This window comes from Hylobates moloch, unplaced genomic scaffold, assembly GCF_009828535.3.
Source record: "Hylobates moloch isolate HMO894 unplaced genomic scaffold, HMol_V3 SCAFFOLD_18, whole genome shotgun sequence".
Classification (NCBI taxonomy): Eukaryota; Metazoa; Chordata; class Mammalia; order Primates; family Hylobatidae; genus Hylobates; species Hylobates moloch.
In genome coordinates, this window is record NW_026652293.1 from 31366142 (window position 1) to 31436231 (window position 70090).

Here is a 70090-nt window from a genome sequence, read left to right on the forward strand (position 1 = left end):
CTCTGTCTGCCCTAGCATCCCTTGCAAGCTTGTTCTGTAGAATACTAGCCCTGGGCCGGGCGCAGTGGCTCATGTCTGTAATCCCAGCACTCTGGGAGGCCGAGGCAGGATCACCTGAGGTCAGGAGTTCGAGACCAGCCTGACCAACATGGTGAAACCCCGTCTCTACTAAAAATAAAAAAAAAATTAGCCAGGCGTGGTGGTGGGTGCCTGTAATTCCAGCTACTAGGGAGACTGAGGCTGGAGGATTGCTTGAACCCAAGAGGCAGAGGTTGCAGTGAGCTCAGATTGCACCATTGCACTCCACTGGGTGACAAGAGCGAAACTCCATCTCAAAAAAAAAAAAAGAAAGAAAGAAAAAAGAACACTAGCCCGGGAGCCACAAGAAGAGACTTTACAACAAGTAAAATAGGATTCCCTGGATAGATATCATGGGGGAACGCTATATACTCTACCCACTCTTATAAAGTCACAATGATTATTAGCATAATAAGACCCTAAAATGTTTGCAGTAAAGAAACCGATATCACCTTGGTGTAACGTTTTCCAAACTTACTGAACATCTGGTCTACAAGTTCCATGAAAACAGAGACTTTGCCTATTTATTGCTCATGGTCGAATACATACTTCATAGCTCTGTTTGTGGGTGTTCACTAAGTGTGTTAAATTGAAGTGAATTTAACTGAACCTTCATTCCAAGTTGTATCTATTAACCCTGCAGAACTAAGGTCCCACAGAACAAACTTTGGCAAATGCTGGTTGATACCATGCACTAATGCTATCAATTACAATGACGAGATAGGAACACGAGCACAGAGAGACCCACGTGGAAGCTTTTCTGGTCCTCACTTAAGAACAGGCTGCAGGAGATTGCTCTGTCCCCAGCTCTTTAAAAGTGCCTGGCCCACCCATTAGCCACTCCACAGGGAAGAGGGTATGTGCATGTTTCAGGTACTCGCACAGACCCCTTTCTGACTTGTCCCCCTACCCTCTCTGTTTTGCTCACCCTGTTCTTTGATCCGTTGGCTTTGGAGTCTGCCTCACATTAGGTTCTTCTGATCTGATGCTTCTCTTTGTTATTTAAAAAAAAAAAAAAAATCGGCTGAGTACAGTGGCTCACACCTGTAATCCCAGCGCTTTGGGAGGCCAAGGAGGGTGAATCACCTGAAGTCAGGAGTTTGAGACCAGCCTGGCCAACATAGTGAAACCCCCATCTCTACTAAAAATACAAAAATTAGTTGAGCATGGTGGTGGGTGCCTGTAATCCTGGCTACTTGGGAGACTGAGGCAGGAGAATCACTTGAACCCAGGAGGTGGAGGTTGCAGTGAGCCGAGATTGTGCCATTGCACTCCAGCCTGGGCGACAAGAGTGAAACTCTGTCTTAAAAAGAAATCATGAAAAAAACCCAAACAAAACAAAACCAAAAATCTTATCTCAAGCTTGCTAACTTTGGCTTAGTTAGTTGTAAGAAAACCCTAGATTTGGGCCGAGTGCAGTGGCTCATGCCTATAATCCCAGCACATTGGGAGGCTGAGGTGGGTGGATCACCTGAGGTCAGGAGTTCAAGACCAGCCTGATCAACAGGGCAAAACCCCAACTCTACTGAAAATAAATTAATTGGGCATGGTGGCAGGCACCCATAATTCCAACTACTTGGGAGGCTGAGGCATGAGAATTGCTTGAACCTGGGAGGTGGAGGTTGCAGTGACCCGAGATCACGCCATTGCACTCCAGCCTGGGTGACAGAACATGACTCCATCTCAAAAATAAATAAATAAATAAATAACAATAATAATAAAAAAGAAAACCCTAGATTTGAATCCAGATTTTGCCATTTTCTGGCCGTGAGATTTTTAGAAATTTCTTGGGCCTGTCAGAACCTCATTCTCCACTGTGTAAAATGAGGATAGTAACACGTGCCTCAGAGTTGTTGTGAGAATTAAATGAGCAAGTAAGCCTTGCACAGTGGCTGGCATTTGGCCAGGGCTTGGCACATGGCTGCTATTATTACAATTGTTCCTTCCCTTTCAGCTCTGAGCCTTGCCTGCCGCCTTCGTTTGGGCATTCGCCCAACTCCAGGTGAGCCTCTTTCTCTCTCTGCTGGGTTAGCTCCATGAGACCCAGCTGGCTGGGACTCTGGTCCAGATTTCCTCTGCCTCTGGGGACTTCTCGCCTCCCTCCTCATCGGTCCCATCATTGCTGCAGCCTTCAGTAGTTCTTGGACTCATCCTTTTACCACTTTTTATTCTCTGTTTGGGGCCCCCATAGAAGGAAGTAACCTTTCATTAGCTGAATGTTTTGTAGTTTACAAGATTCTAATACAGCACCCCACTTAATCCTCATCACATTGCTCTGCCTGAGTTATCTGTCTACAGATGAGAAAAAATGTGACTCAGTGACTGCTTCACTCACACAGCAATCAAACACCAGAGGCTTGATTGGTACGCAGGTCTGGCTTCAGATGGAGCATCTCTGTCAGCCCTCACCACAGCTGCCACCTGGATAACTGTGAAGCATAGTCCTATCCTCCAGACACTCAGGACCCTGCCACCGCCATCCACTGTCTACCTCCACTTACGATCTGGCACAGCAATAAAAGAGGCCTGCAGGGAGAGGGCATGGGGTGAAGGAAAGAGATAGAGGTGGAAAGGTAAGGTACTGCAGTAAAGGAAAGAACAAAGGGTGGTCTTCCCTTTTAGACATTCTTTATATCCCATCTGCAACAAATGTACAAGACCTAGTGACACATTCTAGATCATGTAGGCATCTAGGATGCGTTTGTCTTTGTAAATCACAGAGCCTGTGGATGTGGGTTCCTGTGAAGGAACAAAACACGGTCTGGTGCAGTAAGCAGAGGGCAGCACCATGGACAGTCACCCACCTGTCTTCTAATCATGGAGGCACGAGCCCTAGAAATATAGCAAGTAGCAAGGAGAGGAGAGGAAGGGAGGGGGGAATCTTATTTCTCTGTGGAAAGAATCATGCACTCTGAAAAGCAGGACTTTCGCATTCTTCTGTGGGGGTGGTGAATACCGTTTTTGGAAAATCAGGAACGTGATACACATGTACAAGAAACTCCTGCATAAGAAACCCCTCCAAAAATGTAGTGGCTTAAAACAGCATTTGTTTCACCCACAAATCTGCAGTTTCGGCAGGGTATAGGGAAAATAGCTCATCTTTGCTCACCTGGCATCAGCTGGCGCTGCCCTGAAGCTTCATGACAGACATGCAAGTGAATGAGGCTTCAGAAGTTTCCAGCTCCCAGGCTTTGTCTGTCAGTTCACTGGGAAGATGCAAAAATGAGCTAAAATAGCTGGGGTTCATTGGGCCTCTCTCTCCCTCTACATGATATCTCCATATGGCCTTTCCAACATGCAGCTTCAGGGTAATTGGATATCATAAAGAGCAGCTCAGTGTTCCCAAAGTGTGGGTTGCCTTCCCCGCCCCCCTTCCGCCCCACACATTTTCACTGTATTATCCAGGCTGGAGTGCAGTGGTACAATCTTGGCTCAATGCAACCTCTGCCTCCTAGGCTCAAGCAATCCTCCCACCTCAGCCTCCCACCCAAGTGGCTAGGATTACAGGCATGTGCCACCATGCCCAGCTAATTTTTTTTTTTTTTTTTGAGACGGAGTCTCACTCTGTCGCCCAGGCTAGAGTGCAGTGGCGCCATCTCGGATCACTGCAAGCTCAGCCTCCTGGGTTCACACTATTCTCCTGCCTCAGCCTCCCGAGTTGCTGGGACTACAGGTGCCTACCACTGCACCCAGCTAATTTTTTGTATTTTTAGTAGAGACGGGGTTTCACCATGTTAGCCAGGATGGTCTCGATCTCCCGACCTTGTGATCCGCCCGCCTCAGCCTCCCAAAGTGCTGGGATTACAGGCATGAGTCACCACGCCTGGCCACGCCCAGCTAATTTTTGTATGTTTAGTAGAGACAGGGTTTTGCCATGTTGCCCAGGCTGGTCTCCAACTCCTGAGCTCAAGTGATCCGCCTGCCTTGGCCTCCCAAAGTGCTGGGATTACAGGCATGAGCCACCATGCCTGGCCAGGTTGCCTTTTATAATCTAACTTTAGAAGTTATTCGGTATTATTTCCATGACATTATACCCATCGAAGCAGTCACAAGGCAAAGGGGAGATGGACTTCATTTCTTATTGCAGACGGAGGTGGCAAGTTTCCAGAACAACATGTGAGACTAGAAATATAGCTGTGGACATTATTTGAAAATTCAACTTACCACGAGGGTTAAATCAATGGAGGGGACACAAATGTGTTGGGTTACTCGTTTCTGAGCTGTCAGACACTGAACTAATGAACTTTTCTTTTGCCTTTTGGGGGTTAAGAGAATAAGCAATAAAACCAAATGGAGACCCAGTCGTTTGTAAAAAGCATTCACTCCCTTCTTCCCTGGGTCACTTCTTCAAATCACTGGCAATAGGCATCACCATTATTGTTATAAAGCTAACGGAAGCTGGGGTTTTTAGATCAAAGGTGAGAAAGTTGATAGCGATTGTCAGGATTAATCGCAGGGGGAAGAGACCCTCACTAGCTACTGCTCCAACAACTGAAATAACCAACTAGGGAACTTATCATTTCTGCTGAGAGAAGAGTTTTACTCTGAGGTACCAGGGAGATGGTTCCATGACATAAATATAAGGAATTGGTTAGGGTGAGGAATGAATAAAGGCATAAAACGATGTACGTTCCAATCCCACTAGGAAGGAAGGTAACATATTAATAACAATAATATATTAACAAATGGAGCACCATCCTACAGAACACTGAGTCTCTTTTGATGGAGAAGATGAAAAAAATGTCAAAATATGTGAGGGCCCCAAAATGAGAAAATGAGAGCTCAGTATGAACATGCCCATCTTGCTGTGTTTAAAAAAAAAAAAGTCAGCTTTGAAAATAATATGATAATCACCCATTTATAAGCTAGAAAATATAATGGATCTTTAAAATATAATATTCATAGTTATAGATATTATTTAAAATTAAGAGAAAAATACACTCAAGGAACAACAAAATAAACCCCACCCATTGAAATGACTAAGACATCTAGACAATATAAATTCTAATTTTGATTAATCTGAATTATTATTATTCAATTTAGTTTTTCAAACTGTTACTAAGGGCTTATTAAATGCTACCATTAAGGTGGAGTGCTTCAAGTTTCTTACAGATAGGTGAGGGTGACAGTCATAAAAAAACTGATTATGTGGGGTGGTCTTGTTTTGTTTGTTTGTTTGTTTTGGACGGAGCCTTGCTCTGTCATCCAGGCTGGAGTGCAGTGGCAAGATCTTGGCTCACTGCAACCTCCACCTCCTGGGTTCAAGCTATTCTCCTGCTGCAGTCTCCCAAATAGCTGGGATTGCGGGCATGCACCACCACATATGGCTAATTTTTGTATTTTTTGTAGAGACCATGTTGATCAGGCTGGTCTTGAACTCCTGACCTCAAGTGATCTGCCTGCCTTGGCATCCCAAAGTGCTGGGATTACAGGCTAATTATGTGTTTTGATGACAATTTGCCATAGGAGCACGTGGAAGGGCCACTTGGACTAGACTCAAGAGGCAGAAGGTGATTCTCGAAGAATAAGTAAAGTTTTAAATAGGGGGAGAAGTAAGGGAAGAGAAATTCATGCAGAAGGAACAGCAGGAATACTTGGAAGTGTATGTAATATGTTTGGCAGTTTTCGACCATGGACATCACAAAGGTGAACAGTGGAAAAGGAAGCTTGAGAGATAGGTAAGGGCCAGATTATGGAGAGTTTACCAACTATGGCAAGGAGCTTAGACTGTCTGTGGACGATAGGAAAGCACCAAAGGGCTTTAGGCAATGTTGTGTCAATGTTTGATCTCTCTGTGGAGATGGTCCAGAGAGGATAAAGGTGAGACCAGTTAAAAAGGCCAGGCCGGGCGTGGTGGCTCACGCTTGTAATCCCAGCACTTTGGGAGGCCGAGGCGGGTGGATCACGAGGTCAGGAGATCGAGACCATGGTGAAACCCCGTCTCTACTAAAAATACAAAAAAAAATTAGCCGGGCATGGTGGCGGGCGCCTGTAGTCCCAGCTACTTGGAGAGGCTGAGGCAGGAGAATGGCATGAACCCGGGAGGCGGAGCTTGCAGTGAGCCAAGATTGCGCCACTGAACTCCAGCCTGGGCAACACAGCGAGACTCTGTCTCAAAAAAAAAAAAAAAAAAAAGGCCAATGCTGACCTCCAGGTGAATGGTGATGAGAATTAGAGCAGTCACAGTAGAGATGTCCAGGGTGGGGCAAATGTGAGAAATATGTAGACACTGACTCACCAAGCTTGGTGATTTGGATAGGATGCAATAAGAGATAACCCCTAGGATTCTGGTACAGGCAAGGGGGAGGATGATGCAATGACACCAAATATGGTAGTAAACACAGAGAAGGAGAATAAATTAGTAAGGGAAAAGGAGATGATGCTGAGTCCAGTTTGAGGCATGTTGAAGCTGGATTGACAGGAATAGATCCTTCTAGTATTTGGCACTGGACCACCCAGTCCTAGGGACTCCTAGAAAGAAACTAGGCTAGTCTTGATCTTGATAATCTCTTGTAATATTTGGGATAGGGGAGCAGAGAATGGAAGCCCAGAATTTATAGACGCGTTCCACTTATACCATTTAAAAATTTTATCTTGAAAAGGAAAATTGAACAAGGAAGACACCTGATATACCAGAAGAGGATTATTTTAGGTTGAGAAATATAATCCATATAGAAACTATCTTCATTTGAATTTTATGTATTTCATCCTTTTACTTATTCTTTCTTTTGCTTAACAAATACTGTCTGAATACATACTATGCTAAGTTCTAAGGATATAAAAGCAAATGAGATATGGAGAACATCCTTAAGAGACTCACATTTGCATATTAAATTATTTTGACTTTTGTAGCTAGCAGTGCAAAATTCTGGTTCAATTTTAAACAATCAGTTTTTTCAGTTGAGGCTAAAGATGGTTTAGTGTTAAACAAAAGAGTACAGGATTTAGAGCTAGGCTTATCTGAGCTATTCTAGAAGCATCAGCCTAGATAAATTAGTTAGACTAGCCAAGTTTGAAGAAGGAAAATTAATTCAGAGCAATTTTCCTGTTGAAGATAACCAGAAACTTTTTTTTCTTTTTTTTAAAAAATGAGAACCAACAAGAGAGAGAATAATTACTGAATCAATTTGGAGCCTTAAAAAAGTAAATTGGAAGATAAGGCTGCTCTATCCTGGGAGCATTTGGCAATTCATGAGGGGTTGGAGAAAGGGTAAGAGGCTAAATTAAGGGAATGGATTATATTCTAGGGCCTGCCAAGGTGAGGAGAGTTGCTGGTAAATCTCCCCATTTCAAGTCGAGATACTGAAGAAGAATGAACTTGAACTACATAAGGCTTCCTAGACACTTCAGTTTACAATAATCCCAACTGCCTGGCAAAAGCAAATGTAAGTCCTTTCTGAATGAAGAATACATTTCTATAAGCAATTTTGCACATACAATTATTAGCACATAATTTAAATATAGCCACATGAGGGCAGGTACAGTGGCTCATGCCTGTAATCCCAGCATTTTGGGAGGCCAAGGTGGGTGAATCACTTGAGGTTAGGAGTTTGAGACCAGCCTGGACAACATGGCAACACCCCATCTCCACCAAAAATACACAAATTAGCCATTCTCATAACCCCATCTCAAAAAAAGTAAATATATAAAAATTAAAAAAATAAAAATTAGCCATATGAAACAGGAAAATATGACTAATAAAATAGCAAAAACAAGGAGAGTAGAAATAGATCCACATGAAGTCTTACAGATCCACGTACAGTCTGATTATTTAAATAACCAAAAACATAATATAAACATGTTGTGGCAGTCAGGCTTCCAACCAGACACAGATGGAACCATCAAACTATGATAATATGAGGGATAATATTATTCCTTAATAAAGGAATAATTTTCAAAAGCATGGGTAGTGAGGGGGAGAGATGGGGTCCAATACTCTGGGACTATTAACAATGAGGAGGCTTTACCACCTGTAGGCTTGAAGAGTTACAGGGAGGGAGGAACTACCAGCATCTAGAGACAGAGAGTCTATGGTCACGGAATGTGGCCAGCCCACAGTGACCTCACAGGAAGAGATCAGGTAAATCAGTACCGAATCTCACTCTCCTCCTTCCCTGTGGTCCTACTGGTACTTTGCTTTAGCCAAACACAGCTAGAAGCCAGAGGACAAGAAAGTTAATTGATACAGTCCATGCAGATCAGGTTCCTGGAGAGACAGCAGAGTGGAGAGAGTGAAGATATATCCATAGAGGTGAACAGAAGATATATAACATGTGCTGTTATTTTTTCAAGAAAATAAATGATTAAGGACTTAGCAAACTAGAAACTATATAAAAGAAACAAAAAGAAGTTCTAGAATTAAAAAAATATAGTAGTCAAAATTAAGAACTCAGTGAATAACTTTAGCAATTGTTGAGACCCAACTGAAGAGAAAATTTGTGAAGTGGAAGATAGATCAGAAGACAATCATAGAATAAAGCATGAAGAGGAAAAGGATGGAAAGTCTACAAGAGATGGTAAGAGGTATAGAAGATATAGTGGGAAGATCTAGTATATGTGTAGTTAGAGTATCAGCAGGCAAATAAAAGGAGGAAATAACGGAAGCAATATCTGAAGAAGTAGTGGCTGAGAAATTTTCAAACTCAAATACAACTAGAGAAAAAAGGACAGATTACTCTCAAAAGAGTAACAGTAAGACTTAGAGCTGACTTCTCAACAGTGGAAGCCAAGAGGCAGTGAAATTACATCTTTAAAAGGCTGAAATAAAATAGCTGCCCATCTAAAATGTTATGATCAGAATTTAAAAATCTATCAAGAATGAAGATTTTTTTTAAGTTATTTGGTTTCATTTTGTTTTGAGACAGGGTGTCTCTCTGTTGCCCAGGCTGGAATGCAGTGGCACAATCTCGGCTCACTGCAACCTCTGCCTCCTGGGTCACCTCAGCCTCCCAAGTGTCTGGGACTATAGGTGCATACCAACACACCTGGCTAATTTTTGTATTTTTGTATTGGATGGGGTCACACTATATTGCTCAGGCTGGTCTCAAACTCCTGGGCTCAAGCAATCCTCCTGCCTCAGCCTCCCAAAGTGTAGGATTATAGGCGTAAGCCACAGGACCCAGTCAAGAATTTGTAATAAAAACTGCATTAAAACAAAAACCAAGGAAATTGTCACCAGCAGACTCATAACTGAAGAAAACATTAAAAAGTTCTTCAGACAAAACAAAAAAGTATTTCAGTTAGCAAGTTGGAGATCAAGGGAAGAATGAAAAGCAAGTAAAGAAAAAATATGTGGTTGAGTCTAAATAAATATCAACCATACAAAACAGTAGTACAAAGTACGGGGAGTTTAAAATGTACAGAGAATCAAAATTCACAATAACAATGATTGGGAGAGGAAATCAATGAAATTAACATCTAAAAGAATTAGTAAAAACTAGTAATTAGTAAAATTAGTAAAAACAGGTAACTTCCAAGTTAATAAATGGGAAAAGTGAAATAATCAAAATTTATTTGTATATAAACATACATATGTGTATATATGTGTGTATATGCATATACATGTGTGTATATGTATACACATAATGCATATACATGTGTAATCAAAATTCATCTGTATATATCAAACTTCATCTGTGTATAAACATACATGTGTGTGTAATATATGTGTATGTATATGTATATATGTATACATATATGTATATATACACATGTATATGTATATACATATATGGTGATAGATTAATTTGCTTAACTATAAGTAATCATTTCACTATGTATATGTATATCAAAACAGCATGGTATAAACCTTAAATATGTACAATAAAAAGGCACTGTTGGGGATAAGAGAGACCTACTTCATTATGATAAAGTTGAATTCACCAGGAAAATATAATTCTAATTTTCTACATACTGCTAACATAGCCCCAAAATATACAAAAGAAAACAGAAAAACAAATGCACTATCACAAATGGTAGACTTTTAACATACTTGTCACAGCAAATGGTATAACTAGCAGACAAAAATTATTAATCATATAGATTTGAACAACACAATCAAATACACTTGACCTAAAGAATACTTACAAGACATGCACACTATAATTGCAGGCTATAATTTTTTCCCAAGCACACATGGAAAATTCACAGAAATTTACCATATGGTAGGTCATAATGTAAGTCTCAATAAACTGCAAAATATTGAAGTAATTCCAAGTATTTCTCCGGGGAAAAAGTGACAAAGAGATAACTAAAAAATCCTCATATGCTTGAAACTTCAAAGAAATCATGATGGAAATTAGAATTAAAAAATGTGAAAACATCATTTTTCCCCAAAATTGATCTACAGATTCAATGCAGTCTCCCTGCCACAACCAAAAAAAAAGAAAATAACAGTTTTTCTTTTGTGGAAATTGATGAGCTGATTCTAAAGTTTTTATGGAAATGCAAAGGGATAAACACAACCAATACATTCTGGAATAAAAACAAACTGGGAGCCGTGGCTCACGTCTGTAATCTCAGCACTTTGGGAGGCCAAGGCGGGTGGATCACGAGGTCAGGAAATCAAGACCATCCTGGCTAACACGGTGAAACCCCGTCTCTACTAAAAATACAAAAAATTAGCCAGGCATGGTGGCGGGCGCCTGTAGTCCCAGCTACTTGGGAGGCTGAGGCAGGAGAATGGTGTGAACCTGGGAGGCGGAGCTTGCAGTGAGCCGAGATAGAGCCACTGCACTCCAGCCTGGGTGACAGAGCGAGACTCCGTCTCAAAAAAAAAAAACAAAAAAAAAACTGGGAGGACTTGCTCTACTGGATATTAAACCAATTAGTCTGGGCATGGTGGCTCACTGCAACCTCTGTAATCCCAGAACTTTGAGAGGCTAAGGCAGGAGGATCACCTGAGGTCAGAAGTTTGAGACCAGCCTGACCAACATGGTGAAACCCCGTCTCTACTGAAAATACAAAAATTAGTCGGGCGTAGTGGCACATGCCTGTAATCCCGGCTACTTGGAAGGCTGAGGCATGAGAATTGCTTGAGCCCAGGAGGCGGAGGTTGCAGTGAGCTGAGATCACGCCATTGCACTCCAGCCTGGGTGACAGAATGAGATTCCGTCTCAAAAAAAAAGACATAATGATTAAACTATAGTGTTTAGGATTAACGCATAGGTGGTAAAACTACAATGAAAAGCAAACAAGTGATTTCCACAAAAGTCAGGGTAGTTTTTTCCTTTGAAGGGAAAGGAGGAGATAATAATTGAAAGGCATCAAAAGGGCCACTTCTGGGATTCTGGCAATGTCTAGTTCTTGATTTTACCTGGGTGTTTGCTTTGTGATAAATCACTGAGCTGGATATTGTGTACTCTTTGGTAGGTGAGTTATATAGTTCACAATAAAAGAAGTTTTATACACACACACACATTTAACACCATATATATGTTAAACACCTAGCTTCATGCCTGGCACATAATAGATACTCAAGAACATAAAATCACTTCTCTTCCACCATTCCTTCTTTCTTTCTAGATGTGAATTTTCATAAACATTTTCCTAGTACATGCACAATCTTTCTCGCTTTCTTGCAACAATCTCACTGTCATGGAAACTGCAATTAAAGGTGCAGCCTGTGGAGAGGAGAGATAGGAGCACAACAGCCTGAACTTGATTACGTCTTTGCAAGAGGAAATTCTCACTGATAACTGAATTCTGGAACTCAAAACCTAAAATATCCATTAACAAATAATATGCTTGTTGGCTTTATATTTTTAATTTTCCCTTCCAAAGCAACAAAGCAAAACCTTTGTTTAAAAGCTTCCCTTTGCTACAGGTTGCAGTTAATCCTATAATCACTGGGTGAATGTTTATCGAGCCAGACATTCTTTGTGCGTCAGAGAAGCAAGAGGCCAGCAGTGGAGGTATTGTCTTGCAGGCGGCTGCGATGCAGGAAGAATGTGGTTGGGTGAGGTTGGGTGACAGGCACAGCGGGCTATGGGCTGCAGGGATCCCTGGGACAGGCATGCTCCAGCCTGTGTCCACTAGGCAGAATGTCTGCGCCTGCCCTCATGCCTCAGCTCCTTCCCACAGCCACTTGACATGTTGGAAGCTGGGGTTAAGCCTAACAATACTTGGGGAGAAGACTTCAATTCTATCAGCTGAGAAATCAAAGACATTTGAAAATCAAGGAAGTGCCAAAGACTACTTTAAAATGATCTCTGCCCAGGTTTCCCCCATTCCCTGAAACATACAACCAATTCACCTGAAAATTGCCAACTTGGAAAGAGATGAAATAATAGATTTCTGTGCCTAAAAATGATCAACAAGTCCAAAAGGCCAAAAATTGAAAGCACAAAGGACATTGGGGGCTTATTTTCAGCTGATATTGAAATTTTTCCTTGTGACCTCAAAGTAAATTCCACCTTTAGCAGAGATTTGCTCTGGAAGGGGTATTAGACTAGAATTCTTTATGGACTGGGAAGGAGGTAGAAGACAGGGGAAGGGATTCAGGAAAGGACATCTGCACCCTATGGTTTTAGACCTGTGGAATTAGGCAAGAGGCATTCTGCTGGTTTGGTAGAAGTGGGACTCTCTGAAGACTAGATTATGTATTAATTAATTCAGCATATAGTTATTGAAGACCTACAGTATGGCTGTGCTGTGCCGGGTGCAGGAGTTAGACCAGAAAACCAGAGAGGATGTGTCCCTCACCACATGGAGTCTATAAACAGAAGGGCAACAGGGCATATTGGTAGAGTCCAACTGGGCCAGAGAATTTACAGGCCAAGATAACCTCCATTTCCTCCATTTCTGTTGCAGAAGTCTGGTGAAGGGAAGCAAGGTGTGGAAAAACATGAGAAGAAAGCTCTTGTAGAAGGCCTGTCTCCACAAGGACCTCACCTGTACATAGGAAAGATGGACAAGGAAGGAAGTCCTAGCCAGAGCAATTAGGCAAGAGAAAAAAAAGATAGAGGCAGGGCGTGGGGGAGCATCTGAATTGGGAAAAAGGAAGTCAAACTATCTCTGTTTGCCAATGATATGGTCTTATACCTAGAAAACCCTGAAGACTCTTTCAAAAGACTCCTCAATTTGATAGATGAATTCAGTAAAATCTCAGGTTACAAAATCGAAGTATGCAAATCAGTGGCACTCATATACACCATTAAAGACCAAGTTGAGAATAAAATTAAGAACTCTATCCCACTTACAATAGTTACAAAACAAAACAAAACAAAAACACCTTAGGAACATACTTAACCAAGGAGGTGAAAGACCTCTACAAGGAGAACTACCAAATACTGATTAAAGAAATCATAAATGGCCAGGCGTGGTGGCTCACGCCTGTAATCCCAGCACTTTGGGAGGCCAAGGCAGTCGAATCACTTGAAGTCAGGAGTTCAAGACCGGCCTGGCCAACATGGCAAAACTCTGTCTCTACTAATAATACAAAAATTAGCCAGGTGTGGTGGTGTGTGCCTATAATCCCAGCTACTTGGGAGGCTGAGGCACAAGAATCGCTTGAACCCTAGAGGCAGAGCTTGCAGTGAGCCGAGATCGCATCACTGCACTCTAGCCTGGGTGACAGAGTGAAACTATGTCAAAAAAAAAAAAAAGTAAAAGAAAAAGAAAGGGAAGGAAGGAAGGAAAGAAGGAAGGAAGGAAGGAAATCATAAATGACACAAACAAATGGAAAAACATCTCATGCTCATGAATTGAAACAATCAATATTATGAAAATGACCATACTGCCCAAAGCAATCTACAGATTTAATGTAATTCCTATCAAATTACCAATATCATTTTTCACATAATTAGAAAAAGCAATCCTAAAATGTATATGGAATCAAAAAAGAGCTGGAATCGCCAAAGAAATCCTAGATAAAAAGAACCAATCTGAAGGCATCACATTACCCAACTTCAAATTTTATTACAAGGATATAGTAACCAAAACAGCATGGTACTGCAATAAAAGTAGACACATAGACCAATGGAATAGAATAGAGAACCTAGAAATAAAGCCAAATACTTAGACAACCAACTGATATTTGACAAAGATCAACAAGACAGACAAAAACACACACTGTTCAATAAATGGTGCTGGGAAAATTGAATTACCATATACAGAAGAAGGAAACTAGATCCCTATCTCTAACCATATATAAAAATTAACTCAAGCTGAATTAAAAGACATAAATTTAAGACCTGAAACCATAAAAATTCTAGAAGGATATCTAGGAAAACCTCTCCGGACGTTGGCCTACGCAAAGAATTTATGACTAAGACCCCAAAAGCAAATGCAACAAAATAAACACAAAAATAAATAAATGGAATGTAATTAAACTAAAAAGCTTTTGCACACCAAAATAAATAATCAACAGGGTAAGTAGATAACCTATAGGATGGGAGAAAATATTGGCAAACTCTACATCTGACAAAGGACTAATATCCAGAATCCACAAGGAACTCAAACAAATCAGCAAAGGAAAAAAAAATCCCATTGAAAAGTGGGCAAATGACATGAACAAACATTTTTCAAAAGAAGATATAAAAATGGCCAAATAACATGAAAAAATGCTTGATATTCCTAATCATCAGGGAAATGCAAATTAAAACTATGATGAGATACCGCCTTATCCCAATCAGAATAACTATTACTAAAAAGTCACAAAAGCAATAGATGTTAGTACGGATGTGGTGAAAAGGGAACACTTATACACCACTGATGGCAACGTAAATTACTACAACCTCTATAGGAAACAGTACAGAGATTTCTCAAAGAACTAAAAGTAGATCTGCCATTCAATCCAGCAATCCTGCTGCTGGGTATCTACCTAAAGGAAGAGAAGTCATTATATCAAAAAGACACCTGCACGTGTATGTTTATAACAGCACAATTCACACTTGCAAAGATATGGAATCAACCTAAGTATATATCAACTGGTGAGTGGATGAAGAAAATGTGTGTGTGTGTGTGTGTGACCTTTGGAAGCTTCATTCCTTACTGATTTCCTCATTAGCAAAGCAGCAAAAACCCTCATCACAGCGATTCCAATCCCATTACTATCATCATGTTCATTGCCAAAGTTATGAGCATTACATGACAAGCATTACTAACGTGTCCTCTATAATCCTTCTATGTGACACCAACTTCAATACTTACGAAATGCTTTTAACCAAATTAGAGCAAGGAGAACTTTAACATTTAGAGGGATAGATGTGTGGCCATCTCCTTTCACAAGGCAAAGTCATCACTCCTACATAGGTTCTCACAGATGGTCCACAGGCATCTTGGGTAGGACCCTAGTCAGTGTGAAAAGCTGAGCAAAGCAGAGCTTTTCTAAGCCCTCAAGTCTGGCAGGACTGCAGTACACAGGTGTGCCCTGGTCACAGACTGCCACATGGTGGGATTTTACCCTTCCAATGTGTAAGTCTTTTCATCAATGAGTTGTAGAATCACTGAAGATAGGACTTGCCACTCTTCCTTTTTATTTCTCCCTGGATACCTAAAACTAATTCTGGGTGTTCATTAAATTCTTGTCCATAGAACAATTCGACAGATATCCACCAAATGTTTATTGAATGGCTCCTGTGTGACAGGCACTGTGCTAAGTAAACAGATGTTGTTTGTAAAGGTCCAAGGAACTCCCCAGGTAGGTGTTTTCTATGACAACACTGTTATCAACTGCTTTCCAAAACACAGCCCATCAGATCTGGGTTTATCCCTAGAATAGCTGCATCCTTGAAGTGATGGGAGGGTGGCATTCTCTGCCTTCACACACGCCAGCTCCAGCCCAGTGTCCACTGTGGGTCGGGCCAGTCCTTGTCCGAGTGAATCATGGTCTGCTGCTGAGCTCAACAGGCTAGAAGCAAGTTACTGCCACAAGTTGTATGGACCAGTAGGGCACCAAAGTCACTCAGAAACAAAGCTTAAGGCTCTTACTGGTTTATTGCGAATTGAATTGCTTTCTGAAATTCTGGTAGTGAGATTGAGGAGAAAGTGCAGTGGGAGGGATAGGGTGTTAGAAAAACAGGTAGGGAGAATCAAGCAAGGGGAGCATTTCAGAGTGACATCGAAACTGAAACTGTGTCAAGTGTCTTCTTGAATGGTTGTAAAGGTCAGAGCAGCACTTACAAACTTTTTCCCCTTTATAAGGGGAATGAAACAGAAAACTTGAATGTGGTTATTTTATCATGCCTGTTCTTAGAAAACAATCCTAGAAATGCCTCCTGTTGGCCAGCCTGGTTCTTGACCTGCTTTCAGAGTTCCAACCTGTAGATACCTGAGCACACCCAAGCAGGTTCTGTGCAGACAGAGCTGTCTTCTGCGTGTACTTTCTAGGAAACCAGGTATTCAGGGACAAGGTACAGCATCCTCTGAACCTGCATCAACATCCTGAAAGCTGATGCCAGGTCAGGATCTTGCTATGGTGACCATAGATTTCCTGGAAAGCTGTTGTCCTGCCTGCAGAATGCTGGCAGAGTTGTTCTTCAGATAGCTCCTCTCTGGTCTCCTACTCCTCTCTTTATCCGTGTCCCAGGGCAAAATGGCCATGCAGCTGAAGGCTGTAGGGACATTCAGTCTTTCCTATGACCATTTTCTGCCCAGGCTGATGACCTCCTTCTAGATCTCTGCAAGAATTCAGACCTTCCCTGAACCAGAATTAATTGTGGCATTGGCAGAAAGTTGAATCTCTGTACTCCAAATGCAAGGGGAAAAAGGTCTTGTGGTACAGCAGCCATGGCTCCCTGAATTAGATTGGCTTTGGAGAGAGCCAGGGCCAAGAGCCTTCTGGGACAGGGTGTGAGGAGTACCTCTCCTAGTCCCAATGGGATGCCATGGTCAGGAATACCTTCCCTCCATAAAGTACGGAGAGATTAGAAAATTCACCCTTGACCTCTCTGCTGCCTCAGAGGGTGGCCATCTTCCTTATCCTCTGCCACAATCCACCTGCAGCAAAGGGGGCCACACTTCCTCCCCACCTTTCTCTGGGGCTATTTAGCCTGGAAACAAGACTATCAGTAAAGTAACACAGCAAATTAAATTCCAGAGCTGGGAACCACAAAATCTCAGAGTTGGAGAGCCTGTCAAGTCTGTCCATTGCTATCTCTCACAGATGCGAGCTAGCACTGCACCACCAGGCTGAAGGACCATCTTTTTTCCTTTCTAATTAAAGAATCGTGTTTCCCTTTCTCTGGGCTATAGATTTTCCATGGCCTTAGGCATTCCTCATAAGATATGACACCAGGTACATGGCCAGCCATGGTCTGGGGCATACAAAGATGAATGAGACAGAAAAACCAGGTAGGCAAATAAGTACAATGCCCCAGGGGCTCTATGGAGCCACATGCCAAGTGCTGTGGGAAGTTCAGGGAAAGGTGCAGTATGCGGCAGCAGGAAGGATTCTGAATGTCTGAGCTGGGTGCCTGGAAGGATGAATGGGAAATAGCAGATGAGCCAACAGGAAGAGGAACTAGCACTGATTCATTTATTTATTTCTTCCTTCATTCCTTCCTTCATTAATTCAACCAGTCTTTACTGAGTACATGTTCTGTGGCAAGATCTGTCCAAACAGGCAAAAAAAAAAAAAAGAGAGAGAAGTATTACTGTCCCTGCCTTCAAGTAGCTTGCAGCCTAGTTGTGATATAGGTAAGAAAAAGGCCAGAATACATGGTGAGGTAAGGCAACAAAAGGTAAGGGAAAAATTAGGTGCTTTGAGAGCCCACAGAAGGTACTAACTCCACAGATGAAAGCATGGTATGAGAACAAGTGTAGTAAGCTGCAGAACAGGGTGACCAGAGCATAGAACCCAGTAGGAGAGTAGAGGGAAATGAGGCTGGAAAAGATAGAACATGAAGAGTCTTCCTTAGGCAGTGAAGAAAAAAGCACTGAAGATTTTAAACAAGTGAGTGATATGATCCTATTTACATCCAAGGAAGAAAACTGGGAGCACTGTGGGGAACTGGTAGGAGAAGCAAGAGGTGGAAGCAGGAGGACCAGAAGGTTGCAGCAGTTTTCATAGGTCCTGATTTTTCTCCTGTGTATGCACCCCAGTATGTCCATTCCCCTTTTTAAGCATGATGCCAGAATGGAATAAAATATTCTAGGTGTGGACTGACCAGCACAGAGGTGCCGTAAGATAGTTATTATAGATGACACTCTTATGTTTTTGTTGCTGGGGAAGGCTATACATTTTGGTAACGTATCACAGTTCTGCTTCATATGGAACTTATTATCAACATAAATTCCTGGGCCACATTCTCATTTACTGTGGCCAAACACTGGTTCCCTCATCTGACATTTAGATATTCAGTTATTGGTACCAAAATGCAGTCATTCTTGTTAAGTGTCATTTTGTTAGCTCTGACTATTCATCTAATCCACCAGAATTATTTGGGATCCTGCATGTTTTGACAATGTATCTCTATCTTACCTAGCTTTGCAGAATCTGCAAATTGGAGTATCAGTCCCATGATGCTCTTGTTTGATCCAATTTTTGTCCAGGCCTTGGAGAGAGAGGATGGAATAGGCCATTTATAAATCCAATAAAGCTGCTTCATAAGACACCATATTGCCATCATGTTCAAGGATGTCAGAAGAATCTTTTTTTTTTTAAATACCATTTTGAAATCTGGACAAACTATGGCATTGTCCGGGGCAATTTCTAAATAAAAGAATGAGCTTCATCTGGCAAAACCTGTTCTTGGTGACCCAATCTCGAATCCTGGTCATCGCCACTTTCCAGGTACTCATTCCTCCTCCTGTTCTCAACGTCTTAACATTGGAATACCTGGGAGCTCCGTCTTTGGACTTCCTCTTTTTTTTTTTGAGACAGAGTCTCACTCTGTCACCAGGCTGGAGTGCAGTGGCATGATTTCGGCTCACTGCAATCTCCACCTCCTGAGTTCAAGCTATTCTTCTGCCTTAGCCTCCCAGGTAGTTGGGACTACAGGCACACGCCACCACTCCCAGCTAATTTTTGTATTTTGAGTAGAGACGGGGTTTCACCAGGTTGGCCAGGATGGTCTCGATCTCTTGACCTCGTGATCCACCCGCCTCGGCCTCCCAAAGTGCTGAGATTACAGGCGTGAGCCACTGCACCCGGCCTGGACTTCCTCTTTTTGTAAGTTACTTTAGTCCCTTGTAGCATTCTTATGGATGTACCTCTCCAACCTTGGCCTCTTCCTTCATCTCCAGACACATGAATCCAACCACCTGCCAGATTTCTATTCTTGAATATCAAATAGAAATCTCAACTACAACATATCCAAAAACAAGCTCCTCATTTCTTCCTGTCACCTAAACCTGTGTCTGCACTCCTGTAGCCATCTCATTTCAGTTAATGGCCATGTCATCACTCCAGCTGATCAGGCCAAAATCCTTGGAATTAGCCTTGACTCCTCTCATTTTCTCATATCCTCATTCAATCTATTAGCAAAATTCAATTGCTTCTATCCAGAATCTGACTGCTTGTTAGACCATGTCTCTGCATGCCCATAGCTACCAGCCTGGTTCCAACCATCATCACTGCACAGTTTATTAAAACAGGCCTGTTTGCTTCCACCGTAGCCTCCCTTCAGTCTATTTGCAACACAGAGGGAATGTGTTAAAATGTAAATCAGAGCATGTCACTCTTCTGGGTAATGTTGCTGGTCCTTACGAGGGCTTTCAAATCCCTGCCTGATCTGGCCTCCTGCTATCTCTCTGACCCCATCTTCCACCCTTCCCCCTGCTAGTTTCTCCACATGAGACACACTGGCCTCCTTGCTGTGCTGGTAACACACTGGGTACACTTCCCTCTTGGGCTCTTTGCACTTGTGGTTCCTTCTCCAGAGAGTCACTCATCTTCAGATTTTACTAAAAGGTCTTCTTGTCACAAAGACTTTACCTGACTTCTCTCTTTAAAATGGTCACCCTCTCACTCTAACATTATGCATCCTCCTGGCCTGCATCATTTTTCTCTGTGCCACCTATTAGCAATAAACATGTTATATATTTACTTATTTTTAAAAAATATGTCTCCCTTTACTAGACCTACGTGAAGAAGGCATGAATTTCTGTTTATTTTGTTCAGTGCTTGATTCTCAGGGCCCAGCATAGAGCTCGACACACAGTAGGTACATAACAATATGTTAAATAATCATAGAGTCAGAAATTTTGCCTGGCATTGACAGCATTGAGAAAAATTCACTTCTTGTATTTGAAAATTGGAATGCATTTGTTCATCTCTGTTTTCTAGACTTTCTTGTGGTTGCCATGATGTTTTATAGATCACTCACAGAAGATCAGTCATGTCACGGTAGCAGCAGCAACAAGAACTAACAGTTACTGAACAATGAATAGGTGTCAGGCCTGGTGCTTAGACAGCATCCTATTTAAATCCTTAAACAACACTGTGAAGTAGGTAATATTATTTTATCCACTTACCAGATAGAAAAACTAAGGCACAGATTGATTAGGTAATTTTCCCAAGGTCACACAGCTAGCAAGTGTCTGAGCCAAGACTCAAACTCAGGTAGTCTAGCTCCAGGGCTTATGCTCTTAAACTCCTGCATCTACACTAATCTCTTCTTAAAAATTATTTTAGAACTCTGGAATGTAATTCATTTGGGCTAGAATATTTCAGTTAATTTGAGGAATAAGTTTTGGTCTTGTACACTCCTCATTCTTTGGAGATTTCAATGCCTTCTATTCAAAACTCCTGCTCTTTTTGGTCTTAAAATCATTCACTTTGACAAAAATGTTGGGAGGAAAATAAAAATGGGCAGGAATGTTTCTTCTGTCACTCAGGAACACCCCACCATCCAACCATAGGGACAGACCTAAGACTCCTTTGTTCTTCTGACTCAAACAAAGGTTTAAAAAGGCTCCTGTGGTAACATTTTTCTGATATCTTGGTTCAACATTCTTAACATGACTCTTTAGCAGCTCTACGTCAGTCTTTTCTATTTTTATGTTATTTTTGGTCAGTGGCCACTCTTTCCACCTTTCGTACATGTTTTCTTTAAGACTGAGCTCATCTGAGTTTCCTGGGTAACCACTTGGTCCATTTATTTGCTTCTGTTTATTAAGATGGCCTTTTCAGATTTCTTGCACTCTTCTTTCATTTCAGGAGCAGCTGAGATCACACTGCTAGAACCTCCTTCTCGAATGCCCTTCAGTGGGCACTCCTATTTGGTTGATTCTACCACAGTCATGTTCCCTGTCCAATGTGGAGGTGGTGTTGGGAGGGGCTTTCCAGCAGGGGTGACATTTCCCAGTCCCATTTATGATGGGGGAGGCTGGTGGTGGAGTTCTGGCCAGTGGAATGTAGGTGGGAGTGATATGTACTGCTCCCAGGACTAACCCAAAAAAGCCTTCCCGACTCTCCACACCCTCTCTGCCTCGTCTGCTGGCTGGATGTCTACACTCCAGCTGATTTTGGAAGCTGCATGTTGCATATGGCAGTGCCTCCATCAGCCTGGGTACCTGAGTAATTCCGTTCCAGATTGTATTTTGCAGGAGTAAGAAGTAAACTTCTATGGGTGAAGCCACCAGGATTTGAGAATTTGCATAGTACAATAGCTAGGATACCTTAACTAATATAAATTCTGTGCCAATTTTTCCATAAGCCTATTGAAATCTCCTCTCTAGAGAAGTCTACTGAGAGCAGGCTTCTCTTCCCACCACTGCTAGCTGTGTGGGAAAGTGGGTGCGTGCCCCCAAGAGCCTCATGGTCTTCCCTTCACAAGCGATCCTTCCCCATCACACGAAGTCCACCTCACAATGTCCGCCGTCGGACTTTCTGCTTCTGGGAGAGAACACTGTCCAAGAAGCAAACAAAAAAAAAAATGAAAGGTAGAGGCAGCTCGCTAAACAGCTGGGTGGAGTAAGGGACTACCTGGATCCTATCAAGAAGGAAAGGAGAACAAGCAGTGAGAGTGTTGAGGGAGGGGCCAGTGTTTGGTTCTTCCTGTAAGCCTGGAACACACGCCAAGCTGTGCCAGAGACTTCATTCCACCCTTGGGCCAGGCCAAGAACCAGGCACTTGTCCCTTTTGCATCTGAGGCAGCAAGAAGCTGCTGGCAGCCCAGTCACTGAGTGCTTGATCTGTGCTTTGTGCCGCCTTTGTGCTGTGATGACAGTCCCAGCGTTCCCAGAACAGATGGTGAATAAGAGCAGAGTCCAGAGGGAGGAGAAAGTGGAACCAGGCTGGCTGGACCCTCAGCTATGGAAGCTGCATCCTAGAAGGCCCAGTTCAGGTGCATAAGAACCTCACAGTAGAGCTTTCTGGGACGGGGATGTGGCCAGGGTCCCTGGAGATGTGGCAACTAGTTTATCCTATTTGGAAGTAATATTAAATAACAATAAACACTTACTTATAAAGCATGTACTAAGTGCCAATCCCTGTTCTGAGTGCTTCACACAAATTAACTCAGTGAATCCATAAACAAACTCTGTGAGGTGGATGGCATTCTAATCCCATTTTACAGGTGAGGAAATTGAGGTCTATGGAGGTGAAATATCTTGTCTGGGATGCCACAAGTAGCCTGAGGTAGAGTTCTGGACCCTGAGTCCAAGCGTTAGGACCCCAAAGAGCAGGGCTGATTAACACTCACCAACAGTGTTGGTGACCCCAACATGGTGTAGGACCCCAAAGAGCAGGGCTGATTAACACCAACAGTGTTGGTGACCCCAACATGTTGTAGGACCCCAAAGAGCAGGGCTGATTAACACTCACCAACAGAGGGCAGGTGGAGGAAAATGCTTGCTTCAAGCCTGACACACAGTGAATGATAATTGCACCTTGCATCTCCTCTTCCGGCCGGTTGCCATGCTGGGATTCCGTAGGGCAAATGGCACCATTCCAGCTTTCAAAGAAGGAGGTGGCCTTTGTGTGGTGGCAAAACACTGCATTAGAAATGAAAAGACCTGTGTCTCAGTTACCTTTGTGGTCTTGGGCAAGTCACTTAAGCAATCTGACTTCTAATTTCTGCATCTATGAAAGTAATATATGCCCCTTATAGGGCTGTTATAGGTAGTAGGGAAAGCCTATTACCACTGTCAGCCCTTGGTGGCACTTAAATGAGTGGTTGAGTACAGATCTGACCCAGGATTCAATTCTAGGTGGATGAGATGTTGCGGGACAGGTAGGGACCTCTCAAGTGGGAGGGACTGTAGTGCATTAGTGTTGATTTTGAGCATTGATGTCCACAGAACTCATTGCACTTGGGCCATCACCTACTCCAGTCCTCAAGAACAAAAATCTTACCGTCCCTGAGCAGCCTAGAGCAAGGTCATACAGATGACGTGCAGGACAAAGCCTCACTTGGGCAGAGTTGGCTCTTGCCCACTCAACTGTGAGATGCAGGACAAGCCCTGAATCCCACAGGGTTTGCCTCGAATGCATGCCCTGGGTTAGTGAGTAATCATCGCTGCATGAGGAGTCCCTGCCCACAGCTGCTTCCATTGTCTGATCATTCCCCAGAGACCACATTCAAACCGCAACATTGGAGCTGACAAGTTCTTATTTTTCTTTATTTTGTAATTGCTCTTATTTCTGGGGCTTGCAATGAGAGCAAGGATTGGATAATAGGCTTCTGGCCTGGAGAGATGAGATGGGAATCGAGTCAGTCTTTTGGCCTCCACATGATGTTTTCGTGGATTTCATATTCACACCTCATCTGGGGTCTGAGACTGTAGGTGATTTTGTCCCCACTCCTGCCCACATCTGTCCGATGGGCTGTTACAGTTCTCAGGGTCCCCACTCTCTGGACATGGTTCATGCTCAGCAGGCCCCTACACCCTGACTCCTTGAGCCAAGAAGGCCATTCGTGTGGTTCCTCTGTGCTGCAGGGCACTGTGTATGTACAGGGAGCGCAGGCCTTAAAGGAGGGGCTGTGTCTTTGTTGAGGTCGAATGTGTGATGGATGCATGAGGTTTCAGTCGCGTCAGCCAGCACCCATTTAAGCAAACACCCAGGACTAGATGGAGCAGGAAACCATGAGCCTCTGTGGCTGACTTGGGAGATACCTTCTTTCTTTACAAGTCTGTTCTGGAGTCGGTGGTGCTCCTGCCGCTTCAGCTGGGCTCAGGACACCGAGTGCAAGATGCAGTTTCAGGATCTGAAATCCACAGAGCCAGTGGGCTGCTCAGGGGAGGCTGGGAGAGGTGTTTCTCTCGCAGATGCCCTGGATGGCATGGGTTCTGCTAGGTGGCTAGGTGGCTTGGTGAAGGAAAGGGCAGGATCCCTCTCACACATTCCAGGCACTGTGGGGGTCAAATGTGAAGAGCAAGCTTACTTTTTCCCTCTGATATTTCTCTTGCCTTCTATAAAACACAATGTATATTCCCTTCCTGCCACTCATCAGAGCATCTTACAAGTATTGACTCTGTATGCTAAAGGCATACCAGGGCTGCGATGGCCCAGGGAAGCTCAGCCGAGCTCTAGGGCAGATGTTAAGGAAAGGGAGGAAGAGGACCTCTCTCAGGGCTCCTGTCGCAGAGATGCTAGGGAAGCGGCCATCAAGAATTGCCAGAACAGCTTCCTTACAGCCAACGATGCTAGCCAAGGCACCCAGACCCAGGTTATGGAGCCCACTGGCTCTGCGGATTCCAGATCCTGAAACTGCATCTTGCATTTGGTGTCCTGAGCCCAGGTGAAGCAGCACGAGCACCACCGACTCTGGAACAGACTTGTAAACACACTTCATCTAATGGATGGGCCCAGCTCTGTGCTAGAATTCAAAGCTTAAATAAGACTTGGGCTTGCTATTGAGGAGGCACAAGTCAAGGGGACGAAACAGGCCCCCAAGCAGAGATACAGATATACACGGTGCTTCACCCCACCCACAGGCAGGAGCACCCCGCGCTTCTCTGCAAGGTCTGCAACTCAGGGGATGCAACCTCTGCCACAGCTCCACAGGGTCACTTCCCTTACTTTCGGAGGAGCACCCATTGAGCACTCAAATCACCACCCGGGTTTAGCAGCCACTCTGTGATCCCAGCACCACGGGGTGCTGTTGGAAACCTAAACATTTATTCTTTCACTCAAAACGCTGAGCACCTACCAGGCGGCGCACATTGCGCTGAATGTCAGAGCCAGAGATCCTAAGGCTCTGAGGTGGGGAGGACAGTGCTGGAGGCAGATTACACACCTTAAAATGTGGGTGCAGAGGTGGGCAGGGAACACCACTGGGATGTGCCCGTGAGGATGAGCCAAGACGGAAGAGCTGCGACTTGTTTACCAAAAGGCATTGATGGCTCGATGCTCCATCTTCCGTGGGAATTCACCCAGCTCTGTTCAGATCTTACTACCTCTGCCCTTCCCAGTTCCTACCCCATGAAAGGGCATCTGAAGGTGCTGACATCAGAAATGGCAAGTCAGAACACACGCGAGTTCCACAAGACTTCCTGCTGCCCCGCCCAGCCTCTTTGCAGCCACCTCCTGCAGCTCCAGGCACAGGCCTGACTTTGGTAGACTTGAAGTAATGCCCCAGTTTTGCCCTGGGCTGGGACTGCCGCCTGGGGCAATAAGGGTGGTTGTTTTCCTCCTGTGGTTGCCCTCCTGGTTACCTTAGTGACTCATGGAGGCAGTGGGCCAGCCTGGGACAGAGGAACAGGGGTCTGGTCCAGGGCCAGCCTGGGACTCTGATCCGGGGCTGCCCCAGATGTCCAGATCTGACCAGGAGCTATGAGGGAGGAGCCTGCTCCCATATAGCCATAACTTTTCTGTTCTGAGCTCATCAGTGTGGCCTGATAAAGGCTACAGAGAGGCCCTCAAGGAGGAAGAAAGAAAAGGCAGGGAAATATACTTTTTTTAGCCAGAGCTCCATCAGCGAGTAGAGAAAGAGAACATTCTCCTAGGAGAAAGCAAGGCACACTCTGTCCTCAAGGTGCCATTTTCCCCAGGCAATAGAGGCAAGGCCAGATGAGCTGTGGAGGGGTGGAAGATGAGTTTGCGGCTCCCCGCCCTGTCCCTTGCATGCACACCCACCCTCAGGGGCTGCAGCTGGGGTGGCTGAGAGGGGAATCCCTGGTTCAGGCTTTCCTTGTCTTACGCAAACTGAAAAGGAAGCCTTGAGAATGCTGCTAGTGCATGCAGGGTGGAGCTGAGAGGGCGGAGAATGAGGTTTTTCACCCACCCTGTGGGCCCTCCTGTTTCCTCCACCCTCCCTGTAATCTCAAAACATCCTGACTTCACTGAGCAAAGGCCCCAAGCTTTTCATGGAAGAGCAGCAGCTTGCAATAGCCCCAGAGTCTGGAGATAACATCTCCCTAGGGGTGGCAAGAAAAGGCAAGGGTGCTCAGGAGAGTGCAAAAGTCCTCAGGCCCCAGCCAGAAGTTCTGCCTCTGAGGTCCTCAAAGACACAGGCTCCATCTCCTGCTGTTCCCGCTTTGATTTTAGGGTGTCGCTTTGCTGTATTGGTGCCAGTAGCGGCCACACTGCAACTCTGCTTCAGGCACAAGGATTGGGGTGGGACCCTGTGTCCGCTCTGAGAGCATTTCTACCTCCAGCCCTCTCTTGGTCCTTGTCCTTCATGTCCTTTTTCGGTGTGAACTGGGTTCAGGAGAGAAGCCCAGGCCCTGCCATCTGTGGTCAATGCACACACTCCAGGAAGTTGTCTTAGGGATCAACCAGGGTCACCCACAAAATGGACTGGGGCTGATGACTGGCCTTTCCCACCCACAGACCACCTTCATTCCACTCAAAATAGCGCAGCACTGACTCTACTTAAGAAGGACGCTCTGATACCATGCTGGTGACTTTCACCTAGAAATGGAATCCATCCTTCAGGGCCCGGCCCCCTTCCTGCCTCCATGATGAAACCTTCCTGTCCCTTCCTGTCGACCCTGAGGCGCCACCACCTTCTCCCTCCCGTCATGTACTCACAATAGTTAACATCCACGGCTCTCTTCCCCTGCACTAGGGGCTGGGATGGGGATGGAACAGGGTGCCCTCTATCCCTGAGTTGCTTCCCATGCAGAGATGTGGTATATACAGAAACAGTCATCATGCATGGTTCTATGAGAGATTCCAAGAAAATGCACAGGAGCTGCAGGAGCCCCCAGGTAGCATCTGAAAAATGATTTCCTGAAACACATAGGGTTTGGATGGCAGGGTCAGGAGAGGAAGGACTTTCTGGCAGAGTGGGGATGGGAAACAGTGGATGGATGTGCAGAGAACCACCAGGAGCTGGCCCCGCCAGAGTGGGTCCCAACCAGGCCAGCCATCCAGTGGGCACCATGGGCACCCGAGCTTTCCTCCCCCAGGCTTCACTCTCTTTGGTCACTTTCTGCCCAGGGCCATCTGTGGGCAGACTTGGGGAGGCTGCAGGAAGAAGGGACAACAATTGAGTCACTTGTTGTTAAAACCAAAAGCCCGCCACCCGGCCAAGATTTTCCACATGGGGGTAGCCCTGCCAACGTGTGCCCCCAGTCAACATCAAGATGTCCCCCACAGGCCTCAATGTCACGAAAGACTCCTGAAAATACTGCCTGTTTGAGAGGGGACAGAGCTAACTGAAATACTCCTCAGCTTCCCTGCTGCTTACCCAAGAGTTGGGTTGAAGCTCAGCCTGGGGCGCCACCGCTGGGGTGGGGTAGGCTGTGTCAGGCCAGCCACCCATGCCAAGGCTGAAGACAGGATGAGAAGGAGAGAGGGGAGTGCCCACTGGGGGCATAGGGCTGTGCCCAGGAGGGCACTGTTTGTCTTTGCAACCTAGCAGCCATCTCTGGCTGGATGCTTAAAATACCTGGGTCAGCCTCCCAGCTGGAGTGCGCAGAGGGAGAGCAGGAGACATTCACTGGGGTCTGCATTAGGTTTTCACAATGGATAAAAACAGTTCTGTGATTGAAAGGCGAGGCCTTGGGAAATTAGTCACACAAGGGATAATTGTGCCTGCCTCCATCAGAATCACCTGGGGATTCCCAGGAACCATCCAAGAGATTCTGATGCAGGGGTTCTAGGTTGAGGCCTGAGTCCCTTCTCTCTCTCCCTCCCTCCCTCTCTCCCACTCTTCCTTCCTTCCTTTCCCATGCAAAGCCCCTAGAAAGCTTAGAATAAGAACATGTGGTGGTGGGTGTGGTGGCTCACGCCTATAATCCCAGCACTTTGGGAGGCAGAGGCAGGAGGATCACTTGAGGTCAGGAGTTCGAGACTAGCCTGGCCAACATGGTGAAACCCCGTCTCTACTAAAAATACAAAAATTAGCCGGGTGTGGTGGCGGGCATCTGTAGTCCTAGCTACTCAGGAGGCTGAGGCACGAGAATAACTTGAACCCAGGAGTCAGAGGTTGCAGTGAGCCATGATCACACCACTACGCTCCAGCCTGGGCAAGAAGACCAAAACTCTGTCTCAAAAACAAAAAAACAAACAAAACCATGTTGGATCCACACATGGCTATAGATCCCTACTGTGTGCAGGGCAGCTGGCATCCTGGCCCTCTGAGACTGGCCTAGAGGAGGCCTCCTGGTGACTGCCTCCCAGAGCTAGAAAGGCAGTGTCCTTTGCCTCTGTCCTGCCGAAGGGAGCCCCTCATCCAAGGGGCAATGCTGCCACCTCCTGGTCAGTCTTAGAACTGTCCCCCCACTCTGAATGCCTGGTGTAAATAGAGGCAGGGAGCCGGGAGAGGCCTCCCTGTCCTCCCTCTCTGGCTCTGCCTTTGAATATCTTATTCTAAGAAGTGGAATGTCCCCTAAACACACGCCTCTTTTGGTGCCTCTTGTTTAAGTCTATCTTCCCTGGGAAGCCACCAGTCAACAGGTGGATCTTGCTCACCCACCACCTTGCCTTGAATTCAGTGCAAGTCAGTATGTGTTTGTGGAACACTTGATATGAGGAGGCTGGCAATATAGAGGACAATAAAGCAAGGCCCCGCTTTTGCAGAAGGGAGTGAGAAGTGGGGGTGACTCATGAATATGAATAACTTCTATCTGCGGTGATGTCTGAGCTGAGTCCTGAAGGATAAGCCAGCGTTAACCAGTTGAAAAATGGAGAAGATTCCAGGTAAAAGGATGAGCAAGATGTGAATTGCTGGCCTTTTACATAGAAACTTAATTGCTATATTTTTAATGCACCTCTTTGCTGCCCCCAAGAGGACAGAGTACAAACCTTTTACCTAATTTCTGGGCAGGTTTAAAAGGTTAAGAGAAAGGAGAAACAAGTTTTTCAGTTGCTAATCATTAGGGTTTAGGGGCCTTCCAGGTATATGGTGAAAAACAAGAGGGAAGCCTGGGTTTGAGAGACAAAGCAATGCAACCCAAGGAAGCAGGAGGCAGGGAAGATGCTTCCCCTAGTAGACAGTTCTCTGGGTCAGTGTGGAGAGAGGACTCCAGGCCACTGCCCCACCCTGGTCCCCACAGTGCCCCAGAGAAGTATCAAGGCCCAGAGGGAAGTGTCTGCATAGTGCCGGGAAGCTCTGGATGTCAGCCTTGCAATGAATTCCCAGGTCCTCAGAATGGCAGAGAGGCATCCTGAAGCCAGAGACCTGTGATACGGGCTGAAAGAGCTCCAGATGTCACCCTTGTAACCTACTTGGACAAATGCCCAAGGATCAGCCTCCTTGACTCTATGAGGGACTTGAGAACCTTGACATTGTCCCAGAAGTAGAGAAATACAAGTTCAAACCACAATGAGGAAATAAAGGAACTCAATGTTCTTGTACCAGGGTTTATAGCAGATTCATATAGGACACGGGTGTAAAGGAGATCAAGACAGGGCCCCTGTTATTGAAACAATTACAGAGAGAGCAGTACACTTCTGAGTGATTTGGAGCAAAACACTTGCCCTCTTGGCCTTGGTTTAATTTTCAGTGACAGGATGAAGAGGATGAGCATAGAATCTTGAAGCCCTTTCCTGCTGTAAGTGTCTATGGGAATGCAGACCACATGTACTATGAGAGATCAGGGGAGACACAAGGTGGGTCAGAATGACCAGAAGAGTCTTCGTGAATGTGATTTTGAAAACTGGAAAGAGGCAAAGGAATGATGACAACAAAGAATTTAGGGTGGTGGGAGTGGTCTGTGCAGATGACAGACCAGGCCTGGCCAGTTGGGGAGGGAGGTTCTATAGAGGAACAGCCCGGAGACAGCAGGAGGGCGGTGGGTGGGTGTCAGCACTCTCCCTCCCTTTAGGAGAAAGGGAAAAGACAGAGTTCAAAGTGGAGAAAATAGGAAAGATGGACCTGAGAATCCCAACTATATATACATGCGTGTGTGTATATATATATTTTTTGAGACGAAGCCTCCCTCTGTCATTCAGGCTGGAGTGCAGTGGTGTGATCTCGGCTCACTGCAACCACCTCCCCCTGCGTTCAAATGATTATTGTGCCTCAGCCTCTAGAATAGCTGGGATGACAGGCTTGTGCCACCACGTGTCTATTTTTTTGTTTTGTTTTTAGTAGAGACGAGGTTTCACTATGTTGGCCAGCCTGGTCTTGAACTCCTGACCTCAGGTGATCTGCCCGCCTTGGCCTCCCAAAGTGCTGAGATTACAGGTGTGAGCCACCATGCCTGGCCCCCAACTATATTTCTAGCAACTTTCATGTTGAGCAGATGCTCCCTGGAGCCCTTCCTAAACAAGTCCTCAGACATTTGTGCTTCCGCCCTTGACTGGTAGAGACATGTAACATGTGATGACTGTGTTTCCATTGACACTGTGTGTATGCTCAGGGAGAAAGCACAGGAAGGCTGTGGGCTGTACAGACACCATCATGCTCCGGAGCTCCCCGCTGAGCCAGCCAGTGAGAGCTGAGGGCAGGCAGTCCATGCTCTGCTACCTCCTTTCCCTAGAGCTCTTCTTTAGGTGCCCCCAGTCTGGTCAAAGACAAGCGTTCTGAGCTGTGAAATGTTCTGGTCAGTGGTCCCAGAGAAGTTTTATAAAGTCTTGAACACAGCCAGATATGCCTCAGTCCCACACTGTTTGAACCTGATTTAATCTTACTCTGACAACTTAGAAGACACCAACTTTAGAGGTGGTATGAGTGTTGGTATAGATCATGGGCTCTGGAATCAGACTCCATGGGTCTGAATCTTTGCTCTGTCACTTATTAGCTAAGTGACAAAGGGTAATTTATTTAACCTCTCTGTGCCTGTTTCCTCTTGTACAAAATGGCGATGAAAGCATCTGCTTGTGTTGTGATATGGGCCTGGCACCTGCTAAGCACACAATAAATTTAAGTCACGGTCATCTCGCAAGGCATCAGGGTATTACTCTGTAGTCTCAAGTTAGAGAAAGGAAGTCTGAAAGCTTACAGTTTGGAAGGGGCCTGTGAACATTTTATAGTGATTCCATTCAATTGTTCTCTTGCTTTTTATCTTCTTGTCATTAGGATAACATGGAGAAGGTGTTCCAACTACAAAGCTGGTGAATGAAACTGTCTGGGTGGTGGGTGGGAGGCCACTAGTCCAGGACGTTCTGCAGCTCTGGCAGTTCTACGATCCTAGCCAATTTTTGCCCAGACAGCACTAGGCCTTGTCTTGTGCCCCAGAAGGTTGTGGTCACTGGGCTCCCACATGGCAGCTCTATACTTGTTCTAGGGCCAAACACAGAAGGGGCCAAATTTGATAATACTCTGCTTCTGGTCATAATTCTTCTGCAAAATAGTTATATATACCTCTTTATATATAAAGACAGAAAGTCATCCTTTAGTGGCCCCCAGAGACCCCAGAAAAGAGCCCAACTCCATAGCATGTCCCCCAGGTCTGCCGTGGAACACTCATCCCTATAGCATCATCCCCACATCCTGCTACATTCCAGCCATCCTGACCAGCTCATTGCTCCCCACACTCTCTCAGTAGCCCCCACCCTCTCCTCACTAACTCCTGATCATCCTCAGGCCTCTGTTTAGCCATTTTCTGAAACTCTCCCACTGCCCACCGCCCACCTCCACTACCACCCCCACCCCCACCCCCACCATGGCTCATTTAATAGTTTCTCCTGTGTGCTCCCACGTGCTCTGGGTTTACCCCATTGAAGCCCTTAAGATACTTTCAAACCACCTGCTCCCCTCTTTGCTTCACCTGACTATAAACTAACTTGAAGATAGAAACTGTGTGTGGATTCCTATTGCTTCAGTGGCACCAAGCACAGCACCTCATTTAAAGAGGGTGTTCGGCAAGATTTCTTAAGGAAATGACACTCAACGTGAGACTTAAGGGATTGGGGTGGGGAAGAGGTACAATTTCAAGAAAGGAAAGAACATGGCAGCAAGTGCAAAGCCCCCAGGGTTGGAAAGAACTTGATATATCCAAGGAACATGCTAAGGACAGTGTGGCTGGAATGTAGAGAGGTAGCGGGCAGGTGGCAAGGGATTTGGTCTGGAAGGTTCAAAGCATGGTGGGAAGTAATTGAAACATGTTACACTGGATGGAAACAATATCCTATATCCTCAACATATTCTCTTCCCCTTTTTGCTCTCATGAAACATGGCTGTCTTCTGAGAATAGTTCCTTCTCAAGTGGAGGATTAATTTTCTCTTCCACATCCCTCCTACCACTGGGTGGGGCAAGTGTCTTCCTCATTCCTTTGCTATTTCAGACCATTCTTCTTCTCTTAAAGCTCCCCAGCTTTGAATAAGCAACCTGTGGCATCTACCACTCCTCCAGAAAGTCTCCCACAAACCCCAGAGGGCTTCCTCTCATTCCTTATATGGATCTCAGCCCCTGGTTCACCATCATTTTCACCAACCCCACTTGTCATCATTCTAAGAACTACAACTCTGTGGAGCTGGCTTCTTGCTTCCCTGAGTCTGTGAGCTCCTCTTCTTCAAGGATCTTGTCCTTTACTCTATCAAATATGCAAATGGCCCAAATCTAAAGCTTGTCATCAATAACAACTGCACTCCCTCTGCAGTCTCAATTTGGTGCAACTCCCTCTCTGGCCAGCACCTCCTTAAATTTCCCAGCTTGCTGCCCCTGAAATCCCACCACCACCCGTCCTTCCACCCAGGGGGAGCCTGGCCATTCCATCTTTTAACTCATCCTGCTCCCCTCAGGCTCTCTCTTCCCATCTGACTTGGCTTCAGTTCCATGGTTCATCACGTTAGTCACTTCTTTTTCATAACCCCTCATCTTTAGTACCTTTCTTTAGTTTCATTGTAATTGTCTGGCAAAACTCTAACAACGGTGAACTCCAAGCTTCTGCCCACACAGCCAACATGTTGGGGGAAAGCACACCATCTTCCCGGCTGGCCTAATTTTAATTCATGACCACTAACCTTGTGCGGGCCTTTATTGCTACCTGGCAATTATGAACCCATTCACTCTGCAAATGAATATTTTATGCCTTTTTTCTTTTTAGACTTCCGACACCTCCTCCACTATCATCCATCTCAGCCAACGACCCTGCTTCTTATTTTGCTGAGAAAAAGCAACCCTAGCAAGAGTACTTCCTCAAGCTGCCACCTCCACATCTAACCACACACCTGTGCCTGTGTCCATGACTTCTGTTCTCCTTTTGCTGTGGACCAGCTGCCTGTGCAGAGGCCACTCCTGTACGGGCCCTCAGTCCCATCCTCTCTTACTTTCTCAAGGACACAATCCTATTTCTCTATTCCCACATAATCACTCCTTGAATAATCTGTTTAGACTCACAGACTACAATTCCTCTCCTCCCTTAAATCTACTCCAACCAGGTTTGATCCCCATGTAGCTTAATTGGATGGCCAATTCTTAGTTGTCATTAATAGGAACTCTCAGTAGTGTTTGACATCATGTGGCACTCCCTTCTTGAACCATTTTCTTCCCTTGATCTCCAGAATATCACAGACATCTGACTTCTCTTCAAACCTTTTGTCCACATCTTTTCACCTCTTTTGCTGGGCATTTCTCATCTCCCCTACTTATGAACATCGGACTGGTCCAGGGCTCAGTCCTCGAATCTCTTCACTGTATACGCTCCCTCGGTGACTCATAGAATCCGATGGCTTTAAGTGTAATCCACACATTGATAATTCAAATTGTATTTTCTACCAAGATCCTCATCTTGAAATCCAGATGCCTCTCCAATTGTCGCATCAATGTTTCCAAGCGGAAACCTCATCCAGACTGAAGCTCCTGGACTTTCTCTCCTAAACTCTGTTTCTCCCACAGTCTTCCCCTGCTCAGTTAATGGCAGCTCCATCCTTCTGGTTGTTCAGGCCAAAAACCTTAGAGTTGTCCTTGACTCCTCTCTTTCTCTCACACCCCATAGCCAATATACAACAAAATCATGTTAGCTCTAACTTTAAAACATAATTGACCATTTCTCACCATTTGTGACAACTCTGGTCCAAGCCACCATCATCCCTCACCCAGATTACTGCAAAGCATCCTAACTGATCCTCCTGAGTCCACCATTGCTCCCATCAGCTTTCTTAAAATAGTAGCCAGAGTGATCTGGTTAAAATATTACTCAGAGAAAATGCCAAACTCCTTTCAATGACCTGCAAGACTCTGTGTGATCTGGCCAGGACTTCACCTCCTCCTTCTCTTCCCACTGCCCATTCTGTTCACCTAGGTGTCCTTGACCCGCACTCAGGCCTCTGTACTGGTTCTTTCCTTTCTGGCTTCTCCCAGATATTTGCACATCTTACTCCCTTGCCTCATTTAAGATTTTGCACAAAAGTCATCTTAATGAGATCAACTTTGCCCCTGGAATTTAAATTGCAGTCTCTACCCCTACACTTCCAATCCCCTTAACACTGCTCAGTTTTTTCTCAGAGCACTTATTGGGGGAGGGGGTGTGGGTTGGGAGGGTTTAAAATTAAAATAAAAAATTATTTCCCTCCCATGCTACATATTCACCATGGGCAGCAGAGATGCTCTGTTCATCACAGCCATCCTGGGTTCCTGGCGGATGGAGCTGCCACCATCTCAAATGTTAGTTGCTGGTTGCCCTGCAAGAAGGCAGAGGGAGCTCGGAGTCCCAGAGAGGCAATTACATGCTCTGCCTGAAAGACATGCTAGGAAGCAAGAAAACTGGAAATATTATATTTGATGGACAACATCTAATGATTACTAAGCAGTTAATGAACACTTATTAAACAAACAAATAAATCAATTTGAGGGAGTGACTTTGAGGTCTCTGCATTGGAGAAGTCTTATCTAGTGGTAATTCAGACAAGGGAGAAAACATGCTGTGGGAGTCAGTGACTAATCAGATGTTCAAGGTGTGAAAATGTCCAGTTTGGCTGCCAGATTTTCAGACTGTGTGAGTGAAGGAAGGGTGATGTCAACTAGAGAGAAACAGGCTGGGCTTGGTGGCTCATGCCTGTAATCCCAGCACTTTGGGAGGCTGAGGTGGGTGGATCGCCTGAGGTCACGAGTTCGAGACCAGCCTGGCCAACATGGTAAAACCCTGTCACTACTAAAAATACAAAACTTAGCCGGGTGTGGTGGCAGGTGCCTATAGTCCCAGCTACTCAGGAGGCTGAGGCAGGACAATCACTCAAACCCGGGAGGCGGAGGTTGCAATGAGCCAAGATTGCACCACTGCACTCTGGCCTGGGTGACAAGAGCGAGACTTTGTCAAAAATAAAAATAAAATAAAAATTAAAAAAAAAAAACAAAAAACAGAGACATAAGGAGGTACAAATTTAGGTGTGTTCCTATGTGCGTGTTAGTAAAGTGTAAACGAGATATCTACAGTTTATTTTCTATTTTTTTATTGTGGTAAAATACACAAAATATAAAGTTAACCACCTTAACTGTTTTTAAGTGTACAGCTCAATGATATTAAGTACAATGATCCTCTATTTACAATGGCTCAACTTAAAAATTTTCGACTTTACAACGGTGTGAGAATGTACCACATTCACTAGAAACTGTACTTCGAATTTTGAATTTTGACCTTTTCCCAGGCTAGCGATATGCAGTGTGATACTCTCACAATCTGGGCAGCAGCATCAAGCTGCAGCTGTCAATCAGCCACGCCATCACAAGAGTAAACCATGATACTCTCCCATGGACTGTGATGCAGACGATTCTGTTCAACTAGAGGCCAATGTAAGTGTTCCGGACACGTTTCAGGTGGGCTGGGCTCAGCTGCGATGCTCAATAGGTTAGGTGTACTAACTGCATTTTCCACTTAGAATTGCTTCACTTATGATGGGTTTATCAAGATATAACCCCATCATAAGTTGGGAAGCATCTGCACATTCATATTGCTGTGAACCCCCATCTCCACCATCCATTTCCAGAGCTATTCTCATCTTATAAAACTGAAACTCTATACCCATTTAAATAGTAATTCCCCATGCCTCTCTCCTTCAGCTCCTGGCAACCACCATTCTACTTTTTGTCTTTATAATTTTAACTACTCCAGGCACCTCATGTAAGTGAAATCATACAGTATTTGTCTTCAGTGTTATTGGTTTATTTCACTTGGGATAATGTCCCCAAGGTTAATCCATGTTGCAGCTTATGTAAGAATTTACTTCCTTTATTTATTTGTGTATTTATTTTTATTTTTATTTTTTTTGAGATGGAGTTTCGCTCTGTCACCCAGGCTGGAGTGCAATCGTGCAATCTCGGCTCACTGCAACCTCCACCTCCCGGGTTCAAGCAATTCTCTGCCTCAGCCTCCTAAGTAGCTGGGATTACAGGTGCCCACCATCATGCCCAGCTAATTCTTTTGTATTAGTAGAGATGGGGTTTTGCCATGTTGGCCAGGCTGGTCTTAAACTCCTGACCTCAGGTGATCCACCAGCCTTGGCCTCCCAAAGTGCTAGGATTTTAGGCGTGAGCCACCGCATCTGGCTTTACTTCCTTTTTAAGGCTGAATAATATTCCGTTGTATGTGTATACCACATTTTGCTTATCTGTTCTTCCGTTGAATGATATTTGGGCTGCTTCCAGATTTTAGCTATTGTGAATAATGCTGCTATGAACATGGGTGTACGAATATCTCTCCAAGACCCTGCTTTCAATTCTTTTGGGTATCTACCTAGAAGTGGAATTGCTTGACAATGATATTTTTAACTTTTCAAGGAACCACTATACTATTTTCCACTGTGGTTGTACATTTTCACGTTTCCACCAACAATGGACAAGGGTTCCAGTTTCTCTGCATGTTTGCCAACACTTCTTGTTATTTTCTAGGGTTTTTCTAATGGTAGTAGTCATTCTAATGGATGTGAGGTAGTATCTCATTGTGGTTTTGATTTGTATTTCCTGAATAATTAGTGATGTTGAGCATCTTTTCATGTGCTTATTGGCCATTTGTATATCTTCTTTGGATAAATGCCTATTCAAGTCCTTTGCCAATTTTGTAATAAGGTTGTTTGGTTTTTTTGTTGTCGAGTTTCTGGAGTTCTCTATGTATTCTGAATGTTATTCTCTTATCAGATATATCATTTGGAAGTGTTTTCTCCCATTCTGTAGGTTGCTTTTTCATTCTGTTGATAGTGTTCTTTGATGCACAGAAGTTTTTAATTTTTATGAAGTCCAGTTTATCTATGTTTTCTTGTGTTCCCCATGTCTTTGGTGTCCTATTTAAGAATGTATTGACAAATTCCACGTTGTAAAGCTTTTGTCCTATGTCTTCTTCTGAGTTTTACAGTTTTAGCTCTTATATTTATATCTTTGATCCATTTTGAGTTGATTTTTGTATATGGCATTAAGTAAGGGTCCAACTACAATATTTTGTAGGTGCAGGCCCAGTTTTCCTAGCACCATTATTTGAAAAGGCTGTCCTATCCTATTGAATGGTCTTGGCATCCTTCTCAAAAATAATTTGACCATATACGCAAGGGTTTACTTTTAGGCTCTCTATTCTATTCAATTGTCTATGTCTGTCTTTGTGCCAGTATCACAGTTTTGATTACTGTAGCTTTGAAATAAGTTTTGAAATTAGGAAGTGTGACTCCACCAACTTTGTTTTTTCTTTTTCAAAATTATTTTGATTATTTTGAGTCCCTTGAGATTCCATATAAATTTTAAGATTTTTTCATTTCTACAAAAATGGTTATTGGGATTTTGATAGGAATTATATTAAATTGATAGATTGCTTTGGGTAGTATTTACATCTTAATAATATGTCTTCCAATCCATAAACATGAGTTGTATTTCCATTTATTAAGTCTCCTTTAATTTCTTTCAAAGATGTTTTGTAGCTTTCATTATATAAGTTTTTCAGCTCTTTAGTTAATTCCAAAGTATGTTCTTTCTGATGCCATTGTAAATGAATTTGTTCTCTTACTTTCTTTTTAATATTGCTTATTGTTAGTGGATAGAAATATTGTTAATAGATAGAAATGTGTGTTGACTTTCTATCCAACTTCTTTGCGGAATTTGTTTATTAATTCTAATGGCATTTCAGGGGACACCTGCATTTTGACCTCACTGTTTTTTGTTTGTTTGTTTGTTTGTTTTTGAGATGGAGTCTCACTCTGTAGCCCAAGCTGAAGTGCGGTGGCACCATCTTGGCTCACTGCCGTGGCGCCATCTTAGCTCACTGCAACCTCCGCCTCCCGGGCTCAAGTGATTCTCGTTCCTCAGCTAACCGAGTAGCTACGATTATAGGTGCATGTCACCATGCCCAGCTAATTTTTTGTATTTTAGTAGAGACGGGGTTTCACCATGTTGCCCAAGGTGGTCTCAAACTCCTGAGCTCAGGCGATCTGCCTGCCTTGGCCTCCCAAAGTGCTGGGATTACAGGCATGAGCCACCGCGCCCAGCCATTGACCTCACTTTTTGCTGGATAAAATCTATTATTTTGGCAACAGGCCCTTTCTCAGTATAGTGCTTTTATTTTATGGCCAGTCACAGAGGACTGGCTAGGAAAAAGATCTGGTCCCTGCTCTGAAGGAACTTCCAACCTGTGGTAGGGACGCAGATGGTTATAGAGAACTTCAACAAATATGTACAAATATGGAGAACAAGGAAGTGTTTTAGGGATATGCAAGTTAACTATTCTTTTTTTTTTTTTTTTTTTTTGAGACAGAATCTCGCTCTGTTGCCCAGGCTGTAGTGCAGTGGCGCTATCTCGGCTCACTGCAAACTCCACCTCCCGGGTTCATGCCATTCTCCTGCCTCAGCCTCCCGAGTAGCTGGGACTACAGGCGCCCACCAACACACCCGGCTAATTTTTTGTATTTTTGGTAGAGACGGGGTTTCACCGTGTTAGCCAGGATGGTCTCAATCTCCTGACCTCGTGATCCGCCCGCCTTGGCCTCCCAAAGTGCTGGGATTACAGGCGTGAGCTACCATGCCCGGCCGCAAGTTAACTGTTCTAAGTTATAAAATGTGTAGGGACAAAGTTGTTCATAACATTTCCTTATTATCCTTTTAATATCTGTAGCATCTATTGAGATGTCATATCTTCTGTTCCTGATGGTTAAATTTAGGATGTGTTTTCTCTCTTTTTTACCTAATCAGTCAGATCAGAGGTTTTTCAATTTTATTGATTTTCTCAAGAATCAGCTTTTCGCTCCATTGTTATTGTTTCTCTGTCTCTCTCTCTTCTTTTCTTTTTCTGGGATGGAGTCTCGCTCTGTCGCCTAGGCTAGAGTGCAATGGCATGATCTCAGCTCACTGCATCTCCTCCTCTCAGGTTCAAGCAATTCTCCTGCCTCAGCCTCCAGAGTAGTTAGGATTACAGGCGCATGCCACCACGCCCGGCTAAGTTTTGTATTTTTAGTAGAGATGGGGTTTCACCATGTTGGCCAGGCTGGTCTCGAACTCCTGACCTCAAGTGATTCACCCATCTTGGCCTCCCAAAGTGCTGGGATTGCAGGTATGAACCACCACGCCCAGCCAATATTGTTGTTTTTCTGTTGTATTTGTTTTCTATTTTTTCCTTTTGACTGTAATCTTTATCATTTCCTTTATTCTAATAACTTTAGATTTATTTGATCTTCTTTTTCCTAGTTTCTTAAAATGGAAACTAAGGCCATTATCTGAGACCTTTCTTCTTTTATAGTATAGTCTTTTAGGTCTATAAGCTCCTGATGGGTACAGTTTGTGTTTGTTTTATTCACTGATAAAACCTTGAAGCTTAAATTGGTGCCTAGTAAATACTAAACAAATATTTGTCAGGTGAATGAATTGATGCCTCCCTCTACCCAAAACTCTTTGAACGGTTCCCATCTGACTCTAGATAAAGCCAGTTCCTTACATAATCTTCATGGCCGTACACAATCAGGCCCTTGCTACTGTGTCCTCTTTTCCTGTTGTCTTTCCCTCAGCCTCACTGGCTGTCCATCAAACATGCCAGGCAGGATCTGAACTCATGGCCTTTACATTTACTGTTCTGCCTAGAACACTCTCTCTCTTCCCTTCCCTGCATCTCCCAAACAAGAGAGTGACATGGTTTACTCCTTCATTTCTTTCAGGTACTTGCTGAAAGTCACATCAGAGTCTTTCCAGATAACCCTCTACTCACTTCCCATCCTCTTGCCCTGTTACCACCCACTTCCCACTTTGTCTCCATAGCACTTCATAGTTTTCATCACTTTCTAAAGCACTCTTTAGCCTATTTTTTGTGTGTTCTGTCAAGAATGTGAACTCCTTGGAAGTAGAAAGGTAGTACTTTTTTTCTTTTCCTTTTCCCCTCTTCTCTTTCTTCTTCTGCTCCCCACCCTCCTCCTCCTCCTTCTTTTCTCTCTCTCTCTCTTTCTCTTTCTCTCCCCTCTCTCTGTTCCTGCTATATCCCCAGGCCTTGAGCAGTGTCAAGCTTGTAGCAGGTGCTCAATATATATTTAACAAATTCATAACTTACAAAAAGATTGCTGTGGTTGTCGTGTGGAGAATGGATTGCAGGGGAGCAAAAATGCTCACATGAAGACCAATAACAAGGCAACTTCAGTATTCCAGGAAGTAGGTAATAATGGCTTGTGCTAGAGAAGTGGCAATGGTGGTGAAGAGAAGTAAATTACTTCAGTATACAGTTTGGAGATTAAATCAATAGGACAAGCTGATCCGACAGACAAGGTGGCGAAAAAAATCAGGGTAAAAGAATAACTCCCAGGATTTTGGCTTAACCAAGCCGATTGTTGATGGTGTCATTTATTGAGATGGTAACATCTCAGAGAGGAGTAGATTTGGGGGATTCAGTTTTGAATGGTTACGTTTAGGATGTTAATGAGTAAAACCAGGCAGCTGAATTATAGAGATCTGGAATTCAGAGATATATTTTTGGTGGTTTTTAGAATATAGGTGAGATTTCAAGCCACAAGCATGAATAAAATCACTTAGAGAGAACATATGGAGAAAACATAACAGAGAAGAAGAGAGGAGAAGAGAGAAAGGAAGAGGAGGGGAGAAGAGAGGGAATAAGGGGAGATAAAGGGAAGAGGAAGAAAATATTAAAGAAGAGAAGAGAGAAGAGGAAAAGAGACAGAACAGAAGAGATAGAAAAGGAGTGGAGAGGAATGGAGCACTTAGGGCCAAATTCTGAAGAATGCTGACATTTAAAGACAGGAAGAGGTGGAAAAGAGACACAGAGTGGGTGTAGTATCATATGAGGAAGCCAGGAAAGGAAAATGGGGAAGGAGGGAGAGGCCAATCATGTTTACTGAGGCTGAAAGTTTCAGTAAGGGACAAAAAAATGTGTATTTTGGCTTTTCCTGAATGGAGGTCAATGACCTTGACTAGAGCAATTTCAATTAGATGGAGGGTAGAAGCTAGAGTATAACAAGCTTGAAGAGTAAATGGAATGAAAAAAAAATGGAGAAAGCATGTGTAGATAAGGGTTTCTAGAAGTTGGCCTGTGTGAGGAAGAAGCAGTAAGAGAGAAAAGGCCTCTCTTACATAGGACAGCATTAGCCTCTGCAGCTGAGCTGAACTGGGAAATTGTAGGTGCTACACCCAGGTACAGAGGTACACACATGGAGATGTGCTGCCCAGATCTTCCTCCGGAGAAGCACTTGCTGTGCAGCTGTGGGGAATGCAGTCAGCAGACACCCTCTAGCTGTCAGCTCCTTCAGAGTTTGCCTCAACTGCAGAGAGCTGCCTTGTCCAAGATCATAGCCTTTCCAGTGCCTCCTGTATCTGGTGACCTGGATATTGAAAGAGCTGGCCTCTTCAGCCCAATGCTGGGCACTCTGCCCAAGGAAACTTGCTCCAAAGCTTTCTGCCATGTTGGCTGAGGCTTTGTTGGGCCTCATCTTCCTCTACCCAATTCTGTTGATTCCCCTGAGATGTTGGTCCCTAATATAACATCTTGTACCCCCAAATCAAAATTCAACTCACAAGAGAAGTTCAGCTACACAAAAATAGCATAGAAGAGATGTGGCATCACCATTGCTTATGTACAAAATGCTTTGGGATGTTTCTTAACACTGAGGGGGTTAGGTGGTTGTGCCCACCAGAAAGGCCAAAGTTTTTGGGATACCAAGACAGAACCAGAAATAAGGAAGAGCCAGGTCTTCTTTGCTCCATAATGGTCAGACCAGCTGCACCCAAAACATCATGTTCAGTTTGGAAGCCATGTTTGAAAGGACCCATAAACATCATCAAGTGCTGAGTCCTGAATAGAGAAACTCGGACTACAAAAGGACTGCAGTTCTTTTCTCATTTTTTTTTCTCAGCTACCAGTCTCTCCATGTTTTCTACTTTTTGAGAACAACACAGCTGTTATGCATTGAGCTCTTGCAATGTGCAAGGTGATGATGAAATGTGTGTCTGCATAACACATATAGAAGTTCCATAAGAGAGGCGCTGTTAACCCCACTGCCCCTCCTACACAGACAGGCCTGAGAGAAGCCAGAGAACTTCATCAAGGTCATACAACTAGCAAGTGGCAGAGCAGGGATTTGAACCCAAGCCCTTCTGACTCCAAAGTTGTACTCCATACTCTGCCTTTTCTCATTATATAAGTTGAGTATCCCTTATCCAAAATACTTGGAACCAGCAATGTTACGGATGCCATATTTTGGAATATGTGCATACACATAATGAGATACCTTGGGGATGGGAACCAAGTCTGTACACAAAATTCATTTATGTTTCATATACACCTTATATATATATTCCAAGGTTAATTTTATACGATATTTTAAATAATTTTGTGTATGAAATAAAGTTTGCATACATTGAGCCATTAGAAAGCACAGGTGTCACTATCTCAGTCACCCATGTGGACAATACATGGTTGTTTGGCATCATCATCATTCCTGACTCTAAATGTGGATGCTACCAATAAGCAATCATTTTCTTATACTTATTTACACATAAGTACTTAAACAGTAAAAAAAAGATACATTATTAATACAATGAAAAAATAATGTGTCTGGGTAAATAAGCAGCACCGGAGCATCACCAGAATACCTGTATCAGCTGTCAGACAACAGCAGCAACAAACAACAGGATTTCAGTTACAATGCTGTGTTTTGATTAAAAGGTCACTGAACGCTGTAATTTTTTTTTTTTTTAGGTGAGGAGAAACATCCAAAGCCGTGGTGGGCCGGGAGGTGGGTCCCTGAGGATGAGGAGGCATTCTGAATAAACTGTGTGTTGTGCACCTGCATTTTGTCTATGACCTGTCACATGAGGTCAGGTGTAGAATTTTTCACTTGTGGCATCATGTCAGTGTTCTGAAAGTTTTGGATTTTGGAGCATTTCAGACTTTGGATTTTGAGGTTAGTGGTGCTCAACCTATAGTAAGCAGACAGACGGCTGCAGTAAGGCTGTTCTGAAGCTTGGCATTGTCTTCACCTCTTAAGAGGAAGAATCCTAATGGGTGAGGGTAAACCACCCAAGGAGCCGGTGTGTGGCCCAGAAACACAGAGCTGAACAGGCTCAGGAAGCCCCCAAGTCCACTGAAGGTGCTGAAACAGTGTCACTGGGACTGGGATGAAACTATAGCTGGGTGCTAACTAACTAACGGGCAACCTTTACAGTGGAAGATGTGTCAACAGGAGAATGGCCTGCCAGGGTCCAGGAAAAGGGACTCGGCAAAGTGAGAACTTAGGTCTATCCCCAGTACTGCTATAGGTTGTGTGACAGCAAACCTGCAGCCGGAGCCACAGGTAACTGGGCCCTGGGCAGATATAACCAGGAACTTCTGTTTTAAAAATCACCCATTTCCTTTTCTTCCTTCCCTTCCCTCTTACCCCTTCATTCCTTCCCACTCTAGACAGTCCCCTCACCAGTGCATGCTTATCTAATTATGCTCTTACCTAAGAAATCCCAGAGGCTAATACTGAAACAATCCAGGTGCCCCACTCCTCCCACTTAGGGGGAGTTGTGAACAATTGAGCCAAAATCAAGCTAATACCAACCAGACCTCCTGATGAGCAATTAACCAAGATAGCCATCGGAACAAGACACACAAGTCCAGTACCCTGTACCACTCCCACATGTCCCCTATACCACGTATCCCTTTAAAAACTCTATGGTAAGTTATAAAATGTAAGATGGTACTTTAGAATGCTAGCTTGCCATCTTCTGGGTTTGCCGGCTCTGCTTTTCCTCCCAGCAACCCTTGCCTCTGGCTTTGCAGCAGCAAGCAGCTGAACCTGGGTCCGGTTACACAGCCGTGTCCTTGGGGTGCAGAAGAGGCACCAGGCTCCTGATACCAGCCCCAGCTCTGATTCAGTGCTCTTGGTGCTGTAGTTCAGCTTGTCTACACTGTCCTATGCACAGAGCCAGGCTGGTGAGCCTTCAGGAGTGTCCTGGGATCCTCGGCAGTCCCGTTTTTCCTGGTAAAGAAGGACTGCATGTCACCGCGCAAAGCGCCTCTGCCATCTCTCATCCTCCCTCCCCTCCTAAGCGAGAAAACCTGGCTGAAGAGCAGAAGCTTGCTCTCCAGAGTAGCCATGCCTGGAGCCCTCACACCTCTGCCCTTCCCTAACTAGCCTGGGCACCTGGGGTGGAGGTGGTGACAGGTGGGTGGGGGAAGCGTGTCAAAAATAGAATTTTTGTCTCTGCAAGGCCAAGGACTGGGTCTGGCCGAGGCACTTTCATCTGATGAGGCCCGGCTATTAGCAGATCGTTGATACTTTTTATTCCAAATGTAAGATTTCAATTCTACATATATACGAGAATGTAATTTGCTTCATTGATGTTTTCAAACACGATGACATAAAATTGCTCAAAGTATGCCTTTATATTTTTATACCTTACTTATATTTTATTTCTTTTTAACTCACCCAGCCCCCAGTCCCCATTAGATTTGCCACAGGTTTTCATGGTCTTTTCGAAGAATAGACATGCTCACTGATCAATACAGGCAAAACCAGGCCACAGCTCATCCTGCTAGGAGAATCCACACCTACAGAGGGATGCCGCACTCCAGCAGCCCTAAAGGAAATTTCTTCCAAGAAACTTGCTTCACACCCGTGGCCAGAGTGCTATGAAGAGAGGTCTTCTTTGGTTACGTTCAGTGCAGCAGTTGAAAAAGGAAAAGGCAGGTATGTTTTTATGGATACCTCAAACGCCCCTCCACATCTACTGTGAATTACCTCTGTGTTCAGGCAGCCGAGCTAGACAGCTGCGAGGAGAGGCATGTGGTTTTGATGGGGGCCTTGGAAAGAAAAGGCCCCTTGTACCCTGGCCAGCGCATGTAGGTGGTGTGACCTGGGAGGACAGCGGAGCCAGGAGCTCTGCAGCTGTGGTGGAAGCCAGGCTCCCAGCGGCAATGTTCCAGTGAGCCAGAGGGGGAGCCAGAGAGCCGGGAGGCTCCAGCCTGGTCCAGAGAGAAAGAGGCAGCACCTGCCCAAGGCGGTAAGCAAGGATCAGGGAATATGGGGGAGAATTCCGGACGGTGGCGAGGCCCCTGCCTTCCCCTCCCCTCTCCTCCCCTCTCCTCCCCTCTCCTCCCCTCTTCCCTCCCCTCTCCCCTCCCCCCTCCCCTCTGCTCTCCCCTCCCCTCCCTCCTCCTGCTCCCCTCCGCTCCCCCTCTCCCCTCCCCTCTATTCCCTCCTCTCCCCTCTTTTCCCTTCCCTCCCCCCTCCCCTCCCCCTCTCCCCTCCCCTTCTCCCTTCCCCTCCCCCTTCTCCTCCACTCCTGTCCCCTCCTTCCTCTCCCCTCCTCTTCCCCCTCCCCTCCCGCCTCCTCTCGCCGCTCGCCTCGTCTTCTTTCCTTCTTTCCTTCCTTCCTTCTCTCTCTTTCCTCTTTCTCTTTCCTTTTCCTTCCTTCTTTCTTTTCTGCATTGTCTTGCCTCTTTCTTTCTTTTTTCTTTTCTTTCTTTCTCTTTCTTTCTTTTTCTTTTTCCTTCCATCCTTCCCTCCCTCCCTCCCTCCTTCCTTTGTTCCTCCCTTCCTTCCTTCTTTCTTTCTCTCTTTTAAGAACAGAGAGGAAAATTTTCTTTTCTTTTTCCTTTTTTTGAGACTCAGTCTCACTCTGTTGCCCAGGCTGGAGTGCAGTGGTTTGATCATGGCTCACTGTAGCCTCAACCTCCTGAGCTTAGTTGATCCTCCTGCCTCAGCCTCCTGAGTAGCTGGGACCACAGGTGCGTGCCACCACATCCAGCTAATTTTTAAAAATTCTTTGTGAAGGTGAGGTCTCCCTATGTTGCCCAGGCTGGTCTCGAACTCCTGGGCTCAAGGGATCCTCCCGCCTCAGCCTCCCAAAGTGCTGGGACTACAGGTTACAGGCGTGAGCCACTGCACCTGGCCCCAGATTATTCTTATGTACAGCAGGGTTGATGCAATGTACAACATTTTTCAACTGTGTTTGACCAAGAATCAGAGCAACCCAGAGTATGAGATACAGTCTTCACCATATACCCCCAGACTATATATATAAACCTAAAACAAAAATGACATGAAACGATACTTTTATGTGTGAGACACTTTGATATATTCTACTGTCTTCTGTTCTATTCTAAAAAAGAATGTTGGTTGTGGCTCATTAAAGTGATTCCCTGTCATATTGACAGATTGTGTCCTGCAGTTTGAAAAACACTGACATAGTAAAGCTCAACAAATGTTTGGTGAGTAAATGAATGATGGAACAAATAAATGAATATTTCAATGTCAACACCAGTAAAACAGAGGGGCTGCACTAGACAATTTCTTAGATCCCTTCATTAAAAATACTGAGGTCGATGCCTTTGTTTTTAAATTTCCAACAGCTTCATCATGCCCCTGGGCTCTGGTAAGCCTCAGTTGAAGGGATTCCCACTGATACAAGAGATCAGAGGGTTCTTTTTCAGTGTGTTTATTAAGCAAAGATAAGCAGTATCTTCCCTTCTAACTTCCCCAGACCTTTCACCCCTGAGCCCAGAAGGACCAGCAAAGTCAGAAGGGAAACCTAAGGTATAGAAGATTCCCAGAAGTCTCATTTGTGGTGTTCTTCCTCAGTTTTCTACAAGGTCCCAAGGCTGAGGTGGAATGTGGAGGAGTGGAGGCCTGAAGTCTCTGTGACCTTGAAAGATGTGGTAGTCAGTGTGGGCCAAGATAATATGTTGCTATGCCAGTAGACAATTTGAATCTTCAGCCTCTTGTACCCTGAGGGTTCCATGAACCCATCCAACTGCTTGCAGTGAAGCCCATCCCACTGCTTGCAGCTTATCTTCCCTCGGCCTGGGCCAGGGGCTTCTGGGGTCATCTGGCAGGGCCACTATAGTACAATGTAGGTCTTGAGAAGCTTGGAAAGGGCTGGTCTTCTGGTGAGCTCCAGAAATGGCTCCAGAGACCACTGCCTCAGTAGGACCTGGTTATAGCTCATCCACAGAGTAAGGGCTTCAGAAAGTTTGAGGAAAAGGTTCCAGTGGAGACCAGAGGTGGGTTCTCTGCTGTTTAGACAGGAGGTAGAGGTGCCTTCCTACCCCATATTATATTGTTAGCTAATACTGATTGGGCACTTGTCCATCCCTTGTACTCTGCAAAGCACATCATCTCATTTCAACCCCACAACAACTCTATAAGCTAGATATTAAATATCATTATTAGCCATTACGGATAAAGAAACTGGGGCACAGAAAGGTTAAGCAACTTGCTCACAGTCATGCAGGGTATAGAAATAGGATTTACCCAAGTAGCCTGATGTCAGAGCCTGTATGCTCCATCAGTACACTGTGCAGTCTTCACTGGGGCAGGTGGTGTTGAGTTAGTGAAGAGAAGGCATTCTACCTGGCACTGTTCTGCAGGGGGTGCCAGGAAGTACTGACATGTGACGTCATTGCCTTATAATGTCATCCCATCCAGAGCACAAACCTTCCACTCTGTCATTGATTGCCACATGTGCCAAGTGTAGCACGCAATGACAGACCCAGGTTTATGACATCACTGCTCTAGGAACGTTACTGGCCTCAAAAAAGCCTGCTTGGTCAGTCTCTCAATGGGAATGTTGGGGGCTAGGAGACAAGAATCAGAGAATGGCACCCTTCTGGAAGCAGAGTAATTAAGGGCTAGCATTCTGGAAGAACACGGATGGAGTAAAGATATCAGCAAGCTTCCAATAGCTCTAGGATAAAAATAATAAGAGTTATAATTTATTGAAAAATGACTATACAGCTAACACTAGACCAAATGCTTTTAAAATGTGGTTTCAGGTTATTTCACAACCCTATCAGGAAATTATTCTTATTCCCATTTTATGGGTGAGAAGCATGAGGCTCAAAGAAGTTAAGTAAATGGACCAAGATCATCAAACAAACAGAAATGGGATTTAAAGCCAGGCCTTTCTGACTTAAGATTGTGTACTGTGTTCCTGTCCAATTCTGCCTTCTGCATGTGTATTCATACTCAACAAAGTTTGATGCCTGCATGAAAAACAATATTTAAAGTCTCCACCATGTATTGGCCACTTAACTGCCTCTATCACTCCTCCTCAAGGATGATGAAGGGCTGGGGCAAGAAGAAGATTAGATGGTATACCTCACCAACCATTGCCAGTGTGGCTCATGTTCCACCATGTCACCCCACTCCACACATCCAGTCCCTGTCATGGATAGGCACAAATGAGCTCCTGCACCATGCCCACCAAATGCCCTTCTCTCTCCCAGATGCCTTGTGCTCCTCCCTCAGTCTCTCCTTTTTCCTCTTCCCAGACAAGCAGGCAGACCTTTGTTTTCACTACTGCCAGTCAGCAGCTCAGAGGAATTGCCAGATTTTAGAGGCAGACTTGCAAATAATAACAAATACATAAAAGAACACCTCTTTTGTTTCCATGCCTAAGGAACTGGGCAGAATGACACAGATTTCAAAAGTTCCTAAAAGCAGGAAAAGGATGTGGCCTTAGGGAAAGAGCCTTCGACTCTCCATGTCTGGTGGTCCTTATAGTGAGTGTTGGAAAGATTAAATGAGACAGTAAATGTGCTTGTGCTGTCAAAAGGGAAACACACCCAGGAAACAAAAGGGATTCTTGTCCCTTGGAGTCTGAGCAATAGGTTGACCAGTGGGATAGGCAAGACCTGGGATTCAGATCTGAGGCCTGATCTGCACCCGCTATGTGCCACTCATTAGGATAGTGAAGTCTCACATAGATAAAGGCACGTGATGTGCACTTCAAAACAGCGTTCTTAAGATGGCTTGGAGGATGTATCAGGGTAGGTGACTCAGGGAGATAAGGGGCTTGTGTACACCTTGTCTCTTGATGTAGCCTCCAGGCCAGTCCTGGTCCCATTCACCACTAGGTGGCCTATCCCGTACCAGTGACGTGGCAGCACCAGTGTGTCTTGAAAACCAAGGAGGACTCACATGGGCAATTTAACGTGGAAGTCCCGAGGTGTCTGATAATTACTCAGTTGTTATGGTGTCTAGAAATAGAGCATGATGGAAAACAGGCTGTCCAGGCTGGATGAGGAATAGGTGATGAGACTGTGCAGGCACTTAGTGGGAACCATCTCTCTGGGCAGCAAGGCTGAGGGAGAAGAATGCCTTCTGGGGGAATGACTGTAGTGACCACAGATACACAGGTCCCATAGCCTTGGGGAGGAGGGACTAAGAGTTTCCAGGAGGAAATAAGGGTAGAGTCAAGCAAAGGCCAAGCATGCAGGCTCTGAGGGACAGTGTTTGGGAATCTAACGTGGTAGTGGTTAAGAGTGCAGACTCTGATACCTTGGCTCAAATTGCAGCTCCACTATGTAGGAACTGTGTGGCTGTGGCCCTTAAGCTGCCTATGGCTCTGTATCCTCCATCTGTAAATGCGGGTAACACTGGTAGTAGCTGTTTCATTAGAATGTGATGAAGATTAATTGGGGCATTGTGTGTGGCATGCTAGCATAGTGTTAGCACTAGTAACTGCTCAATAAATGTACCATTGCTGTGAGGCTGGGAATGGGAGGTACACACAGACACACACTCATCCCAGCTCCAACTTTCATCTCCACAGGCTCCTTCACAATCAGTGAAGAATTAGGTACTTTCTTGCCAAAGATACCTGAAGCTCAAAGCCTGTACCATATGGACACTTGGGATATTTTGAGCAACGATGTTGGGATGCGGGCTAGTGGCAGCACCAACTGATAATGTGGCTATGGGAGCTATTTTAAGTGTTCACCTACTCTCCCCATCCCGTGCCCTCCCCAAATGCCAATGGTTCTCAACATTTTTTGGATCATGGCCCCTTCAAGAAATGGATGGCTACCAAGGATCCTCTTGTCAGAACAGCACATATCCACATATCTGCCACATTCTGCACTTTATTTCAGAGGCTCCATGGACTTCAGAATTTGAACCCTATTCTAGATATTCAGACTCAGAGACCTAGAGGTATGTCCCTGCTGCCTGCCTCTTTCCTCTGAAACCATGCCTTAAAAACACCAAGGGGATAGTGAAACCTGCTTTTCTAGATCACATTCTGAAAATTGCTGTTCAGAAGAGTTGCAGCTTCAACAGGGCCCCAGGGATATAAAAGAAGCCCTGGAATGATGTCTTCCCTAAAAACAACAAAATCATCAATAATGAATAGGAAGAACCAATATTGTGAAAATGGCCATACTGCCCAAAGCAATTTATAGATTCAATGCTATTCCCATTAAACTATCACTGACATTCTTCACAGAATTAGGAAAAAACTATTTTAAAATTCATACAGAACCAAACAAGAGCTTATAGAGCCAAGATAATCCTAAGCAAAAATAACAAAGCTAGAGGCATCATGCTACCCAACTTCAAACTATACTACAAGGCTACAGTAACCAAAACAGCATGGTCTGGTACAAAAACAGGCACATAGACAAATGGAACAGAAAGAGAACTTAGAAATAAAACCACACATCTACAACCATCTGATCTTCCAAAAACCTGACAAAAACAAGCAACGGGGAAAGGATTCCCTATTTAATAAATGGTGCTAGGAGAACTGGCTGGCCATATGCAGAAAATTGAAACTGGACCCGTTCCTTACACCTTACACAAAAATTAACACTAGATGAATTAAAGACTTAAACGTAAAACCCAAAACTATAAAAACCCTAGAAGAAAATCTAGGCAATAACATTCAGGACATAGGCATAGCGAAAGATTTTATGAAATCGCCAAAAGCAATTGTAACAAAAGCAAAAATTGACAAATGGGATTGAATTAAACTAATGAGCTTCTGCACAGCCAAAGAAACTATCATCAGAGTGAACAGACAACCTATAGAATGGGAGAAAATGTTTTCAATCTATCCATCTGACAAAGGTCTAATATCCAGAATCTACAAAGAACTTAAGCAAATTTACAAAACCCCCCACAAACAACCCCATTAAAAAGTGGGCAAAGAATGTGAATAGACACTTCTCAAAAGAAGACATACATGCAGCCAACAAACATATGAAAAAAAAGCTCAACATTACTGATCATTAGAGAAATGCAAATCAAAACCACAATGAGATACCATCTCATGCCAGTCAGAATGGTGATTATCAAAAAGTCAAGAAACAACAGATGCTAGCAAGGTTGTGAAGAAATAGGAACATTTTTACACTGTTGGTGGGAATGTAAATTAGTTCAACCATTGTAGAAGACAGTATAGTGATTCCTCAAAGATTTAGAACCAGAAATATCATTTGATCCACAATCCCATTACTGGGAATATACCCAAAGGAATATAAATCATTCTATTATAAAGATACATGCATGGATATGTTCAGTGCTGCACTATTCACAATAGCAGACTTGGAATCAACCCAAATGCCCATCAATGATAGACTGGATAAAGACAATGTGGTATATATACACCACGGAATACCACGCAGCCATAAAAAAGAACAGGATCACATCCTTTGCAGGGACAGGGATGGAGCTGGAGGCCATTATCCTCAGCAAACTGGCAAAGGAACAGAAAACCAAACACCGCATGTCCTCACTTATAAATGGGAGCTGAACAATGAGAACACACGGACACAGGGAGGGGAACAACACATATTGGGGCCAGTTGGGGGAGTATGGGGTGGAGAGAGCATCAGGAAAAATAGCTAATGCATGCCGGGCTTAATACCTAGGTGAAGGAGGGTTGATAGGTGCAGCAAACCAGCATGGCACATGTTTACCTATGTAACAGACCTGCATATCCTGCACATGTATCCTGGAACTTAAAATAAAATTTTTAAAAATCATTAATAATAACAATGAAAGCAGCTAACGTTTTTGGGTACTTGCTGTGTTCCAGACACCGAACTAAGCTCCTCACATGCATTATCTCATTTAATCCTCCCCAAACTTCCATGATGGCAATAGTATCCTGGTCCCTGTTTTGCAGATGAGACACTAAGGCACACAGAGGTTAAATAACTTGCCCAAGATCACACAGCTACTAAGCAGTAAGATTCCAACCCAGACCCAGACCCTGCTGTCAATCAGTATACTTTTTGACCACCTAGTGACGTCACAGGAACCACACTTCCATCACCTATTTTAATGCCCTGAATGTTCATCCTAATAAATGCACATTAGACTTGAGTGGGTAAAAATTCTGAATGTACTGAGTCTTCTACCTTGGGCCAATCCTTCTCTTCAGAATGAACCTGCATGGGAACCAATGCTGAAAGTGGAAAGAGACCCCAGACAGGCCTGGCATCTGTATGCATAAGACAGAAAACCATCTCCCTGCACCCCTACTCCCAGTTAAAAGGCTGTGGGCATCTTTGAGCCAATGAATGGGCTGCTACAAAGAATTCTGGGAATCCCAACCCCTCACAGTTCTGCAACTCACAGTCCTGCAAAAGGTGGGTACTAGAATAGGGAGGTGGGCATATAGGCCAAATACTATGTTCTGCCTTCCAGGAGGGGAAAAAGCACGCTACCCAGGAAGCTCACAAGTGACATGTGGCCCGTGGGCATACCAGGGCTAAAGTGAAGGATGGGCTGCTCTGTGGAAGGAAGGAGTGAAAGTGAACAAGAGGCATGGGGCCACCTGCAGGAAGACTGAGAGGAGGGAAGGAGGAAGGCTGGCTTTGGCAGGGAGGGGAGGCGGGAGCAGAGGGAGTCAGAGGATCGGTTCAGGCAGTGAGAGAGGGCAGCCCCACTCTATTTCCCAGGCTGCTCTCTGGATGCAGGCAGGAAGGTTGAGTGTATTACACTGGCCCCACCTCCAGAGGCTCTCTCTGCAGCTGCTGGACTGGACACAAAGCGTGAGAGACAGAGACACCATCTCTGCTGATTTGTACCTAACTCTGGTTCCTGTTGCTGAGAGCCCACGTGTCACAGAAGCCAGGGCAGGGGCCCCACACTGCTGTCTGCATTTCCCAGGTAAGCAACTGTCTGTGTGTGAGCCAGGAGTAGAGAGCAAGGCCTGAAGGCAGTGAGCAGAGGAGAAAGTAGGAGGCGGCTGCCTAGGATGGACTTCAGTACAACCAGGAAAGAATGAAGGAAAGAAGAGGGGTATGGGCTGGGGTTGCAACAAGCCCTTAGGGTAGGCTTCTGCAGAGTGTTGATGGATGTATGAGGTTGGGGAGTCAAAGGCTGCATTTGGTCTACTCCTGGCTGGCAAGTGCAGAGGAAGTTTCAGCAAAGGACTGCTCTGACAGCCTCTGGGAACTAGCACATCTGGGGAGCAGATGGGCCCGCCACACCATAGCATCAGTGTTCCTTTTTCAAACCAGGTATATTTGTGCAGACTTTGCCAGAAAATCCCTCCCTGTGCCCCTGTCTGCCTCCAGGTCTTCCTGGTGGTCGAGAGCATGCCTGTGGCAGTGACAGGAGGAAGAAATCAGGACATATTCACTGGGAATATGGCTTCAGATGGAGGAGGGATACCTCATCTGAAAACAGAGTCTCCTGACAGGCTCTGGAGAGGAGATTGGTTAGCTAGTGGAGGGCTGTGTGCCACCCTAAGGAGGCTCCCCTGTGGCCCAGAGGAAAAGAATGACACACAGACTGTGGAAAATGGGGTATTTGTGCTGGAGGTGGGGTGGGGAGTGGGTAAAGTCAGTGATCTGTGAACAGTGCCACAGAAACAGGCAGTATGCTGTCGTAAAGAGGGAAAGAGACCTAAGACATGTGTTTCATACAAATCCAGCATCCCTTTGCTGTCCCTGCTGGGGGACCCACAGCCCTGGATCAAGCCTGCTGGTCTAAGTTCTATGAGGTTGGCTAGTGGTATGTCCCCTCTATGAACTACACATTCACTCCCTAAGATCCACTATGCTGAAAATATGTCAGACCTGGGCTTCTGTCAAAAGGCATGCCAGCTATCCTCTGCCACGTGATGAGTGAGGGAAGCAGTGAGAGAAGAGGAGTGGTCCCTGGGCTTTAGGGCACAAAGAGACATGAGATGCTGAATTCCAGTCACAACTGCAATGTGTCCTCCCTCCATCCATGGCTTCTGTATCCAGAGTAGAAAGTGAGGATTCCTCCATACTGCTCCCTCTTCATACACACAGGGTAACTGGGCTCATGATTAGGCAGAAACCAGGGAAGAACAGTTTAATGAGATGGGGACAGGGTAACTGGACCAGCCAAATACAAAGATCACTCCTTTTATCCAGTCTGAGATGGCAGTGAAAGGTGGGCAGAGGTAGAGAGAAGGAGCTTTCAGAAGGTAAATACTCAGTGACTAATGCTCTTGAGCACCCCAGGCAGTGGCCTCTGCAACATGGGTTCTGGCTCTGATGGGCAGCCACTGGCCTCTCTCTTTGGCGGAGGGCAATCTGGGTCAATGAGAGCAGGGAGGAGCCCAGCGCAGCGAGGCCCTGTAGCCAAGGTTCCTTGGCCCAGAAAACACAAGGGGCTTTGATGCCTGCAGAAAGCCACGGCTCTTTACCCCAGGATGCTGCAGCTGCTCTTGGGCAGAGCGCAGCCCCAGAGCAGGCTTCAGTCTGAAGGCCACAGCTGGGAGGCAGGACCATTTGGGGCTTAATGGCCTTAAAATTAGAGAGAAACCCCACTGCTGCTGTCTATGAGCTGTGTGGCCTTGGGCAGGTAAGTAACCTCAATAAAGCTGAGTTTCCTGGTCTGTAAAATTGAAAGAATAATATAATAATAATAGCATCTATCTTTTTTTTTTTTTTTTTGAGATGGAGTCTTGCTCTGTCACCCAGGCTGGAGTGCAGTGGCGCGATCTCAGCTCACTGCAAGCTCCGCCACCATGCCCAGCTAATTTTTTTGTATTTTTAGTAGAGACGGGGTTTCACCGTGTTAGCCAGGATAGTCTCAATCTCTTGACCTCATCATCCATCCGCCTCGGCCTCCCAATAGCATCTATCTTAAAGTTTGCTGAGAGGAATAAATGAAATTATGTTTGTGAAGCACTCAACATAGTGCCTAGCTCATAACATGTGCCCAGAAAAATGAGAGTTTTAATACCCCCTCTTGGATTCTCAGAAGTTTCTCTCCAAACTAAAGCAGATTTAGCCCTCTGGTCAACAGTTGTCCCCCTGGAGAGGCCCTCAGTACCCTGCCTCTCTAGTAACTCCTTTAAAATCTGTCACTCATCCAATCCTTGTTAACCAATGCTCCAGCAGGCTTTCTCCATGTCTTCAAGCTAAAATAAAATAAGTTTGAAAATAAAACCCAAATGGCTCTCATGTCTCATGCCTTATGTTTAAAATCCTACATCTGGCTTCTTGAGTCAGGAGATGTGTACCCCAGTGGACATCTGTGGTATGCCAGGGGATCAATATGGCACACTTGGGGGAAGATTAAACATTTAAACCCAGGTAACTTTAATACTATTTTCTATAAAACAAACGCGACTGGCCAGGCACAGTGGCTCACGCCTGTAATCCCAGCACTTTGGGAGGCCGAGGCAGGTGGATCACAAGGTCAGGAGTTCAAGATCAGCCTGGCCAAGATGGTGAAACCCTGCCTCTACTAAAAATACAAAAATTAGCCGGGCATGGTAGTGGGCACCTGTAATCCCAGCTACTCAAGAGGCTGAGGCAGAGAATCACTTGAACCGGGAGGCAGAGGTTGCAGTGAGCCAAGATTGCGCCACTGCACTCCAGCCTGGGTGACAGAGCAAGACTCCGACTCAATTAAAAACGAAAACAAACAAAAATGCGACATAAAATGTAAACTCTCCTGAATGTTTACGATGAAGCAAAATTTCAAAGACAGGTCAAGCTCTCAGTGGGCATCCTCTGCCCCCTGTGTGCTTATGGGTAGCCTTCCTGGCAGGAGTTCCTCAGAAGTTACAAGGGCCTGAGAAGCCCCGCTTAATCAGTGAGGGGCAACTGGTGCCTTCCTGACTCACCCTCATTCTCCCAACGGCTGCTCCTTATCTTTCGAAGAGGTGGCCTACACAGCCCAGGGCCTGAGAGGTAACCCTAGCTGACACCATCATGGGATGGCAGACTTCCATTCCTGGCAGGGACAGCAAGAGCCAGCCTGGTTTCCAGCTTCCTGAGTGGGGGACACTGTAAGAGTGTCTTAGGAGGACCAGAGCTTGCTTCCTACCATCTCATCGAGTTGTCCCCCATGCTGACAAAGGACACATTTGGTTAGTGGTTGGGGATGAGCACCCTAGACAGGACAAGGCACAGCTGGCACCCAGCAAATGCCCCACCCTGGCTATTCCTGACAGCATGGTCTCCTGGGGCTTATAGCAAGTGGGATCTCCAGAGGAAATAGGATGACTGGAATTTTCAGCAGAGCCAGGCCTCTGTCCTCAGTGAGGCTCAACAATATGCCTGGCATGGAGACCAGTTGGAAACAGAGCTGTAGTGGGAACCTCAGTCCCTCTGCTCATGAAAGTGATTAAGTACATTCTTTGTGATTTTCTCTTCGTACTTTTCTTTTTGCAGGTATCCTGAGCCAAGCAGGATATTCCTCCTCAGAGGAGCAGGCAATAGAAGCGCCTGAACATTATGGCACAAGTGGACTCCCAGGACAGGTGGGGAGAGGCGTCTCCTCTCAGCAGCTTGACTGAAGAGGCTCATGACACCAAGATGCTGAGCATGAACTTAGAGAGTGACGATGAAGATGTTGGGGAGGCCGAAAAAGAGGGCACTGCTGACCCGGGGGCCTGTCCAAGGGGCAGCTCCCCAGTAACACACGACAATCCTGACTTGCCATGGCCCCCTCCACTGGGCAAAGAGGAAGAGAAATTCTCTGACTCCTCCAGTGCTGGGGGCATGGGGCAGAAACCAGTGGAAATGTCCGGGAAAGTCAGCTGGAGCAGAGATGTGACAAAGATCAAGGAGACCCAGGGTTCCCCGGGAGCAAGCAGAGCTCTGGGTACCCTTCCCAGTGGTCTCGCACACAAGTTGTTAGGTCAGATGCAACCTCTTGGGGACCGACTACCTGCGGGTGATGATGGAGACTCGAGGGCAAACCAGGACGCAGTCTTGGATGTCCCATCCAGCTTCCCCAGCAATGGAAAGTATCTCTGTGCGCACAAAAGTGTAGACACGTCCGCAGAGAACTCTTCTCTGTTGTGTTTCCCCAGGCCGGGGAGCAACTGGGACCTCCCCACGCGACAGACACATACACCAGCCCAGGCGTCGGCCATCCCAGCCAGCCTGGCTGCCGCGGTCCTGGCAAAAGCGCGAATCAGCAGGAAAGTACAGAACCAGGCGGGCGGGCGCGAGGGCGGAGAGGCTGAGGCGCGTCCCTACAGGTGCCTGCGGGGCGGGCGGGCCTTTCAGAAGCCCAGCAAGCCACTGAGCCCCGCGGAGACGTGCGGCGGCGCCGCCAAGCGCTACGCGTGCGAGCTATGCGGGAAGGCCTACTCCCACCGCGGCACACTCCAGCAGCACAGGCGCCTGCACACGGGCGAGCGGCCCTACCAGTGCTCCTTCTGCGACAAGGCCTACACCTGGTCCTCCGACCACCGGAAGCACATCCGCACCCACACAGGCGAGAAACCCTACCCGTGTCCAGACTGCGGGAAGGCCTTCGTGCGCTCGTCGGACCTGCGCAAACACCAGCGCAACATGCACAGCAACAATAAGCCCTTTCCGTGCTCCGAGTGCGGCCTGACCTTCAACAAGCCGCTGTCGCTGCTGCGCCACCAGCGCACGCACCTGGGCGCCAAGCCCTTCCGCTGCCCCGCCTGCGACCGGGAGTTTGCTGTGGCCAGCCGCATGGTGGAGCACCAGCGCGTGCACTCAGGCGAGCGGCCCTTCCCCTGCCCCACCTGCGGCAAGTGCTTCACCAAGTCCTCCAACCTGTCTGAGCACCAGACGCTGCACACCGGCCAGAGGCCTTTCAAGTGCGTTGACTGCGGCGTGGCCTTTGCGCAGCCCTCGCGCCTCGTGCGCCACCAGCGCATCCACACTGGCGAGAGGCCCTTTCCTTGCACGCAGTGTGGCCAGGCCTTTGCCCGCTCTTCGACCCTGAAGCGGCACCAACAGATCCACTCCGGGGAGAAGGGATTCCTCTGTGCCGAGTGCGGCAGGGCATTCCGCATTGCCTCTGAGTTGGCCCAGCACATACGAATGCACAACGGAGAGAGGCCCTACCAGTGTGAGGACTGCGGCCAGGCCTTCACCCGGTCCAATCACCTCCAACGACACCGAGCCAAGCACGGCACCTGCAAGAAGGAGCCCATCCCTTCCTCCTCTGACGAGTGAAGACAGCATCATCGACCTCACTACTTGGAACCTTCCCAGGTGGACCCACTCACATGGTATTGCCAGCCTCACTGGTCAGCCTCGCCTCCCAGTGGGTCGCGGGTCATGAGTGGTCCATTTGATTATTTATTTGATCCCTTGAACAGAAAGTCACCACCGAGAGAGCACCCAGGTGGGTGGTTTCACATCAGGGGTTCTGAGTGTCCGAGGTCATAAGCAATTGGAAAAGGGAAAGACAAAGTAGTGGGAGCTGATCAAACGTTGAGTTCCTTGGGTTGGGGAACCTGAATCAATCAGAAACTGCTTCTAGAATTACATGCTGGGCACTGGGCAGGGCTCCAGGGATAAGGTGGGGAAAGACTAACCTGTCCTACCCTCAAAGCCATATGCAAATACTGAAAAGAAGGCATGAGGGGCTGGTCCTCTTTAGAGAAAGATGCTTTTTGGTTTTTATGTAAATAAAGGAATCCCCAGAAGTGGTCCCTATGATGAACTCCCCCAAAGCAACGCCTTTTGGAGGGACTCAAACCCAGTTCAACATCCCATCATTTCACTTGACTGCAGAAATGGCTCTACCCTTAGGATATATCTTTATGAGTCTTGGCTTTGAAGTGGAGAAGGCCTTTATCTTAGAGAAGGTGGTTTATGTCATATTCCAGTTATTCTAGAAGTTCAGGACAGCCTTAGCATCTGAAAAAGAAGCCCATTCCTCTTTATAGTGGAATTTAGTAAGTAGATCTAACCCGAGTCTAACCCACAAAATTCATATAAATTCATATGTGCCTTCTCTCTGGCTGCCTCTTTTCCTGTTTGCACTCTGAGGGCTTAAGTCATATGTGATATTTACAAAGCAATTGGCCCATTTACAGAGAGACATATATAACTTCTCCACAAAGCCTTGACCATGGTTCATGAAACCTTTTGGGTTCATTTAAATTTGTCTGAATCATTAGCCTTGACTTGAAGTGAATAAAACACCCTTTGCCCAAGTGCCATTGACTTGTCTGCATTTCAAAATCATTAAAACCAGGTATGGAAGCCTACGTGACTCACAGTTATCTAATGAGGTTATTTCAAAGTTTGCATTACTAACAGCCATTCTTCAAAGTGTATTGATGCATATAGTGATCTGTATAAAGTCAGTAGTTCTTAGCTGAACCTCAACTGTGAGGAATCTATGACTCCACAGATGTCCTTGGTGCACGTAGGCAAACGGCACTTCTCATCTTACTGAAGTTAAATAAGATATTCCATAAGAAGGTATAGTGCCCTTTTTGGGGGAGTACCTTTAGTATATTCCTAAAATTGCCACCAAAGAATGCGAAATCTGAATTTCTCTTGGTTTCCACCTGATTTGGACCTAGGGTGTGACCTCTAAATAGCATTCTCATGACACGTGGGGGCGCCAAAGAGAAGTAAGAGAGAGCTAGATAGCTAGATAGCTAGATAGTCTTGTGTCTTGTTTGACCAAGGTAACCTTAATAAAAGGGTCCATCCCCATCTTTTACTGTTGATGTGACCTTGGGCTTCAGCTTCTGCATCTGCATTGGCAAAATAGAAGTGATAGTAGTAGGTAAAAGAGTGATCCTACTATATGACGGAAACTTTGGCTGAATGCAAGAGCTTTAAATTGGTAGAAAAGTCACAAGATGAGCTTGTGACTATGAAGAGAGCAAAAGCTAACTTTTTTTTTCTAGATAATCAATAAAATATTTGAAGACTGGAGGATTACTCCTTTTCATTGTATCCTTTCTTGAAGATGGTCATTAGTATAGTTTTACAAATTAAAAAATTTGGTTTTGCTTTATAAATTTTATGGAGTTGTTCGCCAAAGCCTGGTTGCATAGGAGTCACCTGGGCTGTTTGTTAACCATATAACTTGCTGAACCCTAACCTTGAATACTGATAAAGGTCTGCAGTGTGATATCTAGGTATGGCTTCCACATGAGCATAGCTTTGGAGAAGGAGTGAGCGTACTTGTTAATAGGCAGAAACGCTGGATTTGCTTGTGCTGGGTATCTTTGGTGCTGTATACTATGTTTCTGGAATATAAGGGGTAGAATGTACTGAATAGGTCCAAGAGAAGTTCAGTAGTCCTTCAGGCCTATCACAAAACAACTCAGACTTTAAGGAAAATTGTCCCAACCAGTCTTTTCTCACATCAACTGCAAGGGTCATGCTGAGTAGGTATTAGAGAAGAAAGGAATCCCAGTGGAACCAGTAGTCACAGATCACTGGACCAGACAGTGGTACACAAGTAGAAGGCAACAGTACATGGAGTGGACAAAAGAGAAGCCAACCAGCTGTGAGGTGGCTTGGAACAAATTCTGCCCAGTAGAGTCTGTCCATTCAAAGTGGGGGTAGTTGATTCACATCTTTGGAGAAGAATCAATGCTTGAAGACAGGTTATTCTGTCTTGCATTTGTGCCCCAAATTATGCCGAGCTACTTTCTGGTTTTCTGTTAACCTACTGTACATCACAGCAGACAATCTTATTTCTCTATTATGTAATTAAAAACCAGGGTAAAGCCAGGTGTGGTGGCTCATTCCTGTAATCCCAGCACTTTGGGAGGCCGAGGTGGGAGGATTGCTTGATCCCAGGAGTTTGAGACCAGCCTGGGCAACATAGTGACACCCTCATCCCTTTAAAAAAAATTTAAAAATGAGCCAGGTTGGCCAGGTGTGGTGGCTCATGCCTATAATCCCAGCACTTTGGGAGGCTGAGGCAGGCGAATCACCTGAGGTCAGGAATTCAAGACCAGCCTGGCCAACATGGTAAAACCCCATCTCTACTAAAATTATAAAAATTAGCTGAGCATGGTGGCAGGCACCTGTAATCTCAGCTACTCAGGAGGCTGAGGCAGGAGAATCGCTTGAACCCAGGAGGCGGAGGTTGCAGTGAGCCGAGATCGCACCATTGCACTCCAGCCAGGGTGACAAGAGTGAAACTCCATCTCAAAAAACAACAACAAAAAAAATGAGCTAGGCATGGTGGCACACACACATAGTCCCAGCTACTGGGGAAGCTGAGGCAAGAGGATTACTTGAGCCTAAGAGGTGGTGGCCTCAGTGAGCTGTGATCATGCCACTGCAGTTCAGCCTGAGTGACAGAGTGAGATGCTTTCTCAAAATAAATAAATAAAATGAAATAGGGGCAGAGCCTTCTTCGTGACAAAAAGAATTTAAAGCTTCTCTCTGGGTTAATGCTGTTTCCACAGTACAGGTGGCCAAAATTAATTTGAATATTCCCAGTAAAAATGTTCATTTATAAGTTTCCACTTAATAAATATTCCCCGGATGGGTTCACCAGTCTATAGTGCCCATGACTAGTATTCTTTAGACCATAATGATAATAGCCAACACTTACATTGTGTTCAGTTTGTGCCAGGAACTGTTCTAAATGTTTTATATATGTTAACTATTTTTTAAAGCAAACTTATGGTGATTCTTATCCCCATTTTTTTAAGATTAGGAAATCAAGGGAGAAAGATACCACAGCTAGAAAGTGGCTGGCATAGTAATGATGTGACATTTAGACATGCTTGCTCCAGAGACTGTTCACAGGGCCAACTGCCTCTGTTTGGAATGGAGTTGTTGATGTGCATTTTTGAAGTGGATGACAATAAATTCAATTCAAACGATGATAAAAATTGAAACACAGCACAGCGAAAATCATGGCATGACTCAGGAACAAAGACCTGTGAATGACTTAATGGATCTGGTAGAGTCTGGGTTGGCAGCTCTTAATCATTAATGCTTTGGAAACTGTCAATAACCTCGCCGGGGGAATAAATTGGAGTTAAAGGAGTAATACTTCCTTGAAGGCCCACTGTTGTTTCATATCACTGGCTAAAGAAACATTCTGTGCCTGTGCCTTACACAGAAAAATATACCAGCAGTTAATCTTGGCACTCAACATTTACACACTCTATACTCTAAATGCATGCACATTGAAAAGCTATATTAACCTGATATGAACACAATAGATCACCCAGGAATTCCAACTAGAGCTTAAAAAATCTTGCTTGGAAGAAAATTTTGTGTAAAGCATTAGTTTAATTGCCAGAACACTCAAGCAGATGTCATTGCTAGACTGAGAACTAGAATATGAACTACAAACTCAATGACCCATGAACATATTGCCAAAGATGGAGTGACTCAATGTTTCATAAAACCAGAAGAGGGCAGCTGTTTAAGTTGACAGGAAAGCTCATTTTTAACATCAATTTCCGTCTTTCCATTCTGCATTAAACCATGCCAGTACAATTTTTCCACTGTCTAGATAATGTTTTTATCTCTCTCTCTCCTCCTCATTTTTCTCCTTAACCACCCCCACCCTACAATTTTTAGTCAAATTGGTTCAGAGTTTCACTGTTGAGGAGTGTCAGGAACTCAGCAGATTGGTTCAGCAAATGAATAGAACTGCTATAAAATATAAGTTATCACTAAGATTTAAAGAAAAACACCTCTAGCTAAAAACGAAGAATACATGGAGGAGGCCAAAAACAGGGATACAGGGAATCTCTTGTGGTAGTTCAGATGAAGTCAAGGACAAGTGGGGACAGAGGTAAGATGAGAAGAATGCCAGAGATTTCGGGGGTGGAGTTAATAAGGCTTGGTGAAAGGATAAAAATAGCTACCATTTAGTGAACACTTTTTAGGGATTGGCCACTACATTCATTATCTCAATTAATTCCTACAATAATCTGTTATGAAAGGTCCTTGAAAAATATTCCCACACGGGATCTGCAACAATTTTCCTTTCCAGGAATGCAATCAAGATTAATAGGTCATGCTATTGTCTGTTATTGTTAAGCAAAGGTCAATAAGGTCTACGTGTCCTCTCTAAGAATAGGCTGCCTGTCTGCAACAAGGAGAATATGTAGCAAATTTCTTGCCTTTTGGTTTAGAAGTTATGCCTGCTTACATTTTTATTTTTCATCATCACTGTGGTGGCTTTAAAAATGTGTTCACAAATTCTTTGACATATCTCCCTTCGAGAGTGGAGCCTAGTTTCCTTCCCTTTTAGTGTGGGCTGGACTTAGTGACTTGGTTCTAATGGACAGAATAAAGCAGAAGTGATGGTGTGTGACTTTGGAGGCTAGGCATAAAAAGTACTGTGGCTTCCGTAGGATACTTTGTTTCTCTTTCTCTCTCTTTTTCCCTCATTCACTTGCTCTGGCAGAAGACAACCACCATGTCATGAGTAGCTTTGTAGAGAGACCCTGTGGTGAGGAACTGGGTGTTCCACCAACGGCCACATCAGTGAGCTTGTAAGTGGATCCTCTATCCCCAGTCAAGAGTTCAGTTGACTAGAGACCTGGCTGACTACTTGATTGAAACCTCATGAAAGACCAACAGCCAGAACTGTGCAGCTAAGTGGCTCTCAAATTACTGATCCTTGGAAACTGTGTAAAATAATAAATGCTTGTTTTTTTTTAAGGTGTTGAATTTTGGTTGGTAACTTGTAATGCCACAATAGATAACAATAATATAAAGAACAACTTTCTCCTAATGAGTTAGAGACTAGTCACTCAGTGTCACCACAAGCCCTGATTTCTGCCTTAAGTAAATTGCCAGAAGGTTTGGAAACATGTCTGCTTCCTCTTGCCACATTCTCTCCAGTGGCCACCCACTAAGGCTGGTTGAGGCCCAGTTGTTGCATAGGTACCCTTGTGTAATCTGTCCCATTGCCAAGTGAGCCTTAACAGCTCCAGGGTCCAGGAAGAGGGAGCCTTTGAGAAGGGGGCAGAAATATCTGGACACCAGTATCACATCTGATAAGGAATTGTAAGTATGAATCCCTTTTGGTCACTCTCTTTCTTGGTATATTTCAATTCTTAATTCAGAGATAAGTAAATTAATGTATGGTCTTTCCTAGAAAGGGAAGAAATTCCTAGTTCTCCAGAGCCTAAAACACAGTGCTTTGAGGGCAATATTATAATATTATCCCCATTTTGCAGAAAATGAAACACCATACAAAGGATTACTGCCAGTATAATTACAAATGTGAAGGAAAGCATTTATCACAAGTATACTAAAGATGGTGCTTTTGTATTGATATACCAGTCCTGAGAAAAGTAGTAAAGAACTAAGGATAAGGATGAAATTAGAGTGAGTGAGTCTGAAAATCACTCCAGAGTTTCCAAAATGCTATAACCAATTAGATCTGCAACTGTTTCCTAAATCTTCATGATGAAACTGCTTCTGAACCTTTTCTTGAATCACAAGCTACTTGAGAATCCAATAAATGCTGTGGACTCTATCAAAAACCTCTCATTACTGATGTTTTGTGTTATAATTTCAAGGAGTCACAGGCCTCCTGAAGCCCATCAACTGGCCTAAAATAAAGATTCTCTTTTGAATTCCACTTCGAAATATGTCTCCAGCACCAAAACCCAGGAACTGAAGTCAGTTATAATAGCAAAAGGGCTAACACCGACTTGCAAAGTAAGCCCTATCAAAGACTATCTTTTGGATAATTTTTAAAAGAGAAAAACAAACAGGGTAACTAAGACAGCTTATACTCCAAAGGGGTAAACAAATTTCTTCAAATACTGAAATGAATGTATTACTGATACAGGAAGTCAGTCATGTTCTGTCTTACAAATGTAACGATTACTCTTGCAATATATAAAATGGTATATGTAGTTTGAAAAATCATCCAAATAAGTATTGTCACAGCTTTTAAGAAAAATAAATACTTTCTTTTGAAAAGTACAATAATTAATGACAAAGATAAACCAGACTGCAAGTGGACTTGAGGAAAGAGGCTACATTTACGTTCAGAACTGCATGCCAGCCATCACAGGGATTGCAATTACGGATAACTTCAATAAAGACTAGTCCTTAAGAAACCAAGCAGAACGCCAGATTAGGAAAATGGCTTGGCTCCATGATAAGGCTTATTTATTTGAGAATTAAATAATTTTTACAGTTGAGTTATCAACTATAAAAATTTATCAACTATAAAAATTTATATATTTATCAAATATATATATTTGTATATAGCTTATCAACTATAAACTCAACTGTAATAATTTATTTAATTTTCAGCCATTAATAACAGTATTATCTATACCTGTAAGTACCTATCTTATTCTTGCTAGAAATAACCATAGCATTTCTGAGGGGGAAAAACTGCATTCTTAGATTTATTTCAAGCCATTCATGAGGGTCAGGGCCTGGAGGAGAAGCCTGAACTGAGTAAGTTAGTGACAGAAAACTTGTTTTATTGAATAGATCTTAATAGACATAAAAACAAAAGGTGGAGATAAACTTGACAGCTCAGCCACTAGGGTCCCTCCACTTCATGAGTCCATCATGCCTCCTCAAGGTCCCTGGCTGAGTGACTGCATGAGCAGAGGAAGCACGGGAGACTGCTTTCTCTCCAGAATGAATCCGCTGATAGGGTTGCAGGGATGCCAGCTGAGTGAAAGTCCCCCACACTCATCTCAGTAGAAAGGCTGCACTCTAGAGTGCATTTATTGGTATCTTTTTCACCTTACCACCTGGACAAAGGCCACACCACACTCTTGGCATTTTTATGGCTTGCTCTGCTGAGGGGCCACCTTAAGTCTTGACAGCAGGTTTGATTTGTGAAACCCCTTACAGCAGAGAGGACAGATGTGTGGTTTGCAGTCCTCCTTCCCTGTGTTTTGTTCATCTGAACTGTGCTGGCTTTGGTGTACCGTGGACTAGGGATATCTCACAATACACTTTCCATAGTCATTTTGGAGCACTCCATCTCATGCACATTACAAAAGCGCCTCCAGACATCCGCTGTGCAGATGAAACCTTTATCACTTTCAGGCCCCTTACATGGCTGGTCTCCAGAGTGAATCAATTTGTGCATGCATAGGTTGGCAGCCCAGAATAATTCCTTGCTACAGGTGGGGTAACAGTAGGACTCCTCCCCAAAATGGTTCTACTTATGCTCCTGAAATCCTGTGCGGTCCTAAAAAGATGTCCAACAATTGTGCTGTTGATCAGAGCAATCTTCTCTAGAGATCAGATCTGTGTCTTCATCATAAAATGTCAACAAGGATCATATTTTCATCATCCTCAATAGACTCTCCCTGAAGCTCTTCTGAGTGCTCAGAACAATATGATTCTATGCCTTTATCCTCATACTGTAGGTTAAAGTTGGTTCTAGAAGTGACCGAGAGCCCTATAATGGTTTCACTCTGTGGGTGGTAACAGATTTCGTAAGTTTCCTCATCTTCACACTAAAGTTCTACCAGAAGCTCCTGCCAACCTGAGAAAACTGCTAAGATACAGCCAGCAAGGAGGGTGGCCAGTACTCCTCCGGAAGATCCATATGCAGCCTTAATTCCTGATTTATCTTTCCTGAGCTCAGGCTGGAGTCATCTGAAGATGCCTTCTCTGTGTCCTGGGCATCATCTGACTGCCTTGCTACCTCTATGTCCATTCTCAGGCCACTGGGCTGGGTATTTGTTTTTGGCTTTTTGGTGAAGTTCCTTTGGCCTTACATACTTCCTAAACAGTTTTGACATAGCTTTATTTTAACTTTTAAACATCCTAAAGGAAAAGAAAATAACTTTTATTCATAGAATTTGCTAAAATCTACTCAAGGAACTACAAAATTATTTACATTTTTCTCAATAGATAAATGGTTTCTATTTATTTAATTTGAGACAGAGTCTTAACTCCGTCACCCAGGCTGGAGTGCATGGTGTGATCTCAGCTCACTGCAACCTCCATCTCCTGAGTTCAAGCAGTTTTCCCAAGTAGAATCAGGCCTCAGCCTCCCAAGTAGCTGGGATTACAGGCATGCGCCACCATGCCTGGATAATTCTTGTATTTTTAGTAGCAATGGGGTTTTGCCATGTTGGCCAGGCTGGTCTCAAACTCCTGGCCTCAAGTGATCTGCCTGCCTCGACCTCCCAAAGTTCTGGGATTACAGGCATGAGCCACCACACATGGCCAATAGTTTCTAATTCTAAAAAGAAGTAGAACAGTAGTTGCTTGACCTTCAGTCAAGATGGTGTTGGAAGTTTACGCTTTAACCATCACTCCTAAAATACATAGCAATGCAATTATAGATAAGATATAACAAGAGAAAATACTTAAAATATAGCTGTGCTTAAAATTAAAATTAAAATCCTCATGGACTATAACTAAATAGAAATACAATGCAGTAGTTGAGACTAAAGATGTAGGCTTGTTGGGTTCTGTGTCTGAGAATTTGCAGAAGTGGCTGAGAGTACAGTTCCCAAAGTATAAATAAAATAAAAATGAAACTTAGGTAGAAAAAGTTGTGCTCACAACCTGTGAGATGCTTATACAAAGCTGCATAGCTGGAATAGCAGTTAGAAGAAGATACATCCTCTGAACCAGGATGTGGTCACAATAAGAAGAAATTAGTAATCTAGAAGACAAGCAGGAGAGAAAGGGATTAAAATGAAAAGTTGGTTCTTTGTAGACACTAATCAAAAAGAGAAAGCACTAGCAGGACTGTTAAAGGGAAAAGGGAGAAAGGCACCAAAATATTAGAAATGAAAAGGGAGGCTAAGCATGGTGGTTCATGCCTATAATCCCAGCAGTTTCAGGCTGGTCTCAAACTCTTGGCGTAAGTGATCCTCCTGCCTCCGAAGTAGCCTGAGGCTAGGAGGATCACTTGAGCCTAAGGCTAGGAGGATTTTTGAGCCTGAGAGGTCAAGGCTTCAGGAGGATCACTTGATGCCAAGAGTTTGAGACGAGCCTAAGCAACACATTGAGACCCATCTCTACAAAACATAAAATATAAAAAATTAGCTGAGTGTAGTGGTGTACACCTTTAGTCCCAGCTACTCAGGAGGATGAGACAGGAGGATCACTTGAGCCCAGGAGGTTGAGGCCGCAGTGAGCCATCATTGCACCGTTGCACTCCAGCCTGGTGACAGTGAGATCCATCTCTAAACAAAAAAAGAACTAGAACAGAATAAATAATATTTGAATAAACTAAACCACCTAGTGCCTGTAAATTTAAAAACTTCAATGAAATGGAAAAGTTTCCAGAATAATATAAATCATCAAAATAGCCCTGGGAATATAGAAGTTCAAATCAGGCTGGGTGTTGCGGGAAGTCAGGGACCCCAAACAGAGGGACTGGCTGGAGCCACGGCAGAGGAACATAAATTGTGAAGATTTCATTTTAATATGGACATTTATCAGTTCCCAAATAACACTTTTGTAATTTCTTATGCCTGTCTTTAATCTCTTAATCCCGTTATCTTCGTAAGCTGAGGATGTACGTCACCTCAGGACCACTGTGATAATTGTGTTAACTGTACAAATTGATTGTAAAACATGTGTTTGAACAATATGAAATCAGTGCATCTTGAAAAAGAACAGAATAACAGCAATTTTTAGGGAACAAGGGAAGACAACCATAAGGTCTGACTGCCTGCGGGGTCGCGCAAGAAGAGCCATATTTTTCTTCTTGCAGAGAGCCTATAAACGGACATGCAAGTAGGAAAGATATCACTAAATTCTTTTCCTAGCAAGGAATATTAATATTAATACCCTGGGAAAGGAATGCATTCCTGGGGTGAGGACTATAAACGGCCACTCTGGGAGTGCCTGTCTTATTCAGTTGAGATAAGGACTGAAATATGCCCTGGTCTCCTGCAGTACCCTCAAGCTTATTAGGGTGGGGAAAAACTCCGCCCTGGTAAATCTGTGGTCAGACCGGATCTCTGCTCTCAAACCCTGTTTTCTGTTGTTTAAGATGTTTTTCAAGACAATATGTGCGCAGCTGAACATACAACCTTATCAGTAGTTCTGTTTTGTCTTTTGTCCTGTTCCCTCAAAAGCATGTGATCTTTGTTCTGCTTTTTGCCCTTTGAAGCATGTGATCTTTGTACCTACTCCCTGTTTTACACCCCCTCCCCTTTTGAAACCCTTAGTAAAATCTTGCTGGTCTGAGACTCAGGCAGGCATCATGGTCCTACCGATATGTGATGTCACCCCTGGTGGCCCAGCTGTAAAATTCTTCTCTTTGTACTCTTTCTCTTTATTTCTCAGTCGGCCAACACTTATGGAAAATAGAAAGAACCTATGTTGAAATATTGGGGGCAGGTTCCCCCAATAGCTGGATGTGGTGGCTCATGCCTATAATCCCAACACTTTAGGAAGTGGAGGTAGGAGGATCACTTGAGCCCAGGAGTTTGAGACCAGCCTGGGCATCATAGGGGAAACAATGTCTCAATAAAATATTAAAAAATTAGTCAGGTA

At 44.7% G+C, this 70090-nt stretch overlaps 1 protein-coding gene across 1 annotated transcript; it reads left to right on the forward strand.

Moving 5' to 3' along the window:
• Positions 1–53441: 53441 nt before the first annotated feature.
• ZNF648 (zinc finger protein 648) lies at positions 53442–60575 on the forward strand. The gene is made up of 2 exons (XM_032137091.1): positions 53442–53588; positions 57083–60575. The coding sequence occupies exon 2, from the start codon at positions 57146–57148 to the stop codon at positions 58850–58852; it is 1707 nt and encodes a 568-aa protein (XP_031992982.1). The 5' UTR covers positions 53442–53588; positions 57083–57145; the 3' UTR covers positions 58853–60575.
• Positions 60576–70090: the final 9515 nt, after the last annotated feature.

What these genes read in the sequence shown, in the direction of transcription:
- ZNF648 (XM_032137091.1), top strand. Translation starts at nt 57,146, where the DNA reads ATGGCACAAGTGGACTCCCAGGACAGGTGGGGAGAGGCGTCTCCTCTC.